The sequence below is a fragment of the Bufo gargarizans genome, unplaced genomic scaffold (genome assembly GCF_014858855.1).
Source record: "Bufo gargarizans isolate SCDJY-AF-19 unplaced genomic scaffold, ASM1485885v1 original_scaffold_1504_pilon, whole genome shotgun sequence".
NCBI lineage: Eukaryota > Metazoa > Chordata > Amphibia > Anura > Bufonidae > Bufo > Bufo gargarizans.
In genome coordinates this window covers 292,258-364,346 of record NW_025334390.1, presented here as the reverse complement: position 1 = coordinate 364,346, position 72,089 = coordinate 292,258, and the positions used below count along the sequence as shown (strand labels likewise).

General features: G+C 46.8%; 3 protein-coding genes across 3 annotated transcripts; 1 reads left to right on the top strand and 2 right to left on the bottom strand.

The window, feature by feature from the left end:
• Positions 1–27,099: 27,099 nt before the first annotated feature.
• On the top strand, positions 27,100–43,301 carry LOC122923362 (WAP four-disulfide core domain protein 2-like). The gene is made up of 6 exons (XM_044274145.1): positions 27,100–27,126; positions 29,913–30,063; positions 30,195–30,314; positions 42,267–42,407; positions 42,481–42,623; positions 43,145–43,301. Exons 1-6 carry the CDS (start codon positions 27,115–27,117, stop codon positions 43,148–43,150), a joined length of 573 nt encoding a protein of 190 aa, XP_044130080.1. The 5' UTR covers positions 27,100–27,114; the 3' UTR covers positions 43,151–43,301.
• Positions 33,021–38,526, bottom strand: LOC122923361. The gene is made up of 2 exons (XM_044274144.1): positions 36,499–38,526; positions 33,021–33,368 (listed from the first exon to the last, which is right to left on the bottom strand). Exons 1-2 carry the CDS (start codon positions 37,880–37,882, stop codon positions 33,364–33,366), a joined length of 1,389 nt encoding a protein of 462 aa, XP_044130079.1. The 5' UTR covers positions 37,883–38,526; the 3' UTR covers positions 33,021–33,363.
• Positions 43,302–45,230: 1,929 nt separating the features above from the next.
• On the bottom strand, positions 45,231–49,687 carry JOSD2 (Josephin domain containing 2). The gene is made up of 4 exons (XM_044274147.1): positions 49,494–49,687; positions 46,840–46,965; positions 46,532–46,726; positions 45,231–45,606 (listed from the first exon to the last, which is right to left on the bottom strand). The coding sequence occupies exons 1-4, from the start codon at positions 49,613–49,615 to the stop codon at positions 45,495–45,497; spliced, it is 555 nt and encodes a 184-aa protein (XP_044130082.1). The 5' UTR covers positions 49,616–49,687; the 3' UTR covers positions 45,231–45,494.
• Between the last annotated feature and the right edge of the window lie 22,402 nt (positions 49,688–72,089).

Genomic DNA, 72,089 nt, shown 5'->3' with positions numbered 1-72,089 from the left:
TACTGCTCCTATGTACAAGAATATAACTACTATAATACTGCTCCTATGTACAAGAATATAACTACTATAATACTGCTCCTATGTACAAGAATATAACTACTATAATACTGCTCCTATGTACAAGAATATAACTACTATAATACTGCTCCTATGTACAAGAATATAACTACTATAATACTGCTCCTATGTACAAGAATATAACTACTATAATACTGCTCCTATGTACAAGAATATACCTACTATAGGCTTGACCGGCGTCCTGACCGGCCGCATGTGAAGAGAGCTCTCCTCTCCATAACCCTACAAAGTGGTCTATTTCGCACCCTATTTGATTTACGATGGGGAAAGTTGGCAGATACTTGCCCAAAGACAAGGCTGAACCCCTCAAGCAAGACAGGGGACCCTCCGATATGGAGAAATACTTTAATAAGCGACCTACAGCTCCGGCATCAGAGCGGCCTAAGATGGCGCAGACAGACCCGGATGAGGGCATTGAAGACGCCGAGAGAGCTGACAGCCCTTACACAGAGGGATCTCTGAGCTCGCAAGCAGAGGCACCGGAACCTATCTCCAAAAAGTTCCTACAGCAGGCGCTTACATCGGCTTTGTTCCCGGTGATGCAGGAACTGAATGAGATTAAGGGAGACGTGAAGCATATCGGCCATAGAGTCGAGAGACTTGAGCAAACACAGGGAGCCATCTTAGAGCATGCCCGCACGCTGGGTGACAACTCCTCCGCTTACCTGTCCTCCCTAGATCATGCGTTTGCCCTGATAGAAGATCAGGAGAATAGGAGTCGACGGAAAAATGTGCGACTTAGAGGCCTACCTGAGACAGTGTCCCATGAAGATTTGCCGGCGGCCGCGGCCGCCATCTTTGAATCGCTGCTAGGCCCAGAGAGTGCTTCCCTGGTCGCAATCGAGCGCATTCATCGCTCTTTACGCCCCAAACCTAAAGAAGGGGATCCCCCTCGCGACGTAGTCTGTGGCCTCCTGCGATACACGGACACAGCAGCCTTATTTAAAGCAGCAAGAGAAAAAGGGGACATTAAGCATGATGGATGTAAAGTCCTGTTATTCCAGGACCTTGCGCCTTCTACTTTGAGCAAAAGGAGAGCCCTACGACCGATTACAGAAATCCTGAAGCTGAACAGAATTCCGTTCAAATGGCTCTTTCCTTTCGGCCTGACCTTTTCTAAAGAAGGGAGAAGGTGCACTATACGGGCCCCCAGTGACCTGCCGGGTGCGTGGGAGCTGCTTAATACCACGCCACAAGACATACCATCATGGCTGCCCTCGGCGGACACTGGAGTCCCGCTCCCAGATCTACCAGAATGCTCCAGATGGTCCAGAGTTCCCTCAAGAAAAGGTCCGGGATCCAAACAAAGAATCACCTGATCTGTCACTACAGGTCGTATGCCTACTTCCTACACAGAGGGTTCCTAAGTTCTGTTTGTTATAGGAACGCCTTTGGCTTGGCAGGACTATTGCACCTTACTAAGTCCAATGCTTGTGGACAGATGGCCGAAGCAACTGCCGTTATTGCTATCTCAGCGCTATGTGTTCCCCTGAATGCGCTGTAATGTTTTTTATTTCTACTACTCTGGGTCTTGTTCCACCGCAGCTGTATTGTTATGCCGGGGTTTGTACCTTTGAGTGAGGGGCTAATTAGATTACGTATGTAATTTTTATGCACACTTTGTAGGGGTAGGGGCGCCAAATTGTGGTTCTGGGAGCAGCGCCGACTGATGTCATACGTTTGGGCCTGCTTTCACATGGCCACTAGAGGCCCCTATGTCCTGTTCTGTTGTTTTCCCGCCTCAGGCGAGCTCCTCATATGCGGCGCTCTGCATATTCTATCCACACTGGCGATGGGGCCGTGGGGGGTCTCGCCTGTCTCGGGAAAGTGCCAGAGCTCCCGTTGGAGTTTATTACTCTGTTATGTTAACCCAGTTTTCCTATCCATGAACCGATTTCTCTGTGCATATGTGCTTCCATGTCAATTGATGTACTGATGGCTACTGTAAATTGTACTACATTTAATGTGCGGGGTTTCAACACCCCTCAGAAACGATCGCAAGTGATCCGGCTTTTGAAGAAACAACACACTGATATTTGTTTTTTTCAAGAATTGCATTTTAAATTAGGCCATATTCCTAAACTTTCTCAATCCTATTTTCAGCACTGGTTCATCAGCGCTCACGTCAAGGCTTCCAGGGGTGCGGGGATCGCCATCTCTAAAAGAACTCCCTTCTCCCTCATTGCTTCTTTAGCTGATCCAGAGGGAAGATATATGTTTGTTAAAGGTAAGCTTGGGACGGTCTTGGTGACACTGGCGAAGTTTATATAGTCCTAACAGGGGTCAGGGCCCTTGGCTGAAAAAGACCTTAAAGATATTGACTTCGTTTGCAGAGGGCGTGTGGCTGGTAGGGGGTGATCTTAATGTTGCCTTAAATCCCTTGGTTGACGCGTCCGACCATTCCTCACAACTAACCCATGTAGCTCTAAGTAGAATAAATAAACACATAGCAGGGGCTCAGTTACTGGACACGTGGAGGTTGATTCATCCCACAGACCTGGACTACACATTTTTCTCAGCCCCACATAAGGTCTATAATAGACTAGATTATATCTTTATTTCCACTTCTCATGCAGGGCTAGTGAGTAACTCCACCATTGAGCCCATAACTGTGTCTGACCATGCCCCAGTAACGACATCCGTGGTGTTCTCAGAGCTACCTCAACGCTCTAGGCAATGGAGACTTAATGAGACTCTACTAGACGACAACGAGGAGGTGAGGAGCATAGAGAACAAACTGCAACAGTTTTTTCAGGAGAACATCACGGATGACGTCTCCATTGCTACTGTGTGGGAAACGCACAAGGCGGTCATCAGAGGCGAATTGATCGCTCTTGGTAGTAGAAAAAAGAAGGAGAGGTTTGCAACCTTCCATTCTTTGCTTGAGAAAATCTCAAACCTGGAGTCACTACATGAAAAGTCCAAAGCTATCGAGGCCCAAAAGGAACTTAGGCTGACAAGAATAAAGCTGAAAGACCACCTCAATTATCACCACGCTAAGTCCTATCAACGCGCCCAATACCGCTTTTATGCTCATGGAGACAAAGGCACTAGGCTTATGGCCTCGCTTCTTAAACAGAGGAAAGATGCATCCTTTATTCATGGTATTAGGGATAATTCGGGACAGTTGAAACATAAAACCTCAGATATTGCGATAGAATTCCAGCAATTTTACAGCAAACTGTATGGACTAAAGTGTGCGGACATTGATACGGAAGTAGATGTTGCTCAAGCAGCAGATGAGTTTCTGGCCGACCTCACATTAACTGCACTCAGGGCTGAGGAGAAAGAGCAGCTCCTTACACCGGTGACCAGGGAAGAATTAGCTGGCATTTTGGGTTCTATGCCCTTAGGGAAGAGCCCAGGACCAGACGGGTTCTCGGCGGGATATTATAAAAAATTAGCAGCTACATTACTCCCACACATGACCACTTGGTGTAATGCTTTGCTGGAAGGAGCCTCCCTACACAAACAATCCTTAGAAGCGACGGTCACAATTCTGCCAAAAGCAGGGAAGGATCCTAGCCAGTGCGGTAGCTATAGACCGATTTCGCTCCTTAATGTGGATATAAAAATTTGGGCCAAAGTGTTGGCATCACGCCTCGCCACGTTATTGCCAAGGTTGATCCATCCTGACCAGTCAGGGTTTGTGCCTGGGCGTGAAGGCTGTCAAAATTCATGTAGAGTGATCTCAGCAATGCAACTGGCCAAAAGTAGAGGTACCCCATTAGTGCTGCTGGGTGTGGATGCGGAAAAGGCCTTTGACAGGGTGAGCTGGAGTTATATGAGGAAAACATTACATAAATTTGGCATCCCTGAGAAGTTCCAGGTTGCCATTATGTCCCTATACAGCGAACCCAGTGCTTGTATCCGGGTGAACGGAACTTTGTCTCAAGCATTCCCAATCACAAACGGAACTCGTCAGGGTTGTCCTCTATCGCCTACTTTATACATTATGGTGATGGAGACGTTATTGCAAGCAATTAGGGAACACCCCGGCATAAAAGGCATCAAGGCCCACGATAGCTCCTCAGAATTTGTCACTGCCGCATATGCGGATGACCTCTTGGTAATGCTCACCAACCCTGTCGAGGCCTTTCCGCATCTTTTATCCCTTTTTAAACAATATGGGAGAATCTCTAATTTTAAAGCCAACTACACAAAGTCAGAGGCTATGAATGTCTCGGCGACGAAAGCCGTGGTTTCCAAATTGAAGGAAACAATGCCGTTCATTTGGCAGACCTCTCACCTTTCTTACCTGGGGGTCAAACTCCCTGCTGGTCTGGATCAGATTTTTCCTCTAAACTATAGCCCCTTATTGAAAGAAATGCAGACACAACTCCACTCACTCAAGGTTCCTTACGTGTCCTGGATGGGCAGGAAGAATCTTTTAAAAGTGTTTATCATGCCCAGACTCCTGTATGTTCTTCAAATGTTGCCCATTTTCCTCTTCACGTCCTTTTTCTGTAACGTCAGAAGATTGTTTAGAGCATTCTTGTGGGGTGGGAAGGCCGCTAGGATAGCCCACAGCAGGCTGATACAGAGGAGGAACACGGGGGGATTTGGGTTACCAGATGCTCATCTCTACTATCAAGCAATACACTTGAAAAGGTGGATCCAGTTACATGCCACTAAATACAGAGTCTGGGGTAGTGAAATGGAACTGGCCCAACTCTCATCAGTACAGAGGGCAGGTCTCTGGTGTCTTAATACTTCCAACCTTAGGTCACAGGTGTTACTAGGAGGCACGGCTTCGGTGATTCAACAACTAAATAAATCGCACAATCTTTTGAACAGTCCCTCCCCTTCCATGCCAGCGGATCTTCTCCCTTTTGCCACACGCCCGAAAGCAAAACAAGTCGCTCCAATATGGCTTAAGTTGCGTAAATTTAAAGCAGAGGAATTCCTTAACTTGTCCTCAGGGACTCTGGCTGGGGAACATCCCCTGCATTCTCTAATGCAATCATGCAATTTTCTAGAGCAGATTGAGCTCAACTCTGTTTCCAAACCAATTATAGGGAATAACAGACATAACCCAACGCAGTCATGGTTTGAGAAGCTGCTGGTGTCCGAGACTGTCCCTCGCAAGCTGATTTCCTTGTGTTATCTGGCCTTGGTTAGTCCCCGCTCTCCTGGAATGCCGCAATATGCGAGGCTCTGGGCCGCTGAGTTGAATTTAGAATTGAGCGAGACGGATGTTATGCGCATGCACGCACACTCACATGGGTTCTCCAGATGTACTAGGATTCAAGAACATTCATACAAGGTCCTTACCCAATGGTATCAGACTCCGAAGCAACTGTATATTAGAGGTATGAGACAAGATGATACATGTTGGAGGTGTCTGGAAAGCACAGGTACATTATCCCATATTTTCTGGTTTTGTCCGAAAATTCGTCCCTTTTGGGAAGGGGTTCTGTCCACCATCCAGAGCATAACACGGGTCACAGTTGAGGTACCTCCTTCACTTGTACTCCTGTGGCTCCCAACTCCCTCCTTTTCGCCCTCTAAGAAGTGCCTGACTACACATCTGCTTCAGGCGGCCAGACTGCTCATCCCGCAGCAGTGGCTATGCACTGAACCCCCCACTGTAGAGGCATGGCTGAATAAAGTGGATCACATATGTCGTATGGAGGAGTTAGCGAGTTGGGAGGACAGGAATCACAACAAATATATGAAAATGTGGACCCCTTGGTTCATGTTTAGGGGAGTCGAGTAACTTGCATTTTGCGCAAATAGCAAGTTCAGAAGTGCTTCGATAATTCTTTACTTGGGCCGGCAATAGGATATCTATGTCCTTTTCTCAATCCTTCATGTGGGTAGCGATCAGTTTCACTTCAGCGTCTATTGTGATAGATAACATGGTCGAGAAACACTTGATATGCTTTATTTGTCTAGGTATCATGGATGGGTTTTAGTTCTTGTTTTCCTTCCTACGTTTCCTTTCCTCCCCCCCTTTTCCCCTCTTGCCCTCTCCCCCAAGCCCTGTCCCTAACTTCCTTTTCCTCCCACCCCCCTCTTACCTTACACTCTACTATACGTTTTTTCTTTAAAGCCGGCTACCACTCTGCAACACTATAGGCGTACTGAACCGTCTGTGCTTATTTTGGAGGGGTGAAGTTGTATGTATGAACATGCTGATTTTGCTTGTTAGATACTTGAGCAACATTGGGACATACGTCTTCAAGCTGTAATTCTGCTGTCTCAACCTACCTGTACTGAATACGCTGTACTTTCATGTATATGACATTTGTATAGTTGTGGTATGCCTTACTGAATCTATTTTCAATAAAAAGAAAATTGTCAAAGAATATACCTACTATAATACTGCTCCTATGTACAAGAATATAACTACTATAATACTGCCTCCTATGTACAAGAATATAACTACTATAATACTGCCTCCTATGTACAAGAATATAACTACTATAATACTGCCTCCTATGTACAAGAATATAACTACTATAATACTGCTCCTATGTACAGGAATATAACTACTATAATACTGCTCCTATGTACAAGAATATAACTACTATAATACTGCTCCTATGTACAAGAATATAACTACTATAATACTGCTCCTATGTACAAGAATATAACTACTATAATACTGCCTCCTATGTAGAAGAATATAACTACTATAATACTGCTCCTATGTACAAGAATATAACTACTATAATACTGCTCCTATGTACAAGAATATCACTACTATAATACTGCTCCTATGTACAAGAATATCACTACTATAATACTGCTCCTATGTACAAGAATATAACTACTATAATACTGCTCCTATGTACAAGAATATAACTACTATAATACTGCTCCTATGTACAAGAATATAACTACTATAATACTGCCTCCTATGTACAAGAATATAACTACTATAATACTGCTCCTATGTACAAGAATATAACTACTATAATACTGCTCCTATGTACAGGAATATAACTGCTATAATACTGCTCCTATGTACAAGAATATAACTACTATAATACTGCCTCCTATGTACAAGAATATAACTACTATAATACTGCTCCTATGTACAGGAATATAACTGCTATAATACTGCTCCTATGTACAAGAATATAACTATAATACTGCTCCTATGTACAGGAATATAACTACTATAATACTGCTCCTATGTACAAGAATATAACTACTATAATACTGCTCCTATGTACAAGAATATAACTGCTATAATACTGTCTCCTATGTACAAGAATATAACTACTATAATACTGCCTCCTATGTACAAGAATATAACTACTATAATACTGCTCCTATGTACAAGAATATAACTACTATAATACTGCTCCTATGTACAAGAATATAACTGCTATAATACTGTCTCCTATGTACAAGAATATAACTACTATAATACTGCCTCCTATGTACAAGAATATAACTACTATAATACTGCCTCCTATGTACAAGAATATAACTACTATAATACTGTCTCCTATGTACAAGAATATAACTACTATAATACTGCTCCTATGTACAAGAATATAACTACTATAATACTGCTCCTATGTACAAGAATATAACTGCTATAATACTGTCTCCTATGTACAAGAATATAACTACTATAATACTGCCTCCTATGTACAAGAATATAACTACTATAATACTGCCTCCTATGTACAAGAATATAACTACTATAATACTGCCTCCTATGTACAAGAATATAACTACTATAATACTGTCTCCTATGTACAAGAATATAACTACTATAATACTGCTCCTATGTACAAGAATATAACTGCTATAATACTGCTCCTATGTACAAGAATATAACTACTATAATACTGCTCCTATGTACAAGAATATAACTATAATACTGCTCTTATGTACAGGAATATAACTACTATAATACTGCTCCTATGTACAAGAATATAACTACTATAATACTGCTCCTATGTACAAGAATATAACTACTATAATACTGCTCCTATGTACAAGAATATAACTACTATAATACTGCTCCTATGTAAAAGAATATAACTATAATACTGCTCCTATGTACAGGAATATAACTACTATAATACTGCTCCTATGTACAAGAATATAACTACTATAATACTGCTCCTATGTACAAGAATATAACTGCTATAATACTGTCTCCTATGTACAAGAATATAACTACTATAATACTGCCTCCTATGTACAAGAATATAACTACTATAATACTGCCTCCTATGTACAAGAATATAACTACTATAATACTGCTCCTATGTACAAGAATATAACTACTATAATACTGCTCATATGTACAAGAATATAACTACTATAATACTGCTCCTATGTACAAGAATATAACTGCTATAATACTGTCTCCTATGTACAAGAATATAACTGCTATAATACTGCCTCCTATGTACAAGAATATAACTGCTATAATACTGCTCCTACAGACGTGGACAAAATTGTTGGTACCCTTTGGTCAATGAAAGAAAAAGTCACAATGGTCACAGAAATAACTTTAATCTGACAAAAGTAATAATAAATTAAAATTCTATAAATGTTAACCAATGAAAGTCAGACATTGTTTTTCAACCATGCTTCAACAGAATTATGTAAAAAAATAAACTCATGAAACAGGCATGGACAAAAATGATGGTACCCCTAGAAAACACAGAACATAATGTGACCAAAGGGACATGTTAATTCAAGGTGTGTCCACTAATTAGCATCACAGGTGTCTACAACCTTGTAATCAGCCATTGGGCCTATATATATGGCTCCAGGTAATCACTGTGTTGTTTGGTGATATGGTGTGTACCACACTCGACATGGACCAGAGGAAGCAAAGGAAAGAGCTGTCTCAAGAGATCAGAAAGAAAATTATAGACAAGCATGTTAAAGGTAAAGGCTATAAGACCATCTCCAAGCAACTAGATGTTCCTGTGAGTACAGTTGCACATATTATTCATAAGTTTAAGATCCATGGGACTGTAGCCAACCTCCCTGGACGTGGCCGCAGGAGGAAAATTGATGACAAATCTAAGAGACGGATAATCCGAATGGTAACAAAAGAGCCTAGAAAGACTTCTAAAGAGATTCAAGGTGAACTTCATGCTCAAGGAACATCAGTGTCAGATCGCACCATCCGTCGTTGTTTGAGCCAAAGTGGACTACATGGGAGACGACCAAGGAGGACACCATTGTTGAAAACGAATCATAAAAAAGCAAGACTGGAATATGCCAAACTACATGTTGACAAGCCACAAAGCTTCTGGGAGAATGTCCTGTGGACAGATGAGACAAAAATCGAAGTTTTTGCCAAGGCACATCAGCTGTATGTTCACAGACGAAAAAATGAAGCATATCAAGAAAAGAACACTGTCCCTACTGTGAAACATGGAGGAGGCTCTGTTATGTTCTGGGGCTGCTTTGCTGCGTCTGGCACAGGGTGTCTTGAATCTGTGCAGGGTACAATGAAATCTCAAGACTATCAAGGAATTCTAGAGAGAAATGTACTAGCCAGTGTCAGAAAGCTTGGTCTCAGTCGCAGGTCATGGGTCTTGCAACAGGACAATGACCCAAAACACACCGCTAAAAACACCCAAGAATGGCTAAGAGGAAAAAATTGGACTATTCTAAAGTGGCCTTCTATGAGCCCTGACCTCAATCCTATTGAGCATCTTTGGAAGGAGCTGAAACATGCAGTCTGGAAAAGGCACCCTTCAAACCGGACACAACTGGAGCAGTTTGCTCATGAGGAGTGGGCCAAAATACCTGCTGAGAGGTGCAGATGTCTCATTGACAGTTACAGGAAGCGTTTGATTGCAGTGATTGCCTCAAAAGGTTGCGCAACAAAATATTAAGTTAGGGGTACCATCATTTTTGTCCATGCCTGTTTCATGAGTTTATTTTTTTACATAATTCTGTTGAAGCATGGTTGAAAAACAATGTCTGACTTTCATTGGTTAACATTTATAGAATTTTAATTTATTATTACTTTTGTCAGATTAAAGTTATTTCTGTGACCATTGTGACTTTTTCTTTCATTGACCAAAGGGTACCAACAATTTTGTCCACGTCTGTATGTACAGGAATATAACTACTATAATACTGCTCCTATGTACAAGAATATAACTACTATAATACTGCTCCTATGTACAGGGATATAACTACTATAATACTGCTCCTATGTACAGGAATATAATTACTATAATACTGCTCCTATGTACAAGAATATAACTACTATAATACTGCTCCTATGTACAAGAATATAACTACTATAATACTGCCTCCTATGTACAGGAATATAACTACTATAATACTGCTCCTATGTACAAGAATATAACTGCTATAATACTGCCTCCTATGTACAAGAATATAACTGCTATAATACTGCCTCCTATGTACAAGAATATAACTACTATAATACTGCCTCCTATGTACAAGAATATAACTACTATAATACTGCTCCTATGTACAAGAATATAACTACTATAATACTGCTCCTATGTACAAGAATATAACTACTATAATACTGCTCCTATGTACAAGAATATAACTACTATAATACTTCTCCTATGTACTAGAATATAACTACTATAATACTGCTCCTATGTACAAGAATATAACTACTATAATACTGCTCCTATGTACAAGAATATAAATTCTGCCACAATTTTATGGGTTTGGTTTTTACGACATTCCCTCTCCGTAGAACTGACCTGTTCCCTTCATTCTTCGGGTCCGTACGATTTCAGTGATTACACATTTATGTTGTTTTTCTTTTGTTGTAATATTAAAAGAAAAAACTTTGAGAAAAAAATGCATTTCTTTGCCATATGCTTATACAGGGCGGCCCGCGAAAAAGTAGCCTCTTCCAACATCTCCCAATCAAACTGCCTCATAGTAAATCTGTCTTTTTTGTCCACGGCAGCCAATCAGAGCTCAGCTTTCATTCTTTTAGAGCGCTGTGGGAACTGAAAGCTGAGCTCTGATTGGTTGCTGTGGACAAATAAGACGGATTTTCTATACAGTTTGATAAAATTGAACCGCGAATAGTGATTGTGGAAGGCGATTAAGAAAACGCCAAAGACCTTTGCCAACAATTACCCAGGAACAGAACCACCAGCGAAACGTCATATTCAGAGTCTGGTTCGGAAATGGCCTCAAGCATGAAGAAACGGAGGCCTCCATCGATGGAAGTTAAAATTCAGCCACGGAGCAAGTAGCCACCAAAAATCACCTCAAAGACTGTCTCAGCAGGTTGTTGGATCAGGAACGAGGTGTCAGCGAGAACGGAAATCTATGGACCTGAAACCGCACCAAATAACGTGCTTGCAGGAACTGACAAAGCGAAACGCGGAAATTGCCGGACTTGGTGCTGACTGTGATTGCTGACAGACATTGCTGGACCTTATGACGGACGAAGCTTGGTTTAATTTCAGGTCACGTAAATTCCCAGAATACGAGGTACTGGTCCATGGAAAATCCCCATGTTACTCACAAAACACCACTTCATGAACAGAAAATTGGCGTTTGTACCCCATCGTCAGGAACACGAATTGTAGACCCAATTTTCATCAAATCGACTGTGAATACCGCCATTTACCGGAAGAGTTTTACAACCAACTAACACCAGAAGAAGGAATGTCCAACAAGATGGGGAACATGCTGCTCCTCGCGGACCTCACTGGACGGGTTCATCAACTGTTTGCGGAGGAGTGAACTGTGAGAGGTAGGGGTTATGGCCGCCACTGTCCCCAGACGTCCACATGTGGTTTTTATCTGTGGGGAATTTTAAAGCAGAAAGTGTCAGCTAGCAATCCACATCCCCTGGAGGAACTTAAGGAGAACATCACAAACACCATCCGCAGCGTCGCAAGCAGTATCTTCCAACATAACCCGACCTGCCCAGAGATGCTGAGACCTGAGCTGAAACCCGATGGTTATGGACAGGCTCGGACTGGCCCACCGGGGAGGCAGGGGAATCCTCGGTGGGCCCCCAATCTCCTGTGCCGGTAGATAAGACGGAGGAGTAATTATTTCTCTTGTTTCTCAGGAGAGATAATTATTGTAGCCACTAGGTGGCAGTATCGCACAGTGATTGTACAGGAGGCCCGGCAGTATCTTCTAAGCTTCCTGGGCTGCTGGCAGTGAAGGAGGAGAGAACATGTCTGGCCATCCTCCTGCCCTCCTTGCTGTCAGAAAACTGTGGCTGCTGGAGAGAAGGTCTCCTCTGCAGTGCTGGGCTGATTTCTCAGGTGTGTGACAGTAGTGAGCTGTAGCAGACTGTAAGGGGGAGATAGGGGATATGTTTATAGCAGACTCAGATCTGTGTATGTGTGCTGCTCTCTGCAGAGTTCAGAGTGGCATTGGGGGGGGGGGGGGGCTCTCCATCACATTATACACAGCACGTATTCATGGTTATTACCACCGTGTAATCCAGCAGCGGTGGCCGTGCTTACACACTATAGGGAAAGGCTGGAAGTGCGCATAGACCAACGCCTTTACTTATAGTGTGCAAGCACGGCCACCGATGCTGGATTACACGGTGGTAATAACCATGGATACATGCTGTGTATAATGTGATGGAAAGGAGGCAATATGGAGTATCACAATACATTAGTAAGTGCCTTGTATTAACGTTCTCTACATGATAAATGCCAATTGCTGAAGTGACTGACTCCAGTACTGAGTCTTATATGTTAACATATTCTGAGCAAATCTTATATACCAGACATGTTTGTGGCTCGGTTATTTTCATTGAAGAATACCAGGTTCGCATCTCTTAGAAAACCTTCAAATCTTTAGGTATTTTTACCCATTAGAGGATAAACTTTTTGCCACCTTTTTGAATACTGGCACTACATTTGCTATGTGTGACTACTGTGGAGCCATCCTTGTTATTACACAGCCCTTAAATCTGTCATTGATGCCCACGGAAGGGTAAGAGCAGTGCATGGGATCACACTGCGCATGTGCAACATTTTCATGGGCTCTGCTCTGTTTCTCCTCCATTACCAGGAAATTCCTGTGACCTCTGTAGGGATTCGCTCTGGCAGTTAGGACTAGCGGATGCAGTATAGAGGCAAAGTACACAGTAAACAGTTTATTCACACATTGGTGTATAACAAAAGGTGGCTTGGTGTTTGTTCACGCACAAGGAAAGTCCATAAACAATAAAAGTCACCTTTTCTCCTGGGTGTTAACCCTGTCGGCAGTTCAGCCTCATCAAGTCTATAGACGGCCTGTTCGCCTTTAGAGGGGCCTGAGTCCTCCAGCCCGGCTCAAACCTCAAATCCCAGCACAGCCCTCAGTTCACAGCACACAGACCCCTGAGCTCCACTGTCAGAGGCAGGTAAATCCACCACACCTGGCAGTGCTGGCTGGTTTTTATGCCTGGTAAAACCCGGCCTGGAACATGAGGAGTAGCCACCCACCCAGCACTTTGACTACTCCCAGTAAGAGCCGTCCCAGGTCAGCTAGGACAGCCATACTAAATCTCAAGGTGTCAATTAGCAATAGCTGCTGCTGACGCATAAAATACTGGCTCTTACTCCACCGAGGCCAGGAACCTTGGTGACATGTACCTATCATCCAAGATGATTCCAGGTACCTTCTAACATACCCCCCCCCCTTTGTTTAACCCTGAGGGGGGTGAACACCTTCCATACAGTATACCCGGGACAGGGCATCTGCTTTTCACTGCAACCGGCCTGCCCTGTGTTCCACAGAGAACTTAAAGTTCTGTAAGGACAGGAACCACCTGGTGACCCTGGCATTTCTGTCCTTGGCCTGGCTCTTCCACTTGAGAGGGGAGTGGTCGGTCACCAGTCACAATTCGTGTTCCTGACGCTGCGCTCCAAATGCCAATGTTCTCCCCAACAAATAGTAGCGGAGAGACTCGGGTGCCCACTTGATAGCCAGGCACTCTCTCTCCACTATACTGTACCCGGTCTCGGCTGGGGTGAGCTTGCGGCTGAGGAAGACAGTGGGATGTTCCTCTCCATTGACTTCCTGAGACAGTACAGCACCGAGACCTACTTCGGAGGCATCAGCCTGTACCACGAACTCCCTTTTGAAGTCGGGCATCACCAAAACCGGTGCCCCACACAAGGCCGACTTCAAAGTGGAAAAAGCCTCTTCCGCCCGATCATCCCAGCGAACCATCACTGATTTTCGCCTTTGGAAAGTGGCGGGGCGCCATGCAGACCAAAGGGTAACACCTTATACTGATACACCCTCTCTGGTGTGATGAAGGCAGTTTTCTCTTTGGCAGCCTTCGTTAGGGGCACCTGCCGGTACCCTTTAGTGAAGTCCAAAACATAAAAATACCGGGCTTGTCCTAACCTCTCAATCAGCTCGTCTATCCGGGGCATGGGATACGCATCGAACTTAGAAACCTCGATTAATTTTTGAAAATCGTTACAAAACCGCAACATCCCGTCTGGTTTGGGTATCAATACTATAAGACTGGCCCACTCACTTCTAGACTCCTCGATGATGTCTAGTTGCAGCATTAGCTGCACTTCCTCAGAGATGGACTGTCGCCGAGCCTCAGGTACCCTGTATAGTTTCAACCAAATTTTGGCCTGAGGCTCAGTGACAATCATGCTGGATTATGGAAGTGCGTCCAGAAAGGGAGGACCGAGAACACATCTGTGTTCCTGCTGATGAACTCCCTGGTCTCCTGAGTCTGTTTAGAGGAGAGGCTGTCAGTAATCTTCACTGTGGCAGCCGCCTCTCTGGCATCATACTGAGGGGCCGGTACCTCTCCCCCTAGAAAGGTAGGCCACGAACTGTCTTCCATACAGGTTTCCCTATCTTTCCACGGTTTAAGTAAATTCACATGGTAAACCTGCTCCGGCTTCAGCCGCCCTGGCTGGTGTACCTTGTAGTTTACTTCTCCAACCTTTTCGAGTACCTCGTAGGGCCCCTGCCACCTAGCCAGGTACTTACTGTCCACGGTCGGCACCAGAACCAAAACCCGATCTCCCGGGTTAAAGATCCGGACCCGAGCTTGCCGATTATACACCCGACTCGGGGCTTGCTGAGCAGCCTCCATATGTTCCTTTACCAGCGGCAACACGGTTTCCATACATTCCTGCATCTGGGTGACGTATTCAACAACACTTTTATGTGGAGTGGGTTGTTGCTCCCACGCCTCTTTGGCTATGTCCAACAGACCACGTGGATGTCTGCCGTATAGTAGTTCAAAGGGCGAGAACCCAGTAGAGGCCTGGGGCACTTCTCGCACTGCGAAAATAAGATAGGGCAGAAGGAGGTGCCAGTCCTTTCTATCCTTAGACACTACTCATTTCAACATGGTTTTTAACGTTTGATTAAACCTTTCTACTAGGCCGTCAGTTTGCGCGTGATAGACGGACGTCCGTATCTGTTTGATATTCAGCAACTTACGGAGCACCTGCATGACCTTGGACATAAAAGTAGTCCCCTGGTCAGTCAGAACCTCTTTGGGTATCCCCACTCGGGAAAACATCTCCGTTAACTCTTGCTATAAGTTTAGCCAATGTATGTCGCAGTGGCACCACCTCCGGGTACCGAGTGGTGTAGTCCAGGACGACCAAGATGTGTTGGTGCCCCCTAGCGGACTTTGGTACTGGGCCTACGAGATCCATAGTGATTCTCTCAAATGGTACCTGGATAATCGGGAGGGACACTAAGGGACTGCGGAACAGGTGCTGGGGGCTAGTGGTTTGGCAGGTCGGGCAAGACTTACAAAAGTCATCCACCTCTCTAAGACACCGGGCCAGTAAAACCGTTTTAGTATCCGGTCCTGTGTCTATTGCAGTCCCAGATGACTCCCGAGAACATGTTGGTGGGCTAATTCTAACCGCCACTTCCACCGAAGTGGCGGTCACCCCTACTGCTGGCCCTTTGGCCTCAGGTTCCCAGGGTTCTGGCCGTACCACTGAACAAGGCCAATCTCCTGGGCTTATTCCTTAACTTTCACAACCAGCCATAGGGCAGGGCAACCTGGAAAGTCTCTCCCTATTATGAGTTCATAGTGGGTCCAACTGCTGGCTACCGTGGTTAGAGACACCAGCGCGGTGGGATAGTCTTTCAAGTCTCCATGAATGCACATCACCCCAATTTTCAGGCCAGTATACTTAGTGGACCGCACCAGGGTAGCCCTTACCAGGGTCACCAAGTTCCCTGAGTCCAGCAGCGCCTCCGCTTGAGTGTCTCCCACTTCCACCTCGCACAAGTGGTCTAGAGCCTACGGGGTACCTGTGGCACACAGTTTTCTAGCATATAACGATTGTCGGTAACCACAATTAGTGTCCATGGGCTCAACCTGATGAGGACAGTCAGCCCTGGTGTGGCCAGGTTCCTGACACCGCCAGCAGATTAACTGGGTCTGGCCCATAGGGAGAACCTCCAGGGGGGTTTCATTGGCTCATACTAGTGGGCCTGGGGTGGGGAGTTCTGGAGTTTGCCTGCCCTTCTCCCAAAAGAACCCCCCTTGAGATTCTTGGTGGCCTCATAGCGTTCCATCAGGTCCACCATTTCCAGGAGATATCTGGCTGATCCAGTGCTGGAGAGAGGGTGGCAGTGCCCTCCAGAATATGTCAGCCAATAGTCTATCCAGCATAGCCGTGGGACATCAGGCTGTAGCCACTTTTGCAAAAGGTGGAGTAAGTCATAATACTGGGGTCTCGCGGGCTCAGCAGGCTTAAACCCCCCACTGATGTACCCACTGGGCCCGGACCAACGCATTCACCCCCAGTCTTGCCAAAATCTTGATCGTCCAGCAAGTCGAAATACACCCGCTGGGACTGATGCCAGCAAAGGAGCGACGACCTCAGCCCACTGGTCTCGGGGCAGCTTTTCCCTGATTGCCACTTTCTCGTACATCTGCCAGGTAGGTTTTGATGTCGTCTGCGGGTGTCATCTTAGGAATCGTTGCACGGACTGCTTTCCAGGCATGGTGGATGCATGGGGTTGCTCTTGCTGTCTGCAAAGCCATCGCGTATTGTAGCAGCAACTGGTTGGTCTCTCACTGCTGCTAATTAGCCTCCATGAGGGCCTTCACAACAGCCTCCATTTTTTTGTGGGGCACAGGTTGAAACACAGCTGGTTTGATGTACGACATACAACTGTGCCCAAAAATGCAAACCCTAAAAAATATTGGCGTTCACGCCAGCCTCACAGCGTTTGCCCGCATCCTCCACCAATTGTGGGGATTCGCTCTGGTAGTTAGGACTAGCGGATGCAGTATAGAGGCAAAGTGCACAGTCCTTGAATCAGACAGCGGTGTTTATTCACACATTGGTGCATCACAAAATGCAGGAGGCTTGGTGTTTGTTCACACACAAGGAAAGTCCATAAACAATAAAAGTCACCTTTTCTCCTGGGTGTTAATTCACACCCTGTTAGCAGTTCAGCCTCATCAAGTTCATAGGGGGCCTGTTCGCCTTTAGAGGGGCCTGAGTCCTCCAGCCCGGCTCAAACCTCAGATCCCAGCATAGCCCTCAGATGGCAGCACACAGACCCCTGAGCTCCACTGTCAGAGGGAGGTAAATCCTCCCCACCCGGCAGTGCTGGCTGGTTTTTATGTCTGGCAAAACTCGGCCTGGAATATGGGGAGTAGTCACCCACCCAGCACTTTGACTACTCCCAGTAAGAGCCGTCCCGGATCAGCTATTACAGCCATGCTAAATCTCACGGTGTCAATTAGCAATAGCTGCTGCTGACACTTAAAATACTGACTCTTACTTCACGGAGGCCAGGAACCTCGATGACACATACCTTCCATCCACGATGATTCCAGGTACCTTCTTACACCTCATATAGAAAATCGCTGCATAATTTTTCTATTGGGGGCTCAAGCATGTATACCAGCGGCGTGAAGCCAATCTGGAGCTCCTTTGGTTCCTCTGCTCCAGTAACAATTATCCGCTATCCATAGGATAGGTGATACGTGATTAATCAGTGGGGGTCCGACTGCTAGAACCCCCACTCATCACAAGAATGTGTTTCCTCATATGAATGGTGTGGTGGTCGTGCATGCGCCCTGCAGCTCCAGTCATCTCCATGGGACTGCTGGAGACGAGTAGGTGAGGTCGAGGTGAGTAGAGTGCTCTGGTATCTCTGGCACTCCCATAGAGATGACCGGAGCTCCATTATATTACTGGAAATATTTTCCCCATGAAAGTTCCTCTGGGTTTATTGCATCGAGCACCTGAACCAGTTGTCATGATGATGTCAAGATCGTAAGATTCACTCAAAGGCAGAAGCCTCAGAAGATGCAGCAGATGGTGACTCTGTTACGCAAGATGAAGATTCTTCCTCTTACAACATCTTGGCAAATTGACCTCAAGCACATTACATATTTGGGGGGGTGTTGGTTGAGCGCAGATCTCATCCTGTGAAATATTCTCCTTTCTTGTGTCAACATTGCTAAGTAAATGGAAGGAGGAAAACAGAAGCAGGAATTTATCCTTTCCAAGCAGCTGTTGACTTATCGCTCTCCATGTTCTGTAATGTAAAGGACAGATCAGAAGACGGGATTGGAGCCGGGTCATCATATGGGTCACTGCCCACACTGCATATGACCACATTGTGGCTTTTCATGAGCAGTGCAGGACCATACAGGAGATTTGCAAAAATTAAAAACTGAAAATTAGTAAGTGAACCCTTTGGAATGACCTGGATTTCCGCACTGATCCAATATAATGGGGGTCATTTTTTAAGACCGGCGCTTTAGACATTCAGACTCTGGTCTTAATAAGGCCCTGTGCTGGTGTGGATCCACCGAAGTTATGAAGAGGCGCCGGACTCTCCATAACTTTAGCGCATCGAGCGCCGGTCTAATATATTGTGCCGCAATCTGTGCCAGAAATATGCCTAATATAGATGTATTTCTGGATAGTAAATGACCCCCAATGTGTCTGATTGCATTTAAGTCACAACTATGGACAATGTAACAATTGTGTTTTGCCTTTTCATTTTTTACTCCCCACGTTGCAATAGCCATAACTTTTTTATTTTTCCGTTCACATATCCATTTGGGGGCTTATGCATTTTGTAATGGTACCATTTAATTTAACCTGTTTTTTTATTGGAAAACGGGAAAAAAAATCTTTGTGGGGTTAAATTGAAAAAAAAAAAAAAAAAACATAATTCCACCAAGATTTTTGGGGTATTGACATCACGGCGTTCACTATACGCTACTAATGACCTGACGTCCTTATTCTGCGGCTCAATACGAATCCAGTGATACCAAACTTGTGTAGGTATTTGTTTTACAACTTAAAAAAAAACAAAAAAAACTTTTGCAATGTATTTTGCAATGTATTTCTCCAATGTATTCACTGAGGAAACTAAACTGTCAGATGAAATGATGAATGTAAAAATAAATTCCCCATTAAAAGTGTCCTGTCTGACCCAGGAAGAAGTACAACAGCGACTTAAAAAGATTTAAATAGACAAATGGCCGGGCCCAGATGGCATACACTCCCGTATCCTAAGGGAATTAAGCAATGTCATAGCCAGACCCTTATTTCTGATATTTGCAGACTCTATACTGACAGGGAATGTCCCACAGGATTGGTGCATGGCAAATGTGGTGCCAATATTCAAAAAGGGTAAAAAAAACTGAGCCTGGAAACTATAGGCCGGTAAGTGTAACATCTGTCGTGGGTAAACTGTTTGAAGGTTTTCTAAGAGATGCTATGTTAGAGCATCTGAACGGAAATAGGCAAATAACGCCATATCCGCACGGCTTCATGAGGGATCGGTCATGTCAGACTAATTTATTCAGTTTCTATGAGGAGGTAAGTTCTAGACTTGACAGCGGCGAATCAATGGATGTCGTATATCTGGACTTTTCCAAAGCATTTGACACTGACACATAAAGGTTAGTATATAAAATGAGAATGCTCGGACTGGGAGAAAACGTCTGTATGTGGGTAAGTAACAGGCTGAGTGATAGAAAACAGAGGGTGGGTATTAACGGTAAATCTCAGGGGTCAGTACTGGAGGGGTCACTGTCACTAGTGGGGTACCTCAGGGGTCAGTACTGGAGGGGTCACTGTCACTAGTGGGGTACCTCAGGGGTCAGTACTGGAGGGGTCACTGTCACTAGTGGGGTACCTCTGGGGTCAGTACTGGAGGGGTCACTGTTACTAGTGGGGTACCTCAGGGGTCAGTACTGGAGGGGTCACTGTCACTAGTGGGGTACCTCAGGGGTCAATACTGGAGGGGTCACTGTCACCAGTGGGGTACCTCAGGGGTCAGTACTGGAGGGGTCACTGTCACTAGTGGGGTACCTCAGGGGTCAGTACTGGAGGGGTCACTGTCACTAGTGGGGTACCTCAGGGGTCAGTACTGGAGGGGTCACTGTCACTAGTGGGGTACCTCAGGGGTCAGTACTGGAGGGGTCACTGTCACTAGTGGGGTACCTCTGGGGTCAGTACTGGAGGGGTAACTGTTACTAGTGGGGTACCTCTGGGGTCAGTACTGGAAGGGTCACTGTTACTAGTGGGGTACCTCAGGGGTCAGTACTGGAGGGGTCACTGTCACTAGTGGGGTACCTCAGGGGTCAGTACTGGAGAGGTCACTGTCACTAGTGGGGTACCTCAGGGGTCAGTACTGGAGGGGTCACTGTCACTAGTGGGGTACCTCTGGGGTCAGTACTGGAGGGGTAACTGTTACTAGTGGGGTACCTCAGGGGTCAGTACTGGAGGGGTCACTGTCACTAGTGGGGTACCTCTGGGGTCAGTACTGGAAGGGTCACTGTTACTAGTGGGGTACCTCAGGGGTCAGTACTGGAGGGGTCACTGTCACTAGTGGGGTACCTCAGGGGTCAGTACTGGAGGGGTCACTGTCACTAGTGGGGTACCTCAGGGGTCAGTATTGGGCCCTACCCTCTTCAATATATTTATTAATGATCTTGTAGAAGGTGCGCATAGTAAAATATAAATTTTTGCAGATGACACTAAACTGTGTAAAGTAATTAACACTGAAGAGGACAGTATACTGTGTATATATATACTACAGAGGACAGTATACTGTATATATACTACAGAGGACAGTATACTGTATATATACTACAGAGGACAATATACTATATATATACTACAGAGGACAGTATACTGTATATATACTACAGAGGACAGTATACTGTATATATACTACAGAGGACAATATACTATATATATACTACAGAGGACAGTATACTGTATATATACTACAGAGGACAGTATACTGTATATATACTACAGAGGACAGTGTACTGTATATATCCTACAGAGGACAGTATATGGTATATATATACTACAGAGGACTGTTTATATACTACAGAGGAGAGTATACTGTATATATATACTACAGAGGATAGTATACTGTATATATCCTACAAAGGACTGTTTATATACTACAGAGGACAGTATATGGTATATATATACTACAGAGGACTGTTTATATACTACAGAGGACAGTATATGGTATATATACTACAGAGGAGAGTATACTGTATATATATATATATATATATACTACAGAGGACAGTATACTGTATATATACTACAGAGGACAGTACACTGTGTATATACTACAGAGGACAGTACACTGTATATACTGTATATATACTACAGAGGAGAGTATACTGTGTATATATATATATACTACAGAGGACAGTATACTGTATATATATACTACAGGGGACAGTATACTGTATATATACTACAGAGGACAGTACACTGTATATACTGTATATATACTACAGAGGAGAGTATACTGTATATATACTACAGGGGACAGTATACTGTATATATACTACAGAGGACAGTATAATGTATATATACTACAGAGGACAGTATACTGTATATATACTACAGAGGACAGTATAATGTATATATACTACAGAGGACAGTATACTGTATATATACTACAGAGGACAGTATAATGTATATATACTACAGAGGGATCTGGATAGATTGGAGTCTTGGGCAGATAAGTGGCAGATGAGGTTTAACACTGACAAATATAAGGTTATGCACATGGGAAGAAATAAAGCAAGTCACCCGTACATACTACACGTCACCCGTACATACTAAATGGTAAAACACTCGGTAACACTGACATGGAAAAGGATCTAGGAATTTTAATAAACAGCAAACTAAGCTGTAGAAACCAGTGTCAGGCAGCTGCTGCCAAGGCCAATAAGATAATGGGTTGCATTAAAAGGGGCATAGATGGCAGTGATAAGAATATAGTCCTACCACTTTACACATCACTAGTCAGACCACACATGGAGGACTGTGTACAGTTCTGGACTCCTGTGAACAAGGCAGACATAGCAGAGCTGGAGAGGGTTCAGAGGGGGGCAACTAAAGTATCAACTGGAATTGGGCAACTACAGGACCCTGAAAGATTATCAAAGTTAGGGTTATTCACTTTAGAAAAAAGATGACTGAGGGGAGATCTAATAACTATGTATAAATATATAAGGAGTCAGTACAGAGATCACTCCCATCATCTATTTATCCCCAGGACTGTGATTGTGACGAGGGGACATCATCTGCAGGAAAGAAGGTTTGTACACAAACATAGAAGAGGATTCTTTACGGTAAGAGCCGTAACTTTACGGTAAGAGCCGAGACTATGGACCCTTTACTGTAAGAGCAGTGAGACTATGGACTCTTTACTGTAAGAGCAGTGAGACTATGGACTCTTTACTGTAGGAGCAGTGAGACTATGGACTCTTTACTGTAAGAGCAGTGAGACTGTGGACTCTATACTGTAAGAGCAGTGAGACTATAGACTCTTTACTGTAAGAGCAGTGAGACTATGGACTCTTTACTGTAAGAGCAGTGAGACTATGGACTCTTTACTGTAGGAGCAGTGAGACTATGGACTCTTTACTGTAAGAGCAGTGAGACTGTGGACTCTATACTGTAAGAGCAGTGAGACTATAGACTCTTTACTGTAAGAGCAGTGAGACTATGGACTCTTTACTGTAAGAGCAGTGAGACTATGGACTCTTTACTGTAAGAGCGGTGAGACTATGGACTCTGTACTGTAAGAGGCGGTGAGACTATGGACTCTTTACTGTAAGAGCAGGTGAGACTATGGACTCTTTACTGTAGGAGCAGTGAGACTATGGACTCTTTACTGTAAGAGCAGTGAGACTGTGGACTCTATACTGTAAGAGCAGTGAGACTATAGACTCTTTACTGTAGAGCAGTGAGACTATGGACTCTTTACTGTAAGAGCGGTGAGACTATGGACTCTTTACTGTAAGAAGCAGTGAGACTATGGACTCTATACCGTAAGAGCAGTGAGACTATAGACTCTTTACTGTAAGAGCGGGTGAGACTATGGACCTCTTTACTGTAGGAGCCAGTGAGACTATGGACTCTTTACTGTAAGAGCGGTGAGACTATGGACTCTATACTGTAGAGCAGTGAGACTGTGACTCTATACTGTAAGCAGTGAGACTATGGACTCTTACTGTAAGAACAGTGAGACTATGGACTCTTTACTGTAAGAGCAGTGAGACTATGGACTCTATACTGTAAGAACAGTGAGACTAGGACTCTTTACTGTACGAGCAGTGAGACTATGGACTCTTTACTGTAAGAGCAGTGAGACTATGGACTCTATTACTGTAAGAGCGGTGAGACTATGGACTCTTACTGTAAGAGCGTGAGACTGTGGACTCTTTACTGTAAGAGCAGTGAGATTATGGACTCTTTACTGTAAAGAGCAGTAAGGACTATGGACTCTTTACTGTAAGAGGCGGTTTGAGACTATGGACTCTTACTGTAAGAGCAGTGAAGACTTGGGACTCTTTACTGTAAGAGCAGTGAGACTATGGGCTCTTTACTGTAAGAGCAGTGAGACTAGTGGATTCTTTACTGTACGAGCATGTGAGACTGGAAGATGGACTCTTTACTGTAAGAGCAGTGAGACTATGGACTCTATACTGTAAGAGCGGTGAGACTATGGACTCTTTACTGTAAGAGCAGTGAGGACTGTGGACTCTTTACTGTAAGGAGCAGTGAGATTATGGACTCTTTACTGTAAGAGCAGTGAGACTGTGGACTCTATACTGTAAGAGCAGTGAGACTATAGACTCTTTACTGTAGAGCAGTGAGACTATGGACTCCTTTACTGTAAGAGCCAGTGAGACTATGGGCTCTTACTGTAAGAGCAGTGAGACTATGGACTCTATACTGTAAGAGCAGTGAGACTATGGACACTTTACTGTAAGAGCAGTGAGACTATGGACTCTGTACTGTAAGAGCAGTGAGACTATGGACTCTATACTGTAAGAGCAGTGAGACTATGGATTCTTTACGGTAAGAGCAGTGAGACTATGGAACTCTCTGCCTGAGGAGGTGATGATGGTGAGTTCACTGTAAGAGTTCAGGAGGGGCCTGGATGTATTTCTGGAGTGTAATAATATTACAGGCTGTAGCTACTAGAGAGGGGTCGGTGATCCAGGGAGTTATTCTGATGCCTGATTGGAGTCGGGAAGGAAGTTTTTATTCCCCTACAGTGGGGAAAATTGGCTTCTACCTCACAGTTTTTTTTTTTGCCTTCCTCTGGATCAACTTGCAGGATAACAGGCCGAACTGGATGGACAGAGGGATTTTTTTGGCCTTATATACTATGTTACTATGTTACTAAGACTCCAACTTTTCTTTGCATCAACATTTTCCGCCAGTGATAGCTTTTTTTATTTCGGTTTACAGAGCTGTACGAGGGCTTGTTGTCTGCATAACAAACTTTAGTTTATATTGGTACCATTTTTGTGGTACATTTACAGTACAGAAATTTTTTAAAATATTTTAATAGCTCAGACATTTTTGGTTGCGACGATACCTAATATGGTTATTTTTTTATTGTTAATATATTTTTAGATGTAAAATTGGGAAAGGGGGTGATTTAAACTTTTAAAGCTCAGTATGGAGATTGCCATGGCAGGCCTGTAGCGCTACAGCAGCGCCATGGGAACCAATCGGAGCCCCACGATTTCACTGTTGGTGCTCCGACCAGAAGGCAGAGGAAACGGCATCCCTCTGACTATACTCCCAGGTGCCACGATCAGCTATTGCCGCTCCCCTTCATTGCAGCCAGGTAACTTCTTCCTCTCCAGTCGGAGGCAGCGCCCCTTTGTCTTTTTAGCACATTTTACATGGAACAGTTTTTCACCGTATTCTTTGTATGGCCCATTTATATATTTGTACAGGTTCATCATGTCCCCCCCTTAGATGTCTCTTCTCAAGACTAAATAAATGTAATTCTTTTTATCTCTCTTCATAACTAAGACCCTCCATGCCCCTTATCAGTTTAGTCGCTCTCCTCTGTACTCTCTCCAGCTCCAGGGCATCCTTTCTATGGACTGGTGCCCAGAACTGAACTGCATATTCCAGATGAGGCAGCACCAGCGCTTTGTAAAGTGGTAATATTACATCCCTGCCCCTCGAGTCCATGCCTCGTATAATGCATGACAATATCCTGGTGGCCTTAGAAGCAGCTGATTGACATTGTGCTGTTATTTAATCTACCATCCTCAAGGAGACCCAAATCCTTCTCTATAAGTGACTCCCCCAGGGTTACATCACCTAGGACATATGAAGCACGGAGATTATTACTACCAAGATGCAGGACTTTACATTTGTCCACATTGAATCTCATTTGCCAAGTTGATGCCCAATCACTCAGAGTGTCCATGTCAGCTTGTAGTTTATGGACATCTTCCATAGACCGTACAATACTACACAGCTCAGTGTCATCTGCTAAAATACAAACAGTACTACTACTCCCATCTTCTATATCATTAATAAATAAAATAAATAACAGAGGACCCAGCACTGAACCTTGGGGTCACCTCTTATAACCTGGGACCATTCTGAACAGGAATCATTGACCACAACTCTCTGGACACGATCTTTTTATTATCCGCAGTGCAGGAAGGACAAAGTAAATGAACCTCTGTGTTAACGACCTCTCCAAGAGGTGTTTGAATCAAGGAGATGAGATTGTCAGTGCATTGTCCATTACATAAAGGCACACAAAGCCTGGTTACTGACAGATCTGTTTTTCGCGAGGAAAACTGGCTAGTGTGAACCATGGCTGGAGGCAAACAACCTTCAGAAGACGTGTTACAGAGATGCATGAAGTCAGAGCAGAAGTCCAGGTCATTCCAAAGGGTTCACCAACTGTTTCATTTGTAGATGAGTTTACTCAGTGGCAGGAAAGAAGCTACCGCGACACAAACGCAGCGCACCTGATACCGCCTGGTCTGCATCTAACCCTCATGTGGATCACACAGAGATACAAAATGGCAGCTGGATCGCCATCTAGACAATACCATGACATCACGCACCGCCCTGTGGATACAGCATAGACGTTTCCACCACAAGACGATGAGGAAAGTCAACAACAGCTGAAGTGGACTTAAGTGCCACGACACGCAAACATGCATTTTAATGGCAGGATCAGATGTTTGCAGAGGCGCCGGCGGGCGGAGGTTGTACATTTACTGGGCCAACTTGGTTGTTGGGTTTATGAGGAACGTAAGTTATCACCACAACAACCAGAATCACAAAGACGGGCCCCAACGGCGTGGATACGTGAATCTGAGCAGAGGAGCCAATGTCATCAAACCCTTACAATAGAGAAATCTGAGACGTCTGAAACATTACACGAGGCTCCAGCAATTAGTTCTGCGCGGAAAGTGGATGAGATGGCGCCAAAGACGGGAAACTACCTGGAGAGGGGCAGAAATTCTGGGACATCAACCTTTTCAACATCTCTGGTTGCTGGCAGTGAATGAGAACGTTCTGAGGCTGAAAACCCATCCGTTCCGTTAGTTAGAGCCCTGATCTGGACCTGCAATACAATTGCTCCATCCCAGGCAAGACTCGGATCACATGACGTAATCGTTACGTGATTTCAGTTCTGCAATTAGCACTTTGAGTCACCGGCTGATAGAAGTGAATCCGGAAAAATTGCTCAACAGCGAGTCTTGAAAGACGCCCCGAAGTGTTGAATGAAAGCACCTCTTGGGGAAGTGTGATTCAGTGGATTCCTATGAACGGGCTGGTATGTCATGTCACCATCTCCACATACAATGTGTCCATCCCGACCAGACAAGGATGGACCTGAACGTTAATCTGACCGGCGTGCGATTATCTTCCCATTTACTAGAATACACTACTGGGCAGTGCGGACATTTAGTGGACAGGAAGTTGGTTGTGTGCTGGAAAATATAACCCCCCCCCCCCCTTCTCAAAAAGGATGATGCAGTTACAGTGCTGCACATAATTATTCATACCCTGGCAAATTTTTACTTAAAGTTACTTTTATTCAACCAGCAAAAAATTTTTTGACTGGAAATGACATAGATGTCTCCCAAAAGATAATAAGACGATGTACAAGAGGCATTATTGTGGGGGGAAAACATTTCTCAGTTTTTATTTACATTTGAGCAAAAAGTGTCCAGTCCAAAATTATTCCTACCCTTCTCAATAATCAATAGAAAAGCCATTATTGGCTATTACAGCGATCAGACGCTTCCTATAATTGCAGACTGGCTTTTTGCCGGTCTCCACAGGTATTTTTGCCCATTCATTTCCAGCAATGAGCTCCACATCTTTAGCTCCTCCAGATTCTCCACTGGATTCCAGTCTGGACTCTGGCCGGGCTGCTCCAAAACGTTAATGTTGTTGTCTGCTAACCATTTCTTCACCACTTTTGCTGTGTGTTTTGGGTCATTGTCATGCTGAAATGTCCACTGGTGCCCAAGGCCACATTTCTCTGCAGACGGCCTAATGTTGTCGTTGAGAATCCTTATGTATTGCTCTTTTTTCATGGTGCCGTTTACTGTGATTAGGTTCCCAGGTCCATTGGATGAAAAACACCCCCAAAGCATTAGGTTCCCACCACCATGTTTGACAGTGACAGTGGGGATGGTGTTCTGTGCGTTGAAGGCTTATCCTTTTTTACGCCAAATGAAGGAAACATCATTGTGACCAAACAATTCAATTTTTGTTTCATCTGACCATAACACAGAAGACCAGAAGTCTTCTTCTTTGTCCAGATGAGCTTTTGTGTGCCTTATCTGGAGAAGTGGTGTCCTCCTTGGTCTGCAGTGTGCAGTGTCCGTTGGATTGTCTGCCTTGAGACATTGCCACCAGCAGAGGCCAGATTCACCAGGATGGCCTTGGTGATGATCCTTGGATTTATTTTCACCTCTCTAACTATCCTCCTGGCCAGCACAGGTGTCACTTTTGGCTTCCGACCACGTCCTCTGAGATTTTCCACAGTGCGGAACATCTTGTATTTTTTAATAACACTTTGCACTGTAGCCACTGGAATTTGAAACATTTAGAAATGTCCTTGTAGCCCTTTCCTGACTTGTGAGCGGCCACAATGCGCAGCCGCAGGTCCTCACTGAGCTCCTTCGTCTTAGCCATGACTGTCCACAAACCGACTGCAGAGAGCTGCTGCTTTTCACCTGTTGAGTTGAATAAAACAGCTGTTCCCAATTGATCAGGGTAATTAGGAGGCTTTAGAACAGCTTGGACTACTTGGAATGGTATAGAACTTTGGATTTCCCCACAGACTGTGACACTTTGTGAAGGGGAGGAATAATTCTGGACGGGACACTTTTTGCTCAAATGTAAATAAAAGCTGAGAAATGTTTTTTCCCACAATAATGTCTCTTGTACATCGTCTCATTATCTTTTGGGAGACACCTCTGTCATTTCCCAGCAAAAAATTACTTGCTGGTTGAAAAAAGTTACTTTAAGTCAAAATTTGCCAGGGGTATGAACAATTATGGGCAGCACTGTATATATAGGCGCCGGACACAAGTATGAATCGGCCGACATTCGGTTTATGGCAAGTTCTCCCCAAAATGAGCCGGCCCCGACCTGTTACCCAAGCCCTGTCAACGTCAGGGACCATAAGGGTCGGGGACAAGGGGCCGTCTGCTTAGGTGTCCCCTGGAGCTCAGAATGATATCTAACTCTTCCAGAACGGGGTTTCAGGGAGTGAGGAGTTTGATAGCCGCACAGCACCCCCCGGAGTGACATCCAGGGGTGTAGCTATAAGGGAGGCAGGATAAGCAGCTGCTTTGGGGCCTGAGCTCAGTAGGGGCCCACCTAGAAGGAAGACTAGAAGATTTTATTGTCAGGGGCCCCTCAACAGCATTATACAATGAGATTCTATACGGTGACACTGTAGGAAACGGTCGGACGGACTGGCTGCCGGGCACCAGCTTGACTAGCCTCAGGAGTGGAGGTTTTAAAGAACTTGCTGGGGGAGGAGGGCCCGTCCAAAAATTTGCTGTGGGGCCCAGTCGTTTCTAGTTTTGCCACTGATCCAAGGGCTTAGCTAAAGGCTCATGGGCTTAGGTGCAAGAGTTCAGCTTGGGGCCCCCTTCCCTCAGGGCTTTGTGGCCAGGGGCAAGGAGGCACACAGCCCTCGTGCTGCCTGAGACAAAAATTGAACCCCCCCATGCCAAATTCTTGACCTAACCCCTTCCCTCCAGCCAGAGGTCTTTCTTGAAGATCCTGGGCCCCAGTGCAAAATCTAGAACAGATCCCAGCATGCACTATCTACAATGCCGGTGTCTTAGGTGGCACAAGGGTCTTTGGGCCCCCTCAGGCTCCTGGGCCCGGTACAGACCTCTGCACCCCCTAATGCTACGCCCCTGTGACATCTATATTGGTGACGCACCCTGAAAGGCAAGTGACAAAATGAACATGGTAATTCAGGACCAGCATCAGGGGCTTTGAAGACCCCTGACCTCTTGTATGGAGAGTGGCCCCGAAACGTGCAGGATTTATACAATCACTAATATATCCTTTATGTTGGATCTTCAGGGCTCCACGGTGCAGCAGGGCCCGTCCCCTCCGTCTTCTGCCCTGACTGTGACCCCACGGCGCTGTCAGGACTGGGAGGATCTTACTGGATGTTTTGTGCCGGATCGAGTCGTTCGCTTCTATCTCAACAACAGAAGATATGCCGTCTCAGGTGAGGCTTTCCTGAAGTTGCCTGGGGCTTCAGGTAACAGGTGGCTGGAGCCGTCCCATCCACAGACCCCTCCCCGGGACGCCCCACCCCCACACCTCCTCACATTTAAATGCTATTTGGATGATTTGCAGGGATTGACGTCTTCCTGGAGCCCGAGTGCAGAACAATGAAGCTTTACCTTCTGATGGCATTTCTGGTGGACCTGACGTGTGTCCACGGGGCAGATGTGACTGAGTCGCCCCCAGACGCAGGTAAGGCCCTGGACAGCAGCAGCAGCATCATCCCTTCTCTCAGGGCAGCAAAGTTACATCTTGTTTATTTCCTGTCTTGATACAAAGTAACAGTGTGAATGGATACAGATACAACACGGAAGATAGGGCTGATCCTACGCATGATGACTACAAACCAAAGAAGGGGGGCAGCCTGACCGTCCCAATGTCTCCCCCTGGGGGGTAACAAGGGGCAGACAGGCTGGATCCCAACTCACCTGTTCCTTTATTCTGGACAGAGATAAGTGGCGTCAGGCATAATCAGACGCTTCTCTCTGCTGAAGTAACCTACAGTACACTGAACAGGCGGGTGAGGACAGCAGGCAGTGCATGGGCATCTAATACAGACTTCTGCTTAACTAGCAATTCCCTATTATTATAAGAGTAGAATCTGTTCCAATACTCTGGGGAGGGGTGACATTGCTGTATGTATCTGCTGCACCATAGACCAGACCCCGACCACCGACATGCCGCCTGGATGCTGCAGACTAATCTGCACTGAGGTCCCCGCGGCTTCACCGAGATGTTCTCAGATCCACGTATAGATCAGGACATTGTTATTTAAGCAATTCCAAGATATTTAAAGTCATTTCTTTCTTGAATGATACACTGATATATTTCACTATACATACAGGGCATGATGGGAGTAGTGGTTTTATGGCAGCAGTCACAGGTTGACTAACACTAACAGATGACAGGAACACTGCATGTTGTAGTATTCCTTCATCCTCCTATTAGTGCACCTGTCGTAGAACGTACGCAGCACACACACACGGCACTGCTGGACCCTCGCCCACCTTCTCTCAGGTCATTTCCCTGTAAGTCCAAGAACCAATTCCTGCAGCCCTGACCCTAGAGCTGGATCTGCAAGACTAACGGTATATGTCTGTACGCCGTGAGCGCTCTCTAGTGGTTACTGCAGACAGTTGGCAATTTAACCCGCAACCTGATCTGGTTTGATGGGAAACAGCGGAGCTCAGACCCCCTATAAAGTCATATAATGAGATTAATGAGCAAAAAAGTTTAAACATAAAAAACAATCTTTAAAAATGGAAGTGTTTTCAGACCGCGTACAGCAGCAGGAGCAATAGTAGTGGTTCTATAATCTATAAGCAGTGAGCTCCACCTAGTGGTGGCTGTATAATCTGTATGTAGTGAGCTCCCTCTAGTGGTGGCTGTATGATCTGTATGTAGTGAGCTCCCTCTAGTGGTGGCTGTATGATCTGTATGTAGTGAGCTCCCTCTAGTGGTGGCTGTATAATCTGTATGTAGTGAGCTCCCTCTAGTGGTGGCTGTATAATCTGTATGTAGTGAGCTCCCTCTAGTGGTGGCTGTATAATCTGTATGTAGTGAGCTCCCTCTAGTGGTGGCTGTATGATCTGTATGTAGTGAGCTCCCTCTAGTGGTGGCTGTATAATCTGTATGTAGTGAGCTCCCTCTAGTGGTGGCTGTATAATCTGTATGTAGTGAGCTCCCTCTAGTGGTGGCTGTATAATCTGTATGTAGTGAGCTCCCTCTAGTGGTGGCTGTATGATCTGTATGTAGTGAGCTCCCTCTAGTGGTGGCTGTATAATCTGTATGTAGTGAGCTCCCTCTAGTGGTGGCTGTATAATCTGTATGTAGTGAGCTCCCTCTAGTGGTGGCTGTATGATCTGTATGTAGTGAGCTCCCTCTAGTGGTGGCTGTATAATCTGTATGTAGTGAGCTCCCTCTAGTGGTGGCTGTATAATCTGTATGTAGTGAGCTCCCTCTAGTGGTGGCTGTATAATCTGTATGTAGTGAGCTCCCTCTAGTGGTGGCTGTATAACCTGTATGTAGTGAGCTCCCTCTAGTGGTGGCTGTATGATCTGTATGTAGTGAGCTCCCTCTAGTGGTGGCTGTATGATCTGTATGTAGTGAGCTCCCTCTAGTGGTGGCTGTATAATCTGTATGTAGTGAGCTCCCTCTAGTGGTGGCTGTATAATCTGTATGTAGTGAGCTCCCTCTAGTGGTGGCTGTATATCTGTATGTAGTGAGCTCCCTCTAGTGGTGGCTGTATGATCTGTATGTAGTGAGCTCCCTCTAGTGGTGGCTGTATAATCTGTATGTAGTGAGCTCCCTCTAGTGGTGGCTGTATAATCTGTATGTAGTGAGCTCCCTCTAGTGGTGGCTGTATAATCTGTATGTAGTGAGCTCCCTCTAGTGGTGGCTGTATAATCTGTATGTAGTGAGCTCCCTCTAGTGGTGGCTGTATAACCTGTATGTAGTGAGCTCCCTCTAGTGGTGGCTGTATAATCTGTATGTAGTGAGCTCCCTCTAGTGGTGGCTGTATGATCTGTATGTAGTGAGCTCCCTCTAGTGGTGGCTGTATAATCTGTATGTAGTGAGCTCCCTCTAGTGGTGGCTGTATAATCTGTATGTAGTGAGCTCCCTCTAGTGGTGGCTGTATAATCTGTATGTAGTGAGCTCCCTCTAGTGGTGGCTGTATAACCTGTATGCAGTGAGCTCCCTCTAGTGGTGGCTGTATAATCTGTATGTAGTGAGCTCCACCTAGTGGTGGCTGTATAATCTGTATGTAGTGAGCTTCCTCTAGTGGTGGCTGTATAATCTGTATGTAGTGAGCTCCCTCTAGTGGTGGCTGTATAATCAGGTGATTTTCCTATTTCATGACGTAAAGTCATGATTTTATTAAAGACACGGAGGCGAGTATTGCTATTCTCCTTCTTTACTCTGACCAATAGCAGCAAAGAACAAATAAAAATATTGAAACATGTCATCAGCCCCTCCCCATAGTCTCTCTATAACAGGCCACACCGCCTGCAAATCCTCCACTTTCTTTGTAAATCCGAACCGAACAGTCCAACCGAACCGCCAACCAGGAACCGGAACAGCCGGGGAACAAAAGCGCCATCCATCCGGAAGCAAACAGGAACACCAGGAACGACCTTGAAGAACCTCCTGAAGCTGTCCACGTCACATGACCGGCTGGAACCGAACTGCCGACCCTCCGAACCAGGACGTAGAACAAAGGACACCACGGAACTGACCGATCTCAACCTGAAAAAAGGCGAAAACAGAACCATGATAGAAGCAAATTGGTGCATGGCATGCACAAACAAATGGTTGCGACAAACCTACTCAGGAAAAAACTCATAGAGTTAAATCAATATGCAATGACACACAATCAAAATCATTCCAACTTTAAAACTCACATAGGGAGGGAAAACATAGGGCGGGCAATACTCGCCTCCGTGTCTTTAATAAAATCATGACTTTACGTCATGAAATAGGAAAATCACCTGATTTTATTACAAGACCCGGAGGCTCATATTGCAAGTTCAAAGTTAAGACAAATTCTCAATAATTGACGAAAAAACATGAGGACCTGGACGGAAGTAAAATTCCCTGAACGTGGACACGCTGGACCAGTCCGCCAGTTTCAAAATGTCCTCCAGTCTGGCGCCAGAAACCGCTAAAGAGGTAGCAGACGCCCCCCTAGCAGAATGCGCCGAAAAAACAGAAGTATCCACGCCCGCAAGCTCCATGATCCACTTCATCCACCTAGCCAGCGTGGGAGTGGTCACTGGGGCAAAAGGACGAATGGTCGAAAGGAAAAGATGCGGGAACTCACGTGACCGATGCGGAGAATTGCGAGCCTCATACTCCCTGAGGCAGGCCACTGGGCAAAGTGAAGGTGAAGCCGGGAAAGCAGGATAAGCCACCGACCGGATGTGGGTCTTAGTCCTCCTAGAGATGTCAAAAGAGACCCCCTCCGGGGTGTACGAGCGTGCATCAGAGTCCAAAGCCCGGACGTCTGAAACCCGCTTGCAGGAGATCAGGCAAAAGAGAGTGACGAGCTTCGCCGACAGCTGCCGAAGGGAAAGGTCCGTATTCTGAGGCCAAGAAGACAAAAAAGAAAGGACACAAGACACATCCCACGTGGCAGAAAATCTAGGTCTAGGAGGACGAGACATCCGAGAACCGCGCAGGAGGCGACATACTAAAGGATGTTGTCCCGCAGGGGTACCATCAAACCCTTGGTGAGAGGCCGAAATAGCCGATCTGAACAGGCTGATTGTGCGGTAAGCCTTGCCCTGGTCAAATAAAGAAGATAGGAAATGTAAGATCTCCGTCACAGGTGCCGATACGGGATCCAAGTCCCTAGCCACGCACCAGCGAGCCCAAGATCCCCAGGCCGATCTGTAAGATCTTCTGGTGCCAGGGGCCCACGCATTTTCCAAGAGGACTCTAGCTGTTCCCGAAACTCCTGAGACCTCCCAGGGTCCCCTGAAATCCGACACGCCAGCAGGCGCAGGGATCCGTCCAGGAGAAGAGGATGTGGTTGGTGATTCGGACCTTGGAGGAGAGTCTGAGACGTCGGGAGCAGGTACGGGATCTCTATCATCATCTCCAGAAGGTGCGGAAACCACGACTGGGAGTTCCAAAAAGGGACCAGCAGCACCAGATCCGCTGAATAACGTCTCACCTGAATCAGGGTCCTCGGGATCAGCTGAAATGGAGGAAACGCGTAAAGCAGATCTCTGGACCAATCCTGCAGAAATGCGTCCACCGCTTTGGCTTCCGGGTCCGGGCGCCAACTGTAAAAACGTCGTAGTTGCGAGTTGAGACGGGAAGCAAACAGGTCGATGCAGCAAGGACCCCAAATTGACATTAAGGAACGGAACACCGCGGGATCCAACTGCCAGTCGCTGGAATCGGAAAGATACCGAGAGCTCCAATCCGCATGAATGTTCTGGACGCCAGGGAGATATTCCGCCAAAACAACCAACTCCTTGTCTAGACAGTAGTCCCAGAAATCCTTCGCCAGACGAGACAAGATGGTGGAGCGGGTTCCGCCCATGCCATTGATGTACCGCCCCGCTGACACGTTGTCCATGCGAAGTTGGATGCAGGATCTGGCCGTGCCTTTCGTGAAACTCTTGATTGCAAATGATCCAGCCAACAGTTCCAGCGCATTGATGTGGAATCCCGCCTCGGCCTCTGACCAACCGCCTCCGGTCGTGATCCCCTCGCAGTGAGCTCCCCAGCCCGACAGGCTGGCATCCGAATCTACCACGAAATCCGGACGATGGCCGAAGATCGCCTTGCCGTTCCACGCACGCAGATTGTGGATCCACCAGGATAGTTCCTCCTTGGTCTCCTCGTCCAGCGAGATCCAATCCGCATAGGAAGCCCCCGCCCGAAGGTGGGAGATCTTCAGGCGCTGTAGAGCCCGGTAGTGAAGCGGGGCTGGGAAAACAGCCTGGATAGACGAGGCCAGCAGCCCTATGATCCGGGCTAGATGGCGTAGAGGGATCTGGGAAGACGACCGAGCTTTGCACAACTCCTTCCGTATGGACCGAACCTTGGCCGGAGGTAGGCTGAGCGTCCCTGCCGTGGCATCCACCAGAAACCCCAAGAACTCCATCACGTGAGACGGGGTGAGGCAAGACTTCTCCTGATTGAGGAGGAAACCCAGATCTGACAGAAGATCCATGGTCCAGCGAAGATGATCCAGTAACACTGACCGATTCTGGGCCATGATCAGAATGTCGTCCAGATATATGATGAGACGAACTCCACGACTGCGCAGCCACGCCATAGCCGGACGCATCAGCTTGGTGAAACACCAGGGAGCTGAAGAGAGGCCGAACGGGAGGCACGTGAACCGCCAAATCCTGTCCTGCCAAGAGAAACAGAGAAGGTTCCTGGACGCGTCCTCTACTGGGACAGTAAGATAAGCGTCCTTCAAGTCCAGCTTGACCATCCAATCGCCCATCTGAAGGAGGTCCTGAAGGAGATGGATGCCCTCCATCTTGAAATGGCGGTATCTGACGAACGCGTTGAGGGCGCGTAAATTGATAACAGGCCGAAGTTGGCCCCCCTTTTTTGCCACTAGAAAAATATTGCTGATTATCAGGCCAGGGGACATCGGAGCCGGTTCTATGGCTCCTTTGCGGACCAGGTCCGACAGTTCTGAGTTGACCAGCATGCGGTTCACCGCTGAGAGTATCGCCGGGTGCGGGGGTGGGAGGGATAGTGGAGAGGACGTCAGCTCGATATGGAAACCCCTGACCGTGGACAGGACCCAACGGTCCGAGGTGATGTGGGACCAAGCTGGGGAAAAAAGACGTAGTCTGCCCCCTACACAAGCCTTTAAAGAATTGAAATGAGTTGGTAGACTCACCGTAGGGACGTCTAGAAGACGGATTTCCTCGATATCCTCTCGGACGCCAGGAGCTTCCTCGTGAAGGGAAGAACGAAGACTGTTCTCGTCTGTGCTCCTGGAATGAAGACCTCTGGGAGTAGGAGCCTCGGCCCGAACCACGGGACTGAAATTGGGCACGGCCGGACAGGCGGCCCCTGAAGCTGCCGGCCCTGGTAGAGACCCTACCGTGAAAAACTCGCTTCATGGAGGACTGGGCCTTGTCTAAGGCCGTGAAAGCCCCCACAAACCTCCCTAGGTCCTTAATGAAATGTTCTCCAAATAAAAGGCCCTGGGCCTCCTTACCAGCTTCCGTAAGAGCCAGGTTTGACAATTTTGGCTCAATTTTGAAAAGGATGGCCTTTCGCCTCTCTATAGCCAAGGACGTATTCACGTTCCCTGCTACGCAAATGGCCCTTTGTACCCATTCGCGTAATTCTAGTGGATCAACCTGTTTGTTCTCGGCTTTTGCCACCTCCGCCAGGTCAAATAGTTTAGCCAGCGGGCCAAATATGTCCAGGAGTTTATCCTGGCAGGATCTTAGCGCCGACTCCAGACCCCTACGCGGGTTCCAACCAGATTTGGCGAGGAACTGCGTCATTTTGGGGTCGACCGCCGGAGTCTCGCATACCCTGTTAGGGATGACGGGTCTGGGGCATTCCGCCCTAAGCTTATTGCGAGCCTCTTTGGAAAGAGGACATCGCACTCTAGCCTCCAAATATTTGGAGACGTGCTCCAACGGTAACCACTCAGCCGAGCGGGGGTGGTGGAGCGAATCTGGGTCGAACAATGGTTCCCCAGAGGGATCCGTCAAAGGTGCAGGCATACCTTCTGCAGCAGACATAAGGGAGCTACACCCGGGAAGGGGGTTATCATCCATGACCCCTGATGGGTCCTCCTCTGCCTCCTCAAAGGCGTCATCAATAGCCTCCTCCTCGGATCCGATTTCAGAGTCGGAATCCAATTCCTGCAGTGCTCTAGCACTTTTCCAGTTGCGCGTGCGTTCTGCCCGACGCGTACAGGCTCTCTTGCGCGGACCAGGCGCGCCAACATTGGTGGAAACATCATCACCTTTATTTCTCTTTCTGGAGGCAGATGGCCCCGGCCCGGTGGGTGCGGACACCATGACGGGCTTTGGGGTTTGGGAGGTAGCGGGATGGGCAGCAAGGGCCTGGGCAATCGTTTGGGAAATGACCGAAGTCATAGATCCCATGGCAGCAGCAATGGCGCTAGACAGTGACGCCTGAAAATCAATAGATTGATCACAAGGGGTCAGAGCATGACCATCCTCCCCCGAAGGGGTTAATTCAACTAGAGGAACATCCTCTGCTGCAGGGCCCTGCCCACTATGCACAGTCTTAGGCATGTTGACCTGCTGGCAGATATGGCTGACGAACTGCTGACTAATATATATAGTATATATAACCCTGAACCAGCTCTGAGTTAATTATGCTGTCGTAGGGTTAATGTGCTGGTGATGGGGGAGTGAGGGTTAATATGCTGGCAATGGGGATTTGCCCCAAGCCAGTAAGGAGAAGAAACCTGGAAAAAAACCGAGCCGAGGGACGGACCGAGGCGCAGGTAGCTCCGAGCGGTACAGACACAAAGCGGAAGCGGCAGCCGCCCGAGATCTCGCGAGATCTCGGGCGCGCCTGCAAGGATGAAAGAGAGAACCGCTGCAGCCGCACGGAGGTAAGTGGCGGCGGGAAAAAAGGACCGTCCGACAAAGGGGGGGAACCGAGAAGGCACGGAACGGCAGAACAAGGGGGAGATGCAAATGAAAAGCGCCCCGCAACAAGAGAGGGAAGGCGCCGAATTAACCACCTGATAGCCACAGGCTGAGCGAACAACCTAAAAAGAAAAAACAATCTATATCCACATAAATATATATATACTCTCAGATAGCCCCAAAAGGGGGGAAAAGCAAGTACAGATAAAAACTGAAAACCCCAAAATAAAACCAAATCTATATGTGGGACACAATGACACAAGCAATAAATCCCACTACTTATCTGCGGTCAGCAGCAAAGAAAGAGGAGGATTTGCAGGCGGTGTGGCCTGTTATAGAGAGACTATGGGGAGGGGCTGATGACATGTTTCAATATTTTTATTTGTTCTTTGCTGCTATTGGTCAGAGTAAAGAAGGAGAATAGCAATACTCGCCTCCGGGTCTTGTAATAAAATCTGTATATAGTGAGCTCCCTCTAGTGGTGGCTGTATAATCTGTATGTAGTGAGCTCCCCCTAGTGGTGACTGTATAATCTGTATGTAGTGAGCTCCCCCTAGTGGTGACTGTATAATCTGTATGTAGTGAGCTCCCCCTAGTGGTGGCTGTATAATCTGTATGGAAAATATGGAAAATTTCAGCCCGCACAACCCCTAGCAGGTGCAGATTGCTGTGGCGAAATAGAGATATAAATGTAAAAACACAAAATGCAATCGCACACTGCAACCAGCACTCTGCCCTGCCTTTATGCTGGATGTTGAATAAGGCACACCTGTCCAGTTAATCTGCCCCCTGGAGGCTGGTTTTAAAGTCAGTATAAAACTGAGTCTGCTTATACAGCACCTACCAGTAGCCATTAGGCTCCAGGAGAAGTATAAAGTGGGCTCAGCATGCATGTGAGTACTTGCATCCCTGGATCCGATGAAAGCTGTAATGGCACCGGACGGGGTTAAAAGCAGAGTGTGCTTGGCGTGCATGCTGTACCTGCGCTCCCTGAACTTTATGTGGCTGTCATGGCCCATAAAAGGTAGGAACTAGTGTTAGGGACCACTCATGAAGGCGACCTTGACGTGGTGAGTGGCTTATTACGCTTTGGCCAAAATGTACACCAATGCCTTATTCAACATCCAGCATAAAGGCAGGGCAGAGTGCTGGTTGCAGTGTGCGATTGCATTTTGTGTTTTTACATTTATAATCTGTATGTAGTGAGCTCCCCCTAGTGGTGGCTGTATAATCTGTATGTAGTGAGCTCCCCCTAGTGGTGGCTGTATAATCAGTATGTAGTGAGCTCCCCCTAGTGGTGGATGTATAATCTGTATGCAGTGAGCTCCCCCTAGTGGTGGCTGTATAATCAGTATGTAGTGAGCTCCCTCTAGTGGTGGCTGTATAATCTGTATGTAGTGAGCTCCCTCTAGTGGTGACTGTATAAGCTGTATCTAGTGAGCTCCCTCTAGTGGTGGCTGTATAATCTGTATGTAGTGAGCTCCCTCTAGTGGTGGCTGTATAATCTGTATGTAGTGAGCTCGTTCTAGTGGTGACTGTATAATCTGTATCTAGTGAGTTTGTTCTAGTGGTGACTGTATAATCTGTATGTAGTGAGCTCCCTCTAGTGGTGGCTGTATAATCTGTATGTAGTGAGCTCCCCCTAGTGGTGGCTGTATAATCTGTATATAGTGAGCTCCCTCTAGTGGTGGCTGTATAATCTGTATGTAGTGAGCTCCCTCTAGTGGTGGCTGTATAATCTGTATGCAGTGAGCTCTCTCTAGTGGTGACTGTATAATCTGTATGTAGTGAGCTCCCTCTAGTGGTGGCTGTATAATCTGTATGTAGTGAGCTCCTTCTAGTGGTGGCTGTATAATCTGTATGTAGTGAGCTCCCTCTAGTGGTGGCTGTATATTCTGTATGTAGTGAGCTTCCTCTAGTGGTGGCTGTATAATCTGTATATAGTGAGCTCCCTCTAGTGGTGGCTGTATAATCTGTATGTAGTGAGCTCCCCCTAGTGGTGGCTGTATAATCTGTATGTAGTGAGCTCCCTCTAGTGGTGGCTGTATAATCTGTATGTAGTGAGCTCCCTCTAGTGGTGGCTGTATAATCTGTATGTAGTGAGCTCCTTCTAGTGGTGGCTGTATAATCTGTATGTAGTGAGCTCCCCCTAGTGGTGGCTGTATAATCTGTATGTAGTGAGCTCCCCCTAGTGGTGGCTGTATAATCTGTATGTAGTGAGCTCCCTCTAGTGGTGGCTGTATAATCTGTATGTAGTGAGCTCCCTCTAGTGGTGACTGTATAATCTGTATGTAGTGAGCTCCCTCTAGTGGTGGCTGTATAATCTGTATGTAGTGAGCTCCCCCTGGTGGTGGCTGTATAATCCGTATGTAGTGAGCTCCCTCTAGTGGAGGCTGTATGATCTGTATATAGTGAGCTCTCTCTAGTGGTGGCTGTATAATCTGTATGTAGTGAGCTCCCTCTAGTGGTGGCTGTATAATCTGTATGTAGTGAGCTCCCTCTAGTGGTGGCTGTATAATCTGTATGTAGTGAGCTCCCTCTAGTGGTGGCTGTATAATCTGTATGTAGTGAGCTCCCTCTAGTGGTGGCTGTATAATCTGTATGTAGTGATCTCCCCCTAGTGGTGGCTGTATAATCTGTATGTAGTGAGTTCCCCCTAGTGGTGGCTGTATAATCTGTATGTAGTGAGCTTCCCCTAGTGGTGGCTGTATAATCTGTATGCAGTGAGCTCCCCCTAGTGGTGGCTGTATAATCTGTATGTAGTGAGCTCCCTCTAGTGGTGGCTGTATAATCTGTATGTAGTGAGCTCCCCCTAGTGGTGGCTGTATAATCTGTATGTAGTGAGCTCCCTCTAGTGGTGGCTGTATAATCTGTATGTAGTGAGCTCTCTCTAGTGGTGGCTGTATAATCTGTATGTAGTGATCTCCCCCTAGTGGTGGCTGTATAATCTGTATGTAGTGAGCTCCCTCTAGTGGTGGTTGCATGTAGACAGAATTTACCACTTTATGTCTCTGCAGGGGATTTGACCTCCTATAAATATTTATGAGAACTCTAAATGTAGTTAGAATAGATAAAGCCTGATCTTCATCACCCTCCTAAACTACTAGATGTTAGATGTTAACCTCTAAGCTGCCTCTCCCTGGATGTTAGATATATACCCATAGTAACCTTAGGACCCCCAAGATATTACTGTTAACCCCTTCACCACTCCTGCACTCCAGAAAGGTCCTTGCTATGATCATCACTAAGATCCTCATGTTGAGCTTTTCTGATATCCGGGGGCATTTATCACCAGGTTCTTTCTCCACCTACAACCATAAAGATCAGCAATCTGGAAAAACTGGACGTCTTATTGGTGTTAAATTTGGTGCAAAAATCTCTTTTTTTAATTCACACTGACGCCGCTGATCATTCCCAGCAGGACTTACTTTGGGTCAGTTGCAGAGAGAACGAACAGGTGACTGTAAGTCATATACTGTAAGTGTAGATCTGGCAGTGCCCCCTAGGAGGGAAAAAAATCAGAGTCTCCTCTTTGGAGTAACCGCTCCCCGCTCCCCCCTCCCCCCCCCCCCCCCTACTATAAATGGAAAAATAGAAGCTATTTGCGCACATTTTTGATCAAACGTGTGTCGGGCCCATCTACCAGGCGTCAAGGTGGCTTCCGCAGATGGGTCCCTAACACGAACAGAACTGCCTCTCTCGGATGTACCTGAGCCTACAGGGCGGTGTAGGCACCAGCTACATATATACTCTGCTCAGAAGCCCCAAACAGATGGGAGTCTAAAATAGGCCACTACCCTCAATATATACTACAGGAAAACTTAGACTAGCACATTCATGGTCACAGGGCATATCCATAAAGCGAGCAGAGATAGATGCATCATTGGGGTAAGGCAGTTGTGGGACCTCTTGGGCGTGAACCCTTTCACATCCTGGTCTTTTCTATGTTTTGTGCACAGAACAGTCCGTGCCGCCGCGATGTTTGTTTCTTTGTCTTATTTCTTTAATTTAACCCTTTCAGTTAAGCCGGGGGTATGTCCAGTGCTGGATCCTTTTGCCCTTGAGGTTTGCTTCGCAAAATGCAAGAGCGACGTCAATTGTGAAGGTGTCCGTAAATGTTGTAAGACCTCCTGTGACGGGTATCAGTGCCAGATCCCGGATGGTGAGTGCGGAGCAGCCGATACGAGCAGGTGACCACGGCAGCCGCCAATGTCCTCACTGTTATTTCCTTGCAGAGAAGGCCGGGTCCTGCCCTCCTCCTGAGGACACCAATGGGACGACCTGCAACCCAAGCGCTCGTTGCTCCTCCGATAACAAATGTGATGGGGAACAGAAGTGCTGCCCCAACGCCTGCAACAGCAACTCCTGCCAGAATCCGGTACGTGATCACAGGGCGGCTCTGCCCTTTGACTCCATCATGAGGGTGCAAGTGGTTGTGGGGACCAAGGGGCGGTCATCCAAATGCTAGGGGCCCAAGAGAGTGCAGGTGAAGTCCCAGTCATGTTGCCTGTAGAGGGCTCCTCCTCTCCACAACAGCAGTAATACAAATTAGTGGTAAGCAGAGGCGGAGACTGAAGTCTTGAAGCCACACCCCCGCAGAGCACTTTGACATCAATGTATTTTAATTGCAGTCAGCACTACAAATCCCGGCATAGAAGATTGTGGCTGCCTGCAGTCACCACTAGGGGGGGGGCTCTGTACATACGGATGCATACAGCCCCCATAGACCTCAATAGGTGGCTGTTTTCTGCGGATGGGCTGAATCTTACTGCGAGGTTTAATAAAATGCGTGTGTTCAAGAGAATATCCCCTCAGTCACAACGTCTTGATTCGCACACGCAGCGGGGAGGTCATGTGACTGTTAGGGCCCCGCTAACCGCAGCCTTCCCTGTTTTCTAGGTATGAAGTACAGAATGGAAATGAAGGATCAGATCAAGGATGAAGAACTGCAGAACCACCTTTCTTTCTAGACATTTCTGACTAATTCTACCCCATGAAATGTATTTACTTTTATGAAATCTTTTGTACATTGCAATTAAATAAATATTAAAAGAAATTATAATTTTTGTTTTGCCTGAAAGAGCAGAATTCACCAATCCTGTTATTAGCAGAACATTCTATGCCAGGGATGGCACAACCTGCGGCTCTCCAGCTGGTTCAAAACTACAGTCGTGGCCAAAAGTTTTGAGAATGACACAAATATTAGTTTTCACAGAGTTTGCTGCTAAACTGCTTTTAGGTCTTTGTCTCAGTTGTGTCTGTGATGTAGTGAAATATAATTACTCGCACTTCATACGTTTCAGAGGCTTTTATCGACAATTACATGACAGTTATGCAAAGAGTCAGTATTTGCAGTGTTGGCCCTTCTTTTTCAGGACCTCTGCAATCCGACTGCGCATGCTCTCAATCACCTTCTGGGCCAATTCCTGACTGATAGCGACCCATTCTTTCATAATCACTTCTTGGAGTTTGTCAGAATTAGTGGGTTTTTGTTTGCCCACCCGCCTCTTGAGGATTGACCACAAGTTCTCAATGGGATTAAGATCTGGGGAGTTTCCAGGCCATGGACCCAAAATGTCAACGTTTTGGTCCCCGAGCCACTTGGTTATCACTTTTGCCTTATGGCACGGTGCTCCATCGTGCTGGAAAATGCATTGTTCTTCACCAAACTGTTGTTGGATTGTTGGAAGAAGTTGCTGTTGGAGGGTGTTTTGGTGCCATTCTTTATTCATGGCTGTGTTTTTGGGCAGAATTGTGAGTGAGCCCACTCCCTTGGATGAGAAGCAACCCCACACATGAATGGTCTCAGGACGCTTTACTGTTGGCATGACACAGGACTGATGGTAGCGCTCACCTTTTCTTCTCCGGACAAGCCTTTCTCCTGATGCCCAAACAATCGGAAAGAGGCTTCATCGGAGAATATGACTTTGCCCCAGTCCTCAGCAGTCCATTCACCATATTTTCTGCAGAAGATCAATCTGTCCCTGATGTTTTTTTGGAGAGAAGTGGCTTCTTTGCTGCCCTTCTTGACACCAGGCCATCTTCCAAAAGTCTTGGCCTCACTGTGCGTGCAGATGCGCTCACACCTGCCTGCTGCCATTCCTGAGCAAGCGCTGCACTGGTGGCACTCCGATCCCGCAGCTGAGTCCTCTTTAGGAGACGATCTTGGCGCTTGCTGGACTTTCTTGGACGCCCTAAAGCCTTCTTAACAAGAATTGAACCTCTTTCCTTGGAGTTCTTGATGATCCGATAAATTGTTGATTGAGGTGCAATCTTAGTAGCCACAATATCCTTGCCGGTGAAGCCATTTTTATGCAACGCAATGATGGCTGCACGCGTTTCTTTGCAGGTCACCATGGTTAACAATGGAAGAACAATTATTTCAAGCATCACCCTCCTTTTAACAGGTGAAGTCTGCCATTTTACCCCAATCAGCCTGACATAATGATCTCCAGCCTTGCGCTCGTCAACATTCTCACCTGAGTTACCAAGACGATTACTGAAATGATCTCAGCAGGTCCTTTAATGACAGCAATGAAATGCAGTGGAAAGGTTTTTTGGGGATTAAGTTAATTTTCATGGCAAAGAAGGACGATGCAATTCATCTGATCACTCTTCATAACATTCTGGAGTAGATGCAAATTGCCATTATAAAAACTTAAGCAGCAACTTTTCCAATATTTCTGTAATTCTCAAAACTTTTGGCCACGACTGTATAACTCCCAGTATGGCCAGACTGCCTACAGCAGGGAATGGTGGGAATTATAGTTTTACAACAGCTGGAGGGCCGCAGGTTGGCCATCCCTGGTCTATGCGCCGATTTGTCGTTATACCTGTGATTAATAATATCAGCCACTAGGTGTCGACATAACTTCTGCTGCTCTAGTGATGCCATCTGGTGGCAGAGAGAGGGTATAACAGGTACAGATACTATCAATACGATTAGTCTTGGACTCATTATAGAATGCAGGGGCGGAGTCAACTATTTGTATATATATATAAAATCTTTAATGAAATTAGCATCATATTATTAATAATCCAACCCTGTAGAAAATAAAATGACAAGCATTAAGGCATTGGAGTAGTGCATCAGTATTCAGGATGATGGGAGATTTCATCCAAGAAGCAGAGGTGACCTTAACAGGAAGACGGGGTGGGGGGGACCCCAATAAATAGACGCTTAGTTTATGACAGTCAACTCTTTGGGTGAGGGCTCAGCCCAGCTGAGGGTGGAGGACTCCGGGGGAGGTCATGTGGTCCTTTCACTTTCAGTGATCCATAGCCGATCTTCCTCCACGCCCTTCGTCACGACCAGAAGGATTTCACAGTTTCCCCGGGAGATGCAGCCCTGCAGGAAATCCCTGCGGAGGCAGAAAAAGGGTTAATTATTATCAGACTGTAGGAGGTCTCATATTATGTCACTGTACAACAGCGCCACCTGCTGCCCACGCCATGTGGTGACCCCTGCACCCAAAAGCTCTGGGTCTACCCCCCCCCCCCCCCATCAGTGCAGGATACAGGGGGAGCAGACACCCCAATGTACATACCGTGAAACCCCCTCTACCGTCCTGTGGTCCAGAACGCCTGATAATCTGCCATACCGCTCACGCTCGCTACACGTCATACTCCAGTCACATCCAGAGCTGCATTCGCAATTCTGCTGCTGTCACTGACGAGAACGACCTCCAGCAGCTGAGATCCCATAATGCAGGGATGCTCAACCTGTGGCCCTCCAGCTGTTGTAAAACTACAACTCCCATCATGACCTGCTGTAGGCTGTCCAGGCATGCTGGAAGTTGTAGTTTTGCAACAGCTGGAGAGCCGCATCCCTGTTGAGCCGGTAGAATCATTTGTGCAGCTCTGGATGTGACTAGAGTCTCTATAAATGTCTGGCAAACAAGTGGTTAACACTCCATGGTAAGGCGTACCAATCAGCTGCAACTGAGCGTTCAGGCTCCGCCTCCAGGCATCGCATCCGCCCACAAATAAAGGCAAATCGGAAGTTGTAAACCGGCACAGGTCTGTGACCATGTGACCGCGCCCGGTGCAGGGGTCATGTGACCGGGAATGTGGCATCCAGGAGCCGTCAGCTGTAGGTGTCACACCGGGCCCCGGGCATCAGCACAAAAACCAGGAAGGCAGCATAAAGGGGAACTCCACTTCTAGCCACAGAAAGCCGGTGGGTGGAGCCTGACCCCAGCCGTCTCTTTCGTGGGATAGAGTTCCCCTTTAAGTATCTCAGGAGGAAACGAAGGCACAAAGCAGACAGAGACGGCCCTCCCTCACCTGAGCTCCTGGGGGCCCCCGAGCCGCACCGGAGACTTCAGCTTGGAGTCCAGGTTGTAGTAAAGACCGTTGATTTGGCGAACGGCGATCCAGTGCTGGCGCGTAATCGGCAGAGAGAGGAATCCCAGCGAGATGGGGGAGGGGATGTTCAGGATGAATCCGAAAATCTCACTCAAGACCAAACTCTCCAGAGACCTGCGACAAGAAGGGGAGGGGTTTAATGGCCGCCAAATATAAGGTCCCCTCCCCCAACCACAGATCTGCGGTGACGCGTAGCGGGGGATGGGACGGGGGTCTGCGCTCCTTACCTCCTCTTATCCCACCACACCGCCGCGTAGTCCAGGGTCTGCAGCGCCGCCATGATGACATTGACGTCATAGTTACCGGTGCCCAGGAAACTGCGGTGCGGATTTATCATCGAGTGCGGCGACAACCTGGAAAATAACGGATTCGTCACTGCAGTCTCATCCCTCCTGGACCTGTCTCTCTCTCTCTCAGCCCCAGGCTGTCTGTCTCTCTCTCTCTCTCTCAGCCCCAGGCTGTCTGTCTCTCTCTCTCTCTCTCAGCCCCAGGCTGTCTGTCTCTCTCTCTCTCTCTCAGCCCCAGGCTGTCTGTCTCTCTCTCTCTCTCAGCCCCAGGCTGTCTGTCTCTCTCTCTCTCTCAGCCCCAGGCTGTCTGTCTCTCTCTCTCTCTCAGCCCCAGGCTGTCTGTCTCTCTCTCTCTCTCAGCCCCAGGCTGTCTGTCTCTCTCTCTCTCTCAGCCCCAGGCTGTCTGTCTCTCTCTCTCTCTCAGCCCCAGGCTGTCTGTCTCTCTCTCTCTCTCAGCCCCAGGCTGTCTGTCTCTCTCTCTCTCTCAGCCCCAGGCTGTCTGTCTCTCTCTCTCTCTCAGCCCCAGGCTGTCTGTCTCTCTCTCTCTCTCTCAGCCCCAGGCTGTCTGTCTCTCTCTCTCTCCTCTCAGCCCCAGGCTGTCTGTCTCTCTCTCTCTCTCTCAGCCCAGGCTGTCTGTCTCTCTCTCTCTCTCAGCCCCAGGCTGTCTGTTCTCTCTCTCTCTCTCAGCCCCAGGCTGTCTGTCTCTCTCTCTCTCTCAGCCCCAGGCTGTCTGTCTCTCTCTCCTCTCTCAGCCCCAGGCTGTCTGTTCTCTCTCCCTCTCTCAGCCCCAGGCTGTCTGTCTCTCTCTCTCTCTCAGCCCCAGGCTGTCTGTCTCTCTCTCTCAGCCCAGGCTGTCTGTCTCTCTCTCTCTCTCAGCCCCAGGCTGTCTGTCTCTCTCTCTCTCAGCCCCAGGCTGTCTGTCTCTCTCTCTCTCTCAGCCCCAGGCTGTCTGTCTCTCTCTCTCTCTCAGCCCCAGGCTGTCTGTCTCTCTCTCTCTCTCAGCCCAGGCTGTCTGTCTCTCTCTCCTCTCTCAGCCCCAGGCTGTCTGTCTCTCTCTCTCTCTCAGCCCCAGGCTGTCTGTCTCTCTCTCTCTCTCAGCCCCAGGCTGTCTGTCTCTCTCTCTCTCTCAGCCCCAGGCTGTCTGTCTCTCTCTCTCTCTCTCAGCCCCAGGCTGTCTGTCTCTCTCTCTCTCTCTCAGCCCCAGGCTGTCTGTCTCTCTCTCTCTCTCAGCCCCAGGCTGTCTGTCTCTCTCTCTCTCTCAGCCCCAGGCTGTCTGTGTCTCTCTCTCTCTCTCAGCCCCAGGCTGTCTGTGTCTCTCTCTCTCTCTCAGCCCCAGGCTGTCTGTGTCTCTCTCTCTCTCTCAGCCCCAGGCTGTCTGTGTCTCTCTCTCTCTCTCAGCCCCAGGCTGTCTGTGTCTCTCTCTCTCTCTCAGCCCCAGGCTGTCTGTGTCTCTCTCTCTCTCAGCCCCAGGCTGTCTGTGTCTCTCTCTCTCTCAGCCCCAGGCTGTCTGTCTCTCTCTCTCTCTCAGCCCCAGGCTGTCTGTCTCTCTCTCTCTCTCAGCCCCAGGCTGTCTGTCTCTCTCTCTCTCTCAGCCCCAGGCTGTCTGTCTCTCTCTCTCTCTCAGCCCCAGGCTGTCTGTCTCTCTCTCTCTCAGCCCCAGGCTGTCTGTCTCTCTCTCTCAGCCCCAGGCTGTCTGTCTCTCTCTCTCAGCCCCAGGCTGTCTGTCTCTCTCTCTCAGCCCCAGGCTGTCTGTCTCTCTCTCTCAGCCCCAGGCTGTCTGTCTCTCTCTCTCAGCCCCAGGCTGTCTGTCTCTCTCTCTCAGCCCCAGGCTGTCTGTCTCTCTCTCTCAGCCCCAGGCTGTCTGTCTCTCTCTCTCAGCCCCAGGCTGTCTGTCTCTCTCTCTCTCAGCCCCAGGCTGTCTGTCTCTCTCTCTCAGCCCCAGGCTGTCTGTCTCTCTCTCTCAGCCCCAGGTTGTCTGTCTCTCTCTCTCAGCCCCAGGCTGTCTGTCTCTCTCTCTCTCTCTCACCCCCCCCCCAGGCTGTCTCTCTCTCTCACCCCCCTCAGCTGTCTCTCTCTCTCACCCCCCTCGGCTGTCTCCCTCTCTCTCTCAGCCTCCCAGGCTGGCTGTCTCTCTCTCTCTCTCACCCCCCCGGGCTGTCTCTCTCTCTCACCCCCCTCGGCTGTCTCCCTCTCTCTCTCAGCCTCCCAGGCTGGCTGTCTCTCTCTCTCAGTCCCAGGCTGGCTGTCTCTCTCTCTCTCAGTCCCAGGCTGGCTGTCTCTCTCTCTCTCAGTCCCAGGCTGGCTGTCTCTCTCTCTCTCAGTCCCAGGCTGGCTGTCTCTCTCTCTCTCAGTCCCAGGCTGGCTGTCTCTCTCTCTCTCAGTCCCAGGCTGGCTGTCTCTCTCTCTCTCTCAGTCCCAGGCTGGCTGTCTCTCTCTCTCTCTCAGTCCCAGGCTGGCTGTCTCTCTCTCTCTCAGTCCCAGGCTGGCTGTCTCTCTCTCTCAGTCCCAGGCTGGTTGTCTCTCTCTCTCAGCCTCCCAGCTGTCTCTCTCTCTCTCTCTCTCTCACCCCCCCGGGCTGTCTCTCTCTCTCTCACCCCCAGCAGATCTCCTCGGCCCGGCGCTGGGTGACCTCCGCTCTCTGCAGCAGGTTGTTCAGGGCGTGCAGGGCGCACAGCTCCAGCCGCTGCCGCTCGTGATACACCGGACATTCCCCCATCCCCAGACCGGAAACACCGGACCCTGGAGCGGAGGCTCATAATGTAACCCCGAGTCATGTGACCACAAGCCGTCCCACCACTGGCTGGAGCCTGAGGTCACGTGGTAGATGAATGGGCGGTGCCTGGTACAGCTGTCACCCTCAACCATTCACATCCCATGTAAACAACAACACGTGACCGCGAGAGAATGAAACATTGTAACAATGCGTCACCTCGTAACCAACGTGACTCCGGCGCCCGTCATGTAATATTACAGCAGGCTGCCACATTGTAACAGCATTCCAGCTCTGAAATGTCTCTGCGCCTCGTCATAGTCAGCAGGGCGAGGTATCAAAGCCTCGTGATACTGTATCTAATCCTGTGTGATACTGTATCTAATCCTGTGTGATACTGTCTGCCACTGTATGTATCTAATCCTATCCCCTGTGATACTGTATCTAATCCTATCCTGTGTGATACTGTCCGCCACTCAATGTATCTAATCCTATCCCCTGTGATACTGTATCTAATCCTGTGTGATACTGTATCTAATCCTGTGTGATACTGTATCTAAATCCTGTGTGATACTGTCTGCCGCTGTATGTATCTAATCCTATCCCGTGTGATACTGTCCGCCACTCAAAGTATCTAATCCTATCCCCTGTGATACTGTCCGCCACTCAATGTATCTAATCCTATCCCGTGTGATACTGTCCGCCACTGTATGTATCTAATCCTATCCCCGTGATACTGTCCGCCACTGTATGTATCTAATCCTATCCCGTGTGATACTGTCCGCCACTGTATGTATCTAATCCTATCCCGTGTGATACTGTCCACCACTGTATGTATCTAATCCTATCCCCTGTGATACTGTCCGCCACTGTATGTATCTAATCCTATCCCCTGTGATACTGTCCGCCACTGTATGTATCTAATCCTATCCCGTGTGATACTGTCCACCACTGTATGTATCTAATCCTATCCCCTGTGATACTGTCCGCCACTGTATGTATCTAATCCTATCCCGTGTGATACTGTCCGCCACTGTATGTATCTAATCCTATCCCGTGTGATACTGTCCACCACTGTATGTATCTAATCCTATCCCCTGTGATACTGTCCGCCACTGTATGTATCTAATCCTATCCCCTGTGATACTGTCCGCTACTCGCTGACTAGCTAGCCTCCCTAGTTCCGCCATTTGCCTTTCTGCAGCTTTGGGATGCTGGGTACCATGTGGCGGTATGCTGGAGATCACACTACGTATATCCCCGCCGTTGTCCCGATATATTTATGTGCGGACCAGACGTGGCCTCCATTACATTCTGCAGAGGTTGCTACCCAGCTTTCCCAGACTGCTGAATGTACAATTCGCCCAGTTATGTGGTGATAAATCCCTTCATACAGCTGCCGTTCAGGGTCCTGGAAGAGCTGGGAGACAAGACTGTGCCGCTGCAGATTTCGTTGCCCTGGTACCATATTGCAGCCAGAACCGCAGGGGCGACACGTGAGGTGCACGGTGGGCCAATGAGGGGCCAAATAACACACAGTTCATCGGTTACTCACGGTTAGCAGAAGCCTCCCTGGGCGGCAGCACGAAATCCTCCGGGGCACGCTCTGTGGTAGGAAGCATCAGCCAAGATGGAGGTTGAGGTGCCCTTGGTGTCAGGGGGTGCTTAGGGGGCTTGTTGCGGCTGAGTCCCTTGATGGTATTTGTCGTGACGCCAGTACCGTTAATGGTGGTACAACAAATGAGAAGAATGAAGTAGACAGTGGTAGGATACAACTCACAACTTTGGCCGAATGCACGCGGCGGTGTTCCGTGGCCGAGAGCGGTCCGTGGTATGCCGGGCTGGATTCCTGTTCAGAGCAGGAGCGCACAGCGTCATTGGTTGCTATGACGCCGTGCGCTTCATGCCGCCGCTGCACTACAGCATACACTGTGTAGCCCCAGAGTAACCACCGCTCTCTCATCTAATCCTCCAGACATCTCACTAATCGGTCTAACCTTCCCAATCTAATCTGTCTCATCTGAGCCACCAGGCCTGACCTAAGTGCTATCCCCATCTAGTGGCGGGATGTATACATTACACCAGACCAGCCTATGAACAGGGATACAACAGGCGTAATACAAAAGGACATGCAGCAGGATAATGCAGAGTGGGACGCTGCAATATGATGGATTCACACAGCATAACCGTACGAAGAGGTTGTCACCCAGCTTTCCCAGACTGCAGAATGACAGATCAGCCTGGGTATGAGTTGCGGGATCCCGGAAAAGCCGAGTGAGAATCTCAATGACAGTAGCACAGCTAGGTGGATTTGCCATTCAGTGTCTCCGGAAAGCTGGGTAAGGCCTTTTGTCCACAAACGTAGGGGCAAATTTCGGTCCACAATGCACGGGCACCGATTATGGGGCAGCCTCACGCAGATCGCGGAGCCATTCACTTGAATGGGGTCCGCAATCTGTCCGTTCCGCAAAAAGATAGAACAAGTTCTATTTTTTGCGCAACAGAAGCACAGACCAGAACCCCACGGAAGCACTCCATAGTACTTCTGTGGGGTTCCGTTCCGTCCCGCACTGCATCTCCGGATTTGAGGACCAATGGGTCCGCATCCGTGATGCGAACGGGACACGGCTGGTGACCCATGTATTGCGGAACTGCCTATGCGGTCCGCAGCACGGGCACGGAGCCCTTACGTTCGGGCAAGAGGCCTAACACATTAAGTAGAGCTGTAATAGGGACTGCTAAGTACTAAGGGGGTCATTTATTAAGACTGGTGTTTTAGACGCCGGTCTTAATAAGGCCCTGCGCTGGCGGTGGATCCGCCAAAGTTATGAAGAGGCGCCGGACTCTCCATAACTTCAGCGGATCCTCCGCCAGTTCTAAATGTAAGAGCTTCCGATCTGTCTTACATTTAGACCATTTTCTACACTGCGCCCACTTTTTTAGACCTGGTGTAAGCGGGGAGAACTTGCAATGTGCGCCAGAAATATCCCTAATATAGGTGTATTACTGGATAGTGAATGACCCCCTGTAGAGGGAAGTGCCAGGTAGATGTATATATACAGGGTCGACCATTTATATGGATACACCTTAATAAAATGCGAATGGTTGGTAATATTAACTTCCTGTTTGTGGCACATTAGTATATGTGAGGGGGGAAACTTTTCAAGATGGGTGGTGACCATGGCGGCCATTTTGAAGTCGGCCATTTTGAATCCAACTTTTGTTTTTTTTTAAATAGGAAGAGGGTCATGTGACACATCAAACTTATTGGGAATTTCACAAGAAAAACAATGGTGCGCTTGGTTTCTGACCACTTATAAAATGTGTTCCATGTGCTGCCCATTGTGTTGGATTGTCAATGCAACCCTCGTCTCCCACTCTTCACACACCGATAGCAACACCGCAGGAGAAATGCTAGCACTTGCTTCCAGTATCCGTAGTTTCAGCATATGCTGTGAAGATACGAGATGTGCAGCACCTGAAACTACGGACACTGGAAGCCTGTGCTACCGTTTCTCCCGCGGTGTGTAATACACCGTCCTCTACTGTAACGTGTACATCTAGGAAGTCCAACGATCCACCCCCAAAATTGAGAGTGAATCGCATGTTCATCCAGTTGTGCTCGTTGAGGTAGTCCACAAATTCGCGACACGACTCCTCGCCGCCCGACCAGACCAAAAAAACATAGTCGACATAACGTAAAAATAAATGTATAAACCGCAGGAAGGGGTTACCCACGAGAATATATCTGCTTCTTCAAATACCGCCAGGTACAGGTTCGCAAAGGTGCAAGACACCGGCGTGCCCATTGCAGTACCTAGTACCTGGCGGTACCACTGGCCGTCGAACTGAAACACATTGCTGGTGAGGACTAAATCAAGTGCCTCATGAATGAAGCTATTGAACATAGTTCCCTTGTCGCCCGGAGCCCTAAATCATGGGGAATCCTCGTATACAAACTCTCGACATCCAAGGACACCAGCCTAAACTCCCTCCGCCACTTAAAGAAATGGAGCGCTCGGAGGAAGTCGCCTGTGTCCTTAAGGCACGTCGGAGTGCTGGAGAGGAGCCAGTCCACATCGACACTGTGATCTCCTCGCCGGACGGCTCCTCTAGGTTACATCATCACATCATCCCTGCCATTTGCAGCACCCCTGAATGAATATTAAATATATGTCTTCTTTAATATGAGACCGATTAGATACTGATAGGCAAAAATCGCACCGAAAACGCAGCGTACTTCTATGCGTTTTTAAAGCGTTTTCGGTGCGGTTTCACTTCAGATTGCTGTAGGACCTTGCAGTCTTCTCTATAACCTATTTTAATGCATTTTACAGCATGGTTAGGGAATTTAAATATTAAGGGGATTATTTATTGTTTTAACTTTATGCAATTATTGTGTTTACTCTATGTGACAAATGTATGCACGATCAGTATATGAGGTATGGGAGTCCAATCCACTCCACAGAGTAGGAAACCCACAAGGAAAATGTTGGAATGTGGGCGGACGTGTCCCATATATAAGGAGTGAGGATCCGCTCACTCAGTTGGCCACTGAGGAAGGGGCGTAAGACCCCGAAACGCGTCTGGCGATACAGAGTGAGCGTGTAATCATCTAAAGGAAAAGAAAGCCGGTAACCAAAGGAAAAAAGCTAGAAAATCAGCTCGAACCCAAGGACTGGAGGAGCAGTCGCTTAACATTGACGTCAACGGAGCGTCCATCCGGTCCCCTAGACAACCAGGTCACGTGGGACGCCATGCATAGGCCGAGCACACCACGTGGGACGCCGCTGGTGTGCGGCCACCTGGGATCAGTGCTGTTGGTGAGACAGTGAAGAGGGGTAAGACCGGGCTCGCGTATGAGCATCGCAACTTGTACAAAGAGATTGTGAGTTAAGTTACTATCCAGTGCATGTGGAGTCAGTGCATGTGGAGTCAGTGCGTGTGAAGTCAGTGCGTGTGGAGTCAGTGCGTGTGGAGTCAGTGCGTGTGAAGTCAGTGCGTGTGGAGTCAGTGCGTGTGGAGTCAGTGCGTGTGGAGTCAGTGCGTGTGGAGTCAGTGCGTGTGAAGTCAGCGCATGTGGAGTCAGCGCATGTGGAGTCAGCGCATGTGGAGTCAGCGCATGTGGAGTCAGCGCATGTGAAGTCAGCGCATGTGGAGTCAGCGCATGTGAAGTCAGCGCATGTGGAGTCAGCGCATGTGGAGTCAGTGCATGTGGAGTCAGTGCATGTGAAGTCAGTGCATGTGAAGTCAGCGCGTGTGGAGTCAGTGCATGTGGAGTCAGTGCATGTGGAGTCAGTGCATGTGAAGTCAGTGCATGTGAAGTCAGTGCGTGTGAAGTCAGCGCATGTGAAGTCAGTGCGTGTGAAGTCAGTGCATGTGAAGTCAGTGCGTGTGAAGTCAGCGCATGTGGAGTCAGCGCATGTGAAGTCAGCGCATGTGGAGTCAGTGCATGTGGAGTCAGTGCATGTGAAGTCAGTGCATGTGAAGTCAGCGCGTGTGGAGTCAGTGCATGTGGAGTCAGTGCATGTGGAGTCAGTGCATGTGGAGTCAGTGCATGTGGAGTCAGTGCATGTGAAGTCAGTGCATGTGAAGTCAGCGCGTGTGGAGTCAGTGCGTGTGGAGTCAGTGCATGTGGAGTCAGTGCATGTGAAGTCAGTGCATGTGAAGTCAGCGCGTGTGGAGTCAGTGCATGTGAAGTCAGTGCATGTGGAGTCAGTGCATGTGGAGTCAGTGCATGTGAAGTCAGTGCATGTGAAGTCAGCGCGTGTGGAGTCAGTGCATGTGGAGTCAGTGCATGTGGAGTCAGTGCATGTGAAGTCAGTGCATGTGAAGTCAGTGCATGTGAAGTCAGCGCGTGTGGAGTCAGCGCGTGTGGAGTCAGTGCATGTGGAGTCAGTGCATGTGAAGTCAGTGCGTGTGGAGTCAGTGCGTGTGGAGTCAGTGCATGTGGAGTCAGTGCATGTGAAGTCAGTGCATGTGAAGTCAGCGCGTGTGGAGTCAGTGCATGTGAAGTCAGTGCATGTGGAGTCAGTGCATGTGGAGTCAGTGCATGTGAAGTCAGTGCATGTGAAGTCAGCGCGTGTGGAGTCAGTGCGTGTGGAGTCAGTGCATGTGAAGTCAGCGCGTGTGGAGTCAGTGCATGTGGAGTCAGTGCATGTGAAGTCAGTGCATGTGAAGTCAGCGCGTGTGGAGTCAGTGCGTGTGGAGTCAGTGCATGTGGAGTCAGTGCATGTGAAGTCAGTGCATGTGAAGTCAGCGCGTGTGGAGTCAGTGCATGTGAAGTCAGTGCATGTGGAGTCAGTGCATGTGAAGTCAGTGCATGTGAAGTCAGTGCATGTGAAGTCAGCGCATGTGGAGTCAGTGCATGTGGAGTCAGTGCATGTGAAGTCAGTGCGTGTGAAGTCAGTGCGTGTGGAGTCAGCGCATGTGAAGTCAGCGCATGTGGAGTCAGCGCATGTGAAGTCAGCGCATGTGGAGTCAGCGCATGTGGAGTCAGCGCATGTGGAGTCAGCGCATGTGGAGTCAGCGCATGTGAAGTCAGCGCATGTGGAGTCAGCGCATGTGGAGTCAGCGCATGTGGAGTCAGTGCATGTCGAACAGTGAGTGTGCTGAACTGTGCTATAACACAACTACTGTTTAGTCCGGTTTCGGCTACAGTGTCATAGACACAGCGACAGAATTTTTACGTTACCATTTGCTTCATCTGATTGGGACAGTTCCGTCACACTGTCATATGCTCCACCAGCATTTTCAGTGATTGGGACATTGCCGTTTAGCTGTCATATGCTTTATCATTATTTCCAGTGATTGGTTATACAGTCTCTGCACGAGTGGGGTCCCCACGCCAATCATTATTTATATGTATGTGGTACATGTATGTTTTAATACATTTTTTAGGGGTATGTTCTTAGAATTTTTGAATATTAAAGTACATCAATATTATCATCACCGTTTGTGTTTCCCTTTTGAGTGTGCCCCCTCATATTTGTTCACACTTTATTTGCTCTCATTGGTCCTGAGGGGGAGCACCTTATCCATACGGAGAGGGGGTGAGCCGCTGTATTTCTTTGAATTGGGACTCCATTAATCTTTTTTGCAACTCCTCCCGCGCCTTACTAAATTCATCAGTAATGACCGCATCCTCGTACCAATACAAGATCCATAATTTGCATAGAAAATTGTTGATGCGCATCTTTCCACGCTTCAACAAACGTAGGATCATCATTATATTGCATTATCTCTTTAATCAGGCGTAGGCCCCTCGGGACCCGTCTGCAATCCTTATAGGACTTTAGAGATTTAATCGTCCAGAAAAGTCTTACTTCTTTATCTGTCAACTGGAAGATTTTAGATTCCAGGGCTTTGGTGCTAATGGCATGTATGTACTCTTTTTAATCACAAACTGCAAAAAAGGTGTCCGCCCCTTCTCTCCCCTGCGTCAAGCTGGGTGTCGCTTCATGTATGGCCATGGGTGTCGGGACCCGAGGATCATCAGCGTGCTCAACCATTGTTGAAGTCATTTAGCAAATATTCGTATAAGAGCAGAATTAGGTGGCTACTACATCGAGTACTATGCCCGACAATCCCCTTAGACCAATGCTCACAGACACAGCGACGGATCTTCGTACGCGGTGCTCGGCAAGCAGTGAAAGTGTGAGAGCAAAATCAGTTGCAGCATGAAGAGAAGAAGCAAAGTATTTTGCGGCTCTCACCGAAGTTAAAACAGTGTAAAGCTTTATCCTTCCTTTATTCAGGATACTGGTGAGCGGGGTGCAGGACAGCTGGTTACAGATGATCGGCGGCTACGGCCGCTTCGCGCGCAATATCGCGCTTCTTCTGGCCGCTGAAAAACGTCATCGTGCAAACTTGCGCTTTTATAAGAACAACGCCCCGTAGCCGTGACTGTGAGTAACAGCTGAGCGCATAAATTAGTGACATTAAGATCACGTACAAGAAAAAGGTTATTACATACAAATTAGTACCATATACTTAATTGTGCAATAGTGATTATTCGGACATGCTCATATCATGCGGTTGACTATGCGGTAATAGTTCGTCCCTCCTCCCTTCTACTCTCTCCATAGACTTCTAGGGGCAGAACCAAATCTTCAGTAAGCGGGACGTCCGCCTTGTGTCTCAGAGGGAGAACAAACTGTCCAATCACACGTGGCAGGCTATGGGGGTCGGGCCGAGACGTGGCAACTGATAACACTGATGCAGATGGGAAGGGAAAACAGAGGTCACCAGTACATACTACAGGTCACCAGTACATTCTACGGGGTTACCAGTACATACTACATGCTTCCAGTACATACTACAGATCACCAGTACATACTACATGCTTCCAGTACATTCTACAGGTCACCAGTACATACTATATGCTTCCAGTACATTCTACAGGTCACCACCAGTACATACTACAGGTCACCAGTACATATGACGTGTTACCAGTACATACTACATGCTTCCAGTACATACTACAGGTCACCAGTACATAGTAAAGGTCACCAGTACATACTACATGCTTCCAGTACATACTACAGGTCACCAGTACATAGTAAAGGTCACCAGTACATTCTACAGGTCACCAGTACATACTATATGCTTCCAGTACATTCTACAGGTCACCAGTACATATGACGTGTCACCAGTAAATACTACATGCTTCCAGTACATACTACAGGTCACCAGTACATTCTACAGGTCACCAGTACATATGGCATGTCACTAGTACATACAATGTGTCACCAGTACATACTATATTTTTCCAGTACATACTACAGGTCACTAGTACATACTACATGCCTCCAGTACATAGTAAAGGTCCCCAGTACATACCACAGATCACCAGTACGTACTACAGGTCACCAGTACATATGGCATGTCACTAGTACATACAATGTGTCACCAGTACATACTATATTTTTCCAGTACATACTACAGGTCACCAGTACATACTACATGCCTCCAGTACATAGTAAAGGTCCCCAGTACATACTACATGCTTCCAGTACCTACTACAGGTCACCAGTACATTCTACAGGTTACCAATACATACAATGTGTCACCAGTACATACTACATGTCACCAGTATATACAAAGTGTCACCAGTTCATACTAAATGTTTCCAGTACATACTACAGGTCACCAGTACATACTATATGCTTCCAGTACATACTACAGATCACCAGTACATACTGCATGCTTCCAGTACATACTACAGATCACCAGTACATACTACATTCTTCCAGTACATACTACAGATCACCAGTACATACTACAGATCACCAGTACATACTACATTCTTCCAGTACATACTACAGATCACCAGTACATACTACATTCTTCCAGTACATACTACAGATCACCAGTACATACTACATGCTTCCAGTACATACTACAGATCACCAGTACATACTACAGATCACCAGTACATATTACAGATCACCAGTACATACTACATGCTTCCAGTACATATTACAGATCACCAGTACATACTACATGCTTCCAGTACTTACTACAGAACACCAGTACATACTACATGCTTCCAGTACATATTACAGATCACCAGTACATATTACAGATCACCAGTACATACTACATGCTTCCAGTACTTACTACAGATCACCAGTACATACTACATGCTTCCAGTACATACTACAGATCACCAGTACATACTACATTCTTCCAGTACATGCTACAGATCACCAGTACATACTACATGCTTCCAGTACATACTACAGATCACCAGTACATACTACATGCTTCCAGTACATACTACAGATCACCAGTACATACTACATGCTTCCAGTACATACTACAGATCACCAGTACATACTACATGCTTCCAGTACATATTACAGATCACCAGTACAAACGACATGCTTCCAGTACTTACTACAGATCACCAGTACATACTACATGCTTCCAGTACATACTACAGATCACCAGTACATACTACATGCTTCCAGTACATACTACAGATCACCAGTACATCCTACATGCTTCCAGTACATATTACAGATCACCAGTACATACTACATGCTTCCAGTACATACTACAGATCACCAGTACATACTACATTCTTCCAGTACATACTACAGATCACCAGTACATACTACATGCTTCCAGTACATACTACAGATCACCAGTACATACTACATGCTTCCAGTACATACTACAGATCACCAGTACATTCTACAGGTTACCAATACATACAATGTGTCACCAGTACATACTACATGTCACCAGTATATACAAAGTGTCACCAGTTCATACTAAATGTTTCCAGTACATACTACAGGTCACCAGTACATACTATATGCTTCCAGTACATACTACAGATCACCAGTACATACTACATGCTTCCAGTACATACTACAGATCACCAGTACATACTACATGCTTCCAGTACATACTACAGATCACCAGTACATACTACATGCTTCCAGTACATATTACAGATCACCAGTACAAACGACATGCTTCCAGTACTTACTACAGATCACCAGTACATACTACATGCTTCCAGTACATACTACAGATCACCAGTACATACTACATGCTTCCAGTACATACTACAGATCACCAGTACATCCTACATGCTTCCAGTACATATTACAGATTACCAGTACATACTACATGCTTCCGGTACATACTACAGATCACCAGTACATACTACATTCTTCCAGTACATACTACAGATCACCAGTACATACTACATGCTTCCAGTACATACTACAGATCACCAGTACATACTACATGCTTCCAGTACATACTACAGATCACCAGTACATACTACATGCTTCCAGTACATACTACAGATCACCAGTACATACTACAGATCACCAGTACATACTACAGATCACCAGTACATACTACATGCTTTCAGTACATATTACAGATCACCAGTACAAACGACATGCTTCCAGTACTTACTACAGATCACCAGTACATACTACATGCTTCCAGTACATACTACAGATCACCAGTACATACTACATTCTTCCAGTACATACTACAGATCACCAGTACATACTACATGCTTCCAGTACATACTACAGATCACCAGTACATACTACATTCTTCCAGTACATACTACAGATCACCAGTACATACTACATGCTTCCAGTACATACTACAATTCACCAGTACATACTACATTCTTCCAGTACATACTACAGATCACCAGTACATACTACATGCTTCCAGTACCTACTACAGGTCACCAGTACATTCTACAGGTTACCAATACATACAATGTGTCACCAGTACATACTACATGTCACCAGTATATACAAAGTGTCACCAGTTCATACTAAATGTTTCCAGTACATACTACAGGTCACCAGTACATACTATATGCTTCCAGTACATACTACAGATCACCAGTACATACTACATGCTTCCAGTACATACTACAGATCACCAGTACATACTACATGCTTCCAGTACATACTACAGATCACCAGTACATACTACATGCTTCCAGTACATACTACAGATCACCAGTACATACTACATGCTTCCAGTACATACTACAGATCACCAGTACATACTACATGCTTCCAGTACATACTACAGATCACCAGTACATACTACATGCTTCCAGTACATATTACAGATCACCAGTACAAACGACATGCTTCCAGTACTTACTACAGATCACCAGTACATACTACATGCTTCCAGTACATACTACAGATCACCAGTACATACTACATTCTTCCAGTACATACTACAGATCACCAGTACATACTACATGCTTCCAGTACATACTGCAGATCACCAGTACATACTACATTCTTCCAGTACATACTACAGATCACCAGTACATACTACATTCTTCCAGTACATATGACATGTCACCAGTACATACTACAGATCACCAGTACATACTACATTCTTCCAGTACATACTACAGATCATCAGTACATACTACATGCTTCCAGTACATACTACAGATCACCAGTACATACTACATGCTTCCAGTACATACTACAGATCACCAGTACATACTACATTCTTCCAGTACATACTACAGATCACCAGTACATACTACATTCTTCCAGTACATACTACAGATCACCAGTACATACTACATGCTTCCAGTACATACTACAGATCACCAGTACATACTACATGCTTCCAGTACATATTACAGATCACCAGTACATACTACAGATCACCAGTACATACTACATGCTTCCAGTACATACTACAGATCACCAGTACATACTACATTCTTCCAGTACATACTACAGATCACCAGTACATACTACATTCTTCCAGTACATACTACAGATCACCAGTACATACTACATGCTTCCAGTACATACTACAGATCACCAGTACATACTACATGCTTCCAGTACATATTACAGATCACCAGTACATACTACATGCTTCCAGTACATATTACAGATCACCAGTACATACTACATGCTTCCAGTACTTACTACAGATCGCCAGTACATACTACATGCTTCCAGTACATACTACAGATCACCAGTACATACTACATGCTTCCAGTACATATTACAGATCACCAGTACATATTACAGATCACCAGTACATACTACATGCTTCCAGTACTTACTACAGATCACCAGTACATACTACATGCTTCCAGTACATACTACAGATCACCAGTACATACTACATGCTTCCAGTACATACTACAGATCACCAGTACATACTACATGCTTCCAGTACATACTACAGATCACCAGTACATTCTACATGCTTCCAGTACATACTACAGAACACCAGTACATACTACATGCTTCCAGTACATACTACAGAACACTAGTACATACTACATGCTTCCAGTACATACTACAGATCACCAGTACATACTACATGCTTCCAGTACATATTACAGATCACCAGTACAAACGACATGCTTCCAGTACTTACTACAGATCACCAGTACATACTACATGCTTCCAGTACATACTACAGATCACCAGTACAAACGACATGCTTCCAGTACTTACTACAGATCACCAGTACATACTACATGCTTCCAGTACATACTACAGACCACCAGTACATACTACATGCTTCCAGTACATACTACAGATCACCAGTACATACTACATGCTTCCAGTACATACTACAGATCACCAGTACATACTACATTCTTCCAGTACATACTACAGATCACCAGTACATACTACATGCTTCCAGTACATACTACAGATCACCAGTACATACTACATTCTTCCAGTACATACCACAGATCACCAGTACATACTACATTCTTCCAGTACAAATCACCAGTACATTCTACATGCTTCCAGTACATACTACAGACCCCCAGTACATAAAATATGTCACCAGTACATACGTGTCACCAGCACATACAATGTATCACCAGTTCATACTACATATCACCAGTACATACAATGTGTCATTACACTTGTCACCTGTACATATGTCCTAGGTCAGTGTTGGCGAACCTATGGTATGGTTGCCAGAGGCGGCACTCAGAGCTCTCTCTGTGGGCACCCGCACCCTGGACATAGTCTATGGCTTACTATTATGCCTTATTTCCTGCCCTTCATCCGCACTGGGCACCCAATGAATGGCACAGGCAGCACATTGAATGCAGGCTATTAGAGCTAAATGGTAAAGTAAATGAAAGGTACACTATATTGGTATTCAGGTTAAATTGCCGTGTTGCCGCTTTGCGATAAAAAGGTGGGGTTTGGGTGCAGTTTGGGCACTCGGTCCCCATCACTGTCCTAGATGATGTATAGTGATGAGCGGCAGGGGTCATATTCGAATTCGTGATATTTCGCAAATATTTTGTAGAATATTCGTCATATATTCGCAAATTCGTCTAGTCGTTATATTCTACATTCTTTTTTTTTACGCGGAAATCGGCAAGGTAATGATTGCGTAATATGCGAATATTGCGCACTCAATACAGGCGTGGGTCAAAAACGAATATATAGCAATGTAGAATATAGTGCTATATATTAGCTTTTACGAATATTCAACATTTTTTACCCATCTGAACATATGACGTCATTGGCCCACAAGCAAGAAGCCGGGAGGAATCGTGTATTCAGATGGAAAAAAATGATGAATATTCGTTATTACAAATATACAGTTGCAAGAAAAAGTATGTGAACCCTTTGGAATGATCTGGATTTCTGCACAAATTGGTCATAAAATGTGATCTGATCGTCATCTAAGTCACAACAATAGACAATCACAGTCGGCTTAACCTAATAACACACAGAGAATTAAATGTTACCATGTTTTTATTGAACACAACATGTAAACATTCACAGTGCAGGTGGAAAAGTATGTGAACCCTTGGATTTAATAACTGGTTGAACCTCCTTTGGCAGCAATAACTTCCACCAAACATTCCCTGTAGTTGCAGATCAGACGGGCACAACGGTCAGGAGTAATTCTTGACCGTTCCTCTTTACAGAACTGTTTCAGTTCAGCAATATTCTTGGGATGTCTGGTGTGAATCGCTTTCTTGAGGTCCTGCCACAGCATCTCCATCGGGTTGAGGTCAGGACTCTGACTGGGCCGCTCCAGAAGGCGGATTTTCTTCTGTTTCAGGCTACTTTCACACTTGCGTTCAGAACGGATCCGTCTGCATTATATTGTAAAAAAAATTCTAAGTGTGAAAGTAGCCTCAGACGGATCCGTCCAGACTTTACATTGAAAGTCAATGGGGGACGGATCCGTTTGAAAATTGAGCCATAGTGTGTCAAATTCAAACGGATCCGTCCCCATTGACTTACATTGTAAGTCTGGATGGATCCGCACGCCTCCGCACGGCCAGGCGGACACCCGAGCGCTGCAAGCAGCGGAGCGGAGGCTGAACGCTGCCAGACTGATGCATTCTGAGCGGATCCGCGTCCACTCAGAATGCATTAGGGCTGGACGGATGCGTTCGGGGCTGCTTGTGAGCCCCTTCAAACGGAGCTCACAAGCGGACACCCGAACGCTAGTGTGAAAGTAGCCTAAGCCATTCTGTTGTTGATTTACTTCTATGCTTTGGGTTGTTGTCCTGTTGCAGCATCCATCTTCTGTGGAGCTTCAGCTGGTGGACAGATGGCCTTAAGTTCTCCTGCAAAATGTCTTGATAAACTTGGGAATTCATTTTTCCTTCGATGATAGCAATCCGTCCAGGCCCTGACGCAGCAAAGCAGCCCCAAACCATGATGCCCCCACCGCCATACCTCACAGTTGGGATGAGGTTTTGAGGTTGGTGTGCTGTGCCTCTTTCTCCACACATAGGGCCAGATTTATCACGACTCTGACGGCTCACTCCACTTTCACATATGGCTAAAGTCAGGTTTATGATCGGCCCTTTAAGACTGTAATAAATGTGGTTTGACGGTAGCAGTTTATCCGTCAGTAAGCAGCTTTACAAAAGTCGCACGTCTTTACGAAAAAGTTGCACGTTCTATTAAAAAGTCTCATAAGATAAGCATGGTCCTCACTGGAGTGAAATTGCGCAATTTTTTGCGACTTTTTAAATAGTCTCAATAGTAAATCTGTCTAGAGATTAATTTACATAAGAAAACACGCCCACTTTCAGAAAACTGGCGAGCATAGTGCAGAGCAGAAAAAAGTCGAAAATTTTTGCGCAGTTTTAGTGATTGCGCAAAAATTTGCGACTTTTTCACTCCATTATTCTGACTTGAGCTAATGATAAATCTGGCCCATAGTGTTGTGCGCTTCTTCCAAACAACTCCACTTTGGTCTCATCTGTCCACAGAATATTTTGCCAGTACTGCTGTGGAACATCCAGGTGCTCTCGTGCAAACTGTAAACGTGCAGCAATGTGTTTTTTGGACAGCAGTGGCTTCCTCTGTGGTCTCCTCCCATGAAATCCATTCTTGTTTAGTGTTTTACGTATCGTAGATTCGCTAACAGGGATGTTAGCATATGCCAGAGACTTCTGTAAGTCTTTAGCTGACACTCTAGGATTCTTCTTCACCTCATTGAGCAGTCTGCGCTGTGCTCTTGCAGTCATCTTTACAGGACGGCCGCTCCTAGGGAGAGTAGCAGCAGTGCTGAACTTTCTCCATTTATAGACCATTTGTCTTACCGTGGACTGATGAACAGCAAGGCTTTTGGAGATACTTTTATAACCCTTTCCAGCTTTATGCAAGTCAACAATTCTTAGTCGTAGGTCTTCTGAGAGCTCTTTTGTGCGAGGCATCATTCACATCAGGCAATGCTTCTTGTGAAAAGCAAACCCAGAACTGGTGTGTGTTTTATAGGGCAGGGCAGCTGTGACCAACACCTCCAATCTCATCGCATTGATTGGACTCCAGTTGGCCGACACCTCACTCCAATTAGCTCTTGGAGACGTCATTAGTCTAGGGGTTCACATACTTGTTCCACTTGCACTGTGAATGTTTACATGGTGTGTTCAATAAAAACATGGCAACATTTAACTCTTTGTGTGTTATTAGTTTAAGCCGACTGTGATTGTCTATTGTTGTGACTTAGATGAAGATCAGATCACATTTTATGACCAATTTGTGCAGAAATCCATATCATTCCAAAGGGTTCACATACTTTTCCTTGCAACTGTATAGCACTATATTCTAATATTCTCAAAGTGCTGATATTCACGATTAAAATTTGTTATTCAAATATTCACGCTCAACACTAGTGATGTAACACTGGGGGAGTCTCTTATAGAGAAGGATTTGGGTCTCCTTGTGGATGGTAGATTAAATAACAGCACAATGTCAATCAGCTTCTTCTAAGGCCACCAGGATATTGTCATGGATTATACGAGGCGTGGACTCGCGGGGCAGGGATGTAATATTACCACTTTACAAAGCGTTGGTGCGGCCTCATCTGGAATATGCAGTTCAGTTCTGGGCACCAGTCCATAGAAAGGATGCCCTGGAGCTGGAGAGAGTACAGAGGAGAGCGACTAAACTGATGAGGGGCCTGGAGGGTCTTAGTTATGGAGAAGGATTAAAATAATTGAATTTATTTAGTCTTGAGAAGAGACGTCTAAGGGGGGACATGATTAACCTGTACAAATATATAAATGGGCCATACAAAAAATACGGTGAAAAACTGTTCCATGTAAAATGCCCTCACAAGACAAGGGGGCGCTGCCCCCGACTGGAGAGGGAAAGGCTCAGTCTCCAGAAGCATCAAAGCTTCTTTACTGTAAGAACGGTGAATCTGTGGAATGGACTCCTCAGGACGTGGTCACAGCAGGAACAGGGGACGGGTTTATAAAGGGTTTAGATGAATTTTTAAAAGTAAACAACATTAATGCTTATGAAAACGTGTAGAAATCCGAGTCTCACTTCCTTCTGGGATTCGTGTCCTCACCGATCCCTTGGTTGAACTTGATGGACTTATGTATTTTTCTCAACCGTATTAACTATGTAAGGTACTTTCACACTAGCGGCAGGACGGATCCGACAGACTGTTCACCCTGTCGGATCCGTCCTGCCGCTATTTCGACGTGCCGCCGGCGAGAAGCCGCCAGACTAAAAAGTCGGACATGCAGTACTTTTAGTCCGGTGGCCTTTCGCCGTGCACTGCCGTGCTGCGCCAGAGCTCCGCCCCGTCCCCATTATAGTCAATGGGGACGGAGCGGCGGCACAGCGAAATAGCGGCAGGACGGATCCGACAGGGTGAACAGCCTGTCAGATCCGTCCTGCCGCTAGTGTGAAAGTACCCTAACTATGTAAAACATGTCTCCAGTACATACAATGTTTCCATTTTTATTAACTGCTGCTAATATTTGGACAAGGCGTGGGGTTCCCCTGTGTACTGGGGTCTGTGAGGGGGGCTGAGGAGTCGCCACCTTCTGTCCGATCCCCACAGGACCTCCTCCTCTGTTCTCCTCTCGTCTGTGCCTCACACAATCATCTCCAGGATTTCTCACGTGCACCCCCCGAACTCTGGACCTCGCTACCCCAGCACATCAGACTCTCCCCCAACATCTAAACCTTCTAAAGCAGGCATGCTCAACCTGCGGCCCTCCATCTGTTGCAAAACTACAACTCCCAGCATGCCTGAACAGCCTACAGCAGAGCATTGTGGGAGTTGTAGTTTTACAACAGCTGGAGGGCCTCAGGTGTAGCATGCCTGATCTAAAGCAACCTGCAAACCCACCAGGAAAGCCGACCTCCCACAGGGAGCATGCACACAGCCAGACGAGCCGCTTCTACCCTCCCCTGCTGTGTCCTCACCTCTCCCTTGTACTGTAGATTGTAAGCTCCGCGGACGGGTCCTCTCCCCTTTGTACCAGTCTGGTACTGTGTTCATGCTCATTACACTCGTGGTGTTTTATATCATGTATGTGAAGCCCTCTTAGATCTATAGTGTTATAGAAAAATAATAATAATACTAATAATAGTTTTTATGCAGTGTCGTGTGATGATGTAATACAGTGCTTGGTATTTTCTGGAATATTGGTCTTTGGACTTTTTGCATTTTATTACACATTTATTTTTCTCCTTCTTTGTCGTGTCTATATGATACATTGTGCCTTGTGTAGGGTCCAGATCTTCATAAGCGGCAGCCGCCTGTGTTACATATGTTCACATTATATACATATAGTTTATAAACAAGCGGACGCCGGGTCACGGAGGACGAGGTTGAACCCTATTTGTACATTATTCACGCTGACCGCATAGAGTGCAGTCTGTGGGCGCAGAGAATTCTTAGGGTTTCTATTCATTTATTTTATGCATTTATATAGCCCTGACATATTTAGTAGCGTTTTACAGACATTGGCATCAAGCTGCCACCAATGGGGCTCACAATCTAAGGATTTCTATGCAAAGTTGCAGGAAACGTGAACCCCTTGGAACGACCTGGATTTCTGCATTGATTACAAATGATCTAAGTCACAATTATAGACAAACACAATGCAACTAAACTAATAAAATGTAACGTGATTCCTCGGTAGTTAATGCCTTTTAATGACTACCTGAGAAGATGACGACATACCTGCGAGCTCCCGAGACTACTCAGGTCTCCTCGTCAGGCGTGTCATCGCGTAGTCTCGCAAGCTCGCAGTCATCTGTGCAGTTAGCCATGAACAGGCATCAACCACTGAGGAATCTCGTATATATTTTTTCACAATACAGGGATATTTTTTACTTCAATAACACAAACACTTGAACCGGTCACGTCTTCTGTTCAGCACATTGAGTACAGGGAGAAAAAGTAAGTGAACCCTCTATAAGAGCTAATTGGCAAAAAGTGTTTCGCTGAAGGAGATCAGATTGGAAATGTAGGATTCACGGGAGTTTCGCCTATTTAATAAAGGCACACAAAGCCTGGTTACTGACAAGTCTGCTCTTCTGGAGAAAGACGGCTTCGTGTGAACCCTCACAATGCAACGACCAGAGAGGCTACAATTAGCGAAGACCTGGGTGTACATCCATTTATAAATTATCTACAAATGGACAAAATCCAGGACGGTCGCTGCTCTCACTCGTAGTGCGCGTCGTCTTCAGATTGCTTCAAGAACACAACAGGTGAATGGTTTTTTGCCTCCATGTCTGCTTCCAGGGGCACAGGTTAGTAAATATGCCCCCAACACGCCCAACTGTCGAAAACTTTTCAACACTCTCCGTGTGTGTGACTTAATATTCTCTCACAGACGGTCAAAAAGGGGATTCATGACTATTTTTAAGTCTAAAATAGTCGCAAGTCCTTTGATAATTAACCCCCATTGTATTACTGGTTAATGCAGAAACCCAGGTCATTCCAAAGGGTTCACTTCACTCACATGAAAAGGAGACGTAGGGAAAACTGAAACATGAATCCAACAAGTCCGCAACAACACCAAAGACAGTACATTGTGGGGTGGGGGCAACATGAAATGAGGGGGGTCTTTCATTCAGTGCAGCATCTCTCCTTAATCAGATGTTTGTGGTATGTGTGCTGAATTGTTTCTGCCGTAGCGCCGCCATACAATGACTTGATAAGATCACCATATAGTGACCAGATAACACCGCCATACAGTGACCGGATAACACTGCCATACAGTGACCGGATAACACCTCCATACAGTGTCTGGATAACATCACCATACAGTGTCTGGATAACACCCCATACAGTGTCTGGATAACACCTCCATACAGTGTCTGGATAACATCGCCATACAGTGTCTGGATAACACCTCTATACAGTGACTGGATAACACCGCCATACAGTGTCTGGATAACATCACCATACAGTGACCGGATAACACTGCCATACAGTGACCGGATAACACTGCCATACAGTTACTGGATAACACCGCCATACAGTGTCTGGATAACACCTCTATACAGTGACTGGATAACACCTCTATACAGTGTCTGGATAACACTGCCATACAGTGACCGGATAACACCACCATACAGTGTCTGGATAACACCCCATACAGTGTCTGGATAACACCGCCATACAGTGACCGGATAACACCGCCATACAGTGACCGGATAACACTGCCATACAGTTACTGTATAACACCGCCATACAGAGAGTAGATAACACCCCATATAGTGACCGTATAACATTGTCATACAGTGACCGGACGGTACCGACATACAGTGACAGTGACCAGATAATACTGCCAAACAGTGAGTTGAGCTTGAACTTACTTATATATAACATACAGAGAAAAGTAAGAAACAGTCACCAAAGCCGTGAACAAATGAGCGAGCTCCCCATCAACTGGTTCCCAGCATGGCACCTGGCTGACAACCAGATGATGGGGTGTCTTGGTAGTAAGATGCATCTTAGGCCGGATTGACACCAGTTAGGCTGAGTTCACACTTCAGTTATTTCCATCAGTGATTGTGAATCAAAACCAGGAGTGAAGACTCTACAGAGATCAGGTGTAATGGAATAATCTGCACCTGTTCTGTGGTTCTGACCCGCAGTGTGAACTCAGCTTTAGGGTTCATTCAGACGACCGTATGATTGAGTCCGCATCCGTTCTGTAATTCTGCAGAATAGGTGAGGACCCATTCATTTCCACGGGCCACAAAAAATGTGGACGGCACACCATGTGCCGTTTGCATCCGTAGCTCCGTTCTGGTTGCACTACACGCAGCTTCCTGGACATCGACATTCTGGCTCCGGTCTCCTCAGAGTAACAGCGATGACGTTGATGGCAGCTTCAGTCATCATCATGGCTCCGCACAGTCCCAATAAGCCGCGGCATGCCCTTCTCAGCAGAACACAATATTACACACAGTCTCTTACACTGCGCAGGCTAATTAGACTGAGGGACTGCTCACCCAAACCCGCCTCTAACTGATCCTCAATGTTACCCCATTGAATAAATAGTCCAAACACCATTCTTGTGGTTATAAATAGAGAGGGCCACAGCTTTATTATTAGTATGGGGACTGTGAGGGACTGAACCGTCACTGGGGCTGCTGGAGAAGCCTGAGGGCTAGCCTCCTTCCTACGGACTATGGACCCAGAACTATGGAGACCCCCTCAGACCTCTTGGGGTTACAAGGAACTATTAACCCTGATTTACGTGTGGAGTTTATAGGCCACATCTTTCCTATTGCCCATTAAAGGTGCAGGGGGTGAATCCAGCAACACAAAAAGGGTTAACGCTGCACTGAGGCTCCCAATGAATGTGTTAGTTTATTTGTCCCTTTGTTCTATTGTGTTAGTGATGGGATTAGGATTGCTGACTCTAGGAGTAGCCGACTCCGGTGTAGAGGAGGAGATCATCCTATGATACACTCATGTCTCCTCTCTCCCTATTCTTTCATTAGGACACTGGGGGGGGGGGGGGGGGGGATGACTGTTTGCTGTTCATGTTTGATTGAGTTATGTCGTTAGACTTCTGGAACTGTATATCTACTGAGTTGCCCTTCAACATTGATTGAGGAGTTCAGCGTTCTGTCCTCATATATTGGCTCTGTCCGATGTTAGGCGGGTTTGGTCGGAGGACACTGGAATTTAGGTTCCAGTGGAGGGGAAGCTGTTTTCTGATGGAGGTACCCAGTCGGGGTACTAGGCGGTCCGTCACATGGACCTTGTCACATCAATTTATGCCCATGACAACGTCTTTGGAGATCACCTCGCATGCCATGCCACCACAGCGGGCATGTCGTAGATGTTCTTGCAGATGACTTTCTCCTCTCATGTGATTGCCAGGACAAGGCCTACCACACCGCCAGCTGTGACATCTAAAACAAAAAACAAATATAAAAACCCATAATCAAGAAATATTTAACAAAGAACCATAAGGCGTGCCAATGGGTGGGAGGGAGGGAGATTCCTCGGTGGCTGTGAGCGGGCAAAGAGGAAGTGAGGGAGAAGCACTCAATAAATATTGCCCCGCAGCAGCGTGACCCACCCACAGCCAATGAGGATCCCCCCACTTGCTTCACTTTAACCCCTTAACTACCTTTTCCCTCCAGTCAAGAGCTCTTGGTTGCAGGCTTGTCGCTCACTTAGGCCCTGGCTGCTTCCAGGATGCACAGACATG

Coding starts and splice junctions, on each gene's coding strand:
- LOC122923362 (XM_044274145.1), top strand. Junction 30,315..42,266: donor TGAGTCGCCCCCAGACGCAG/GTAAGGCCCTGG, acceptor TAACCCTTTCAG/TTAAGCCGGGGGTATGTCCA. Junction 42,408..42,480: donor TCAGTGCCAGATCCCGGATG/GTGAGTGCGGAG, acceptor ATTTCCTTGCAG/AGAAGGCCGGGTCCTGCCCT.
- LOC122923361 (XM_044274144.1), bottom strand. CDS start 37,882: ATGCCTAAGACTGTGCATAGTGGGCAGGGCCCTGCAGCAGAGGATGTT.
- JOSD2 (XM_044274147.1), bottom strand. CDS start 49,615: ATGGGGGAATGTCCGGTGTATCACGAGCGGCAGCGGCTGGAGCTGTGC. Junction 46,727..46,839: donor GTGTGGTGGGATAAGAGGAG/GTAAGGAGCGCA, acceptor TTCTTGTCGCAG/GTCTCTGGAGAGTTTGGTCT. Junction 45,607..46,531: donor GGGGGCCCCCAGGAGCTCAG/GTGAGGGAGGGC, acceptor CTGCCTCCGCAG/GGATTTCCTGCAGGGCTGCA.